Genomic DNA, 72,089 nt, shown 5'->3' with positions numbered 1-72,089 from the left:
TCAGTGCATCTGGCGATTTAAGTTACATAATGTACTTAGATGCAAACATCTTGAATGTACATGCCGTGGAACAATCTCTACCTACTGAAGAGTTTCTAAAGCTGCCTGATAAAGAAATAGTCAGATTGGGTAAAAAAAATCAAAGATGTGCTGACAGATTCTGAAACGTGTTAAATTTGGAGGTGTAGTTAAGGTATCCTATAGTTTGCGTGACAGGCACAGAGATTTGCTGCTGTGTCCAGAGCCCCCAGTTCTGGAAAATGGTTCCAACCTCAACCAGATGACAAGACTGGAGGAAACAGCAAGATACATACTACATTATCGTCATCTCCAGCAATGTCTTAAGTTTGTGTTGCTACTGGATACAGTCGCCCACTTCACATCCTGTAAGTGGTGCCCTGGTTGAAGCAATACATTGAATTAAATACCAAAAAAAGGTCTCCGCAATTTGTGTATTTGAGAAAGAGCTTTAAAAATATATGATAATGAGGCTCTTGGCACAACTGTGCAAAATATCCGAGAACATTGTGAAACTCAGTTAGTTATCCATTGAGATGGGCATTGTGATGCAGCAAATTGTATCGCCAGGACAAATTTTAAATGGGCCACAGTGTTCAGTAAAGTTATCGTTGAACTGAGAAACTGTGTGGGGCTCAAAATTGAACCGAATGGGACTTTGCAGTACAAAATTTATTACGTACATCAGACGACGCATATGAAATATGTATTGAGATGTAGAACAACTGGCTGCTTTGCCAGTGGATGCGACATCAGCAGTAATGGAGGCTTTTAATGCTGCATTAAAAACATGGGACGAAGCTGATCATGTAGCGAGTCAGATTATTGTCAGAACTAACAAAGGAAAAGTGATGGCATTGTTGGTTGTCTGTGAGAGTGCGCGAGACGTTTGTTCTGTTTGAACAGAAAACAAAGCAAGCTGCACATTCTATTCAGTCAGAATTGTTCAATTTTCACATGCGTTCAGGTGATGATATGATGACACATATCACTCGATTTCAAAACTTGGTTCTCCGAATGCAACACCGCACTGTGAAACCTGATGAATAATGAGTAATGGTGCAACTACCTGTCACACTGCCTGACAGTTACGGAAGTGTACGACAGTCATAGAGGGCAAAAAAATGGTTCAAATGGCTATGAGCACTATGGGACTTAACATCTGAGGTCATCAGTCCCCTTGAACTTAGAACTACTTAAACCTAACTAACCTAAGGACATCACACACATCCATGCTTGAGGCAGGATTCGAACCTGCGACCATAGCGGTCGCGTGGTTCCAGACTGTAGCGCCTAGAACCGCTCGGCCACTCCGGCCGGCCCATAGAGGGCAATATCCGAAGATTAACAGATACCAAAACATTTAATGGATGTATTAAATCCTAACGACAGTCGTCGTGCTTAACGGAGAGAGAAATGAGATGAGTTAAATGCATTCTTCACTATCAAGACAAACCTTAAAGAATCGAAAAATGCATACCACACCACTGGCAGGAATGTTAGTTCATCAACTAAATACGAAAACTCGACTAACAAAAATAAGCTGAAATGTTTCGGTTGTGGTTGATTTGGTCATATAAAAAAATGTGTCCAAATCTCAAACACAAGTAAACAAACTGTTTATAATCAAAATAAAACTGTAGCTTAGGCAATTACAGCTAAAAACTTGTACAATGTGAAGGACAATCAAACAATTTAAAATCAGATATGGTAAAATAATCTATATTAAACAGAGTGAGAGTCCAAGAATTTGAACTTTCACCCAGATTAATAGAGACCATTTTATCGTCTCTGATTTTAAATTGTTTGATTGTCCTTCACATTGTGTAAAAGTGAAATGGCTGAGTAGACCTTCAGTGATGAGGTAATGAGTTCAGAGTAGGATGAGAACTCGTGAATAGCTGATTGTGGAACAAAATGGCCAAGAAAACTGAGTGGTATACATTGTTTATTAAGTTTGCAAAATCACTGCAGATATGCATGGGGAATGATTTGACTCTGAATACACTAGGAAATGGCTCTATTTATTTTGAAGCCTTCATTGAGAACAGAAGTAACGTCATATGGATATGTTTTGTGTACTCCAGAAGGTCGAAAAAAATCTACTTTCTGTGTAATCTGCCATGGACAAAGGATTAGACTTCTATTCATCGAAACAGAAGTGTGTGTTTCGAAACAATGCGTTGTAAAAGCATGTGGTATACACAGTGGTAGCTTATCGAAGATGCTGACTTGAGTGATAAAACAAATTCATCCTTGTAATCCAGAGATAAATCTTGCATCAAAAGAATCTCTGCTTGGGTCATCAGAATAAACATCATGCCCAACAATTCCTGACACAATGCAGTGTTGAAGGTGAAGACTTTCTGGAAAAAATTTTGTGAGGCAGTAGCATCGATGCAGTTTTCAGTCATGACTGTAGCGAGCCACGCAACGTGGAGGAATGACTAATGCTGATCTGTATTAACTTATGGAGTGTAAGTCATTGGGAGGAGCTGAATGTTTTTTCTGCTTTACTTGTGATTTTTCAAGGTAACACATGGTACATTTTCTCAAGCAGAAGTCTGAGACTGCAAAGAAATTTGCAGATGTGGTGAGCATTGTGAAGAATTTTTGTCCAACTACCAGAAACATTTCAATGTGATGGCATACGAGAATGCGATAATATTGAAGTTAAAGATTTGATGAAATTAAATAGTATATAACTTATCATCACAAATCCTTGCACTCCAGAGCAGAATGGATGTGGTGAGCATACTGACAGAACTATTGTGGAACTACATCGAACCATGTTGCCAGCTCGAGGTCCACCCAAGTTTTTGTGGGAAGAAACGATAAACTCAGCTGATTATGCGTTAAATAGAAAAGGTACAATTTTTGTGAATGGCAGAACAACCTACCAAGTATTCACTGGAAAGATGATACAGCCAAATAAACTTCATATTTTTGGGACAAAGTGTTTTGTTCATATTCCAAAAGAAAAGCGAAAGAAGTGGGATCTAAAAAGAATACCAAGACCCTTTGCTGGTTATTAGATGGAATTGGTGGCTTCCGAGTGTGGATTGAATCAAAAAAATGGATTACTCGCAGTACGGCTATTTCTTTTGAACCCAAGATAACTGGAAAGTCAATGGAACTGCTGCCAAATGAAATGGGCGATGAAGAATCGAGGAGTAATCTTGAAGATGATGCAAGTGTGTTTAAACAACCTGCAGAAGGAAATTCTAGCGAAGGAGAACTGAGGAATAGGCAACAGCCAAAGAAACCAGAATGTCTCATTCAAATTATACTGGGTGAAATAAATGAGCCTAAGAATTATACAGAAGTTTGTTGTATCATGCCTACCCATCAAATATGGGGTGCCTAGGAAACCTGCTTTCTCGGATTGCTAGACAAAAATTCAAGCAAATCGTATTAATGAGCTGTTATTACAGTAAGATGAATGACAATACTTAACTTTGAGAAGCAAGCAAAGGGTGACATGCAAATAATAAAACTCTTCAGTATATAGAATGCTACACAGCAGAAGTGAAATGATTGTTCTTGATGCTATTCTTTAAGTCGCTGCTGAAGAACTCATAGGACTGGTAGTCTTCAAGTGGGCCATGGCCAGGCACCGCGGTGCTTATCTCCTCTCCATGTCGTGGGCGCTGCCATTCGGTTGGCGTCCTAGAGAGGGGTCAGTCTGTGTGCAATTGGTTGATGTTGTCTCACAGCCCTTTCTGCTCTAATGTTCCCACCTGGTGTGCTGGCGCTTGGCTTTACACTGGAACAAAGTTAGTGGTTCTATAGACCATGAATACTGGAGAATAGCAGTGGAGGAAGAAATGGCTTCGTTCGAAGAAAATGCTATGAGGAACCTCTGTCACTAGATCATAAGCCCATTACAGACCTTTGGATTTATACAATTATGCGTAAAGCTGGTGGTAAAATTGATTGCTACAAAGTAAGACTAGTTGTTCCTGGATTTAGTCTCCAAGAAATTATTGACTATAATTAAATGTTTAGTCCTTTTCCTAGATATGGTATAATTAGTACAATAAAAAAAATTTGAGTGTTGCTGCTAGTGAGCATCTTCAATTGGCATAGTTTGATGTAAAATCTGTTGAGCTTAAAGGATGTTTCTTTAATATTAATATGACATGTCATGAAAATGAATCAATAGCGACTAACCAAGAAAATTATGATAAGACATTCTTCAATGGTTTAACATAGGCAAATCCTGTATCACCTCCAGTTGAGCAATATCTACAACCAGAAGAGCTGACCAATTGTAAACCAACTTATGCTCAATATCGAGAAGGAGCTGGCTGTCTCATGTATTTATCTGTTGGTACAAGGCCTGATATAGCATTTTTAGTGAGCTATGTGTCGAAATTGTTACGAAGAAAATCGCTGGTCTTTGGCAAAAAGGATTCTAAAGAATATTAAAGGTTCAGTGTCACTGGGTATAAAGTATGATGCTGTCTATGCAGGCAGAAGGCTGGAGATGCTGATTCTGCCAGTGATCTAGCAGCTCAATGCCCAGTTAGCAGAGTGATCGCAAGATTTTGTGGAGGACGGTTTTCTGGGCTAGTAAGGGGCAACAGTGCATATCACTGTCAACAACTGAGTCAGAATATGTGGCTGCCAATGAATGGGCAAGAGAAGGAATATCACTATCCAAGCTGTATGAAGTAATTTCATCACTGGAGAGTGTTCCTGTTCTCCTTGTTGATAATGCAAGTCCCATTAAACTGGCCCAAAATCTTGAATTTCACAAGAGATTAAAGCATACTGATGTTTGCATGCACTAAATCTGTGAGAAAATTCAAGGTCAACTATTCATCAAGCAAGTACTGGGCAATAACCAAGCTGCAGATATTCTCAACAAACCAGAGCCATGTGTCCAGCTTGAATATTTAAAATTGTTTATGGGGTTGTGTTGAGCAATATAGGCATTTAGGGGAATTGCTGAAGTGAAATGTTTATATTAATCTCTATTCAGTGCAGCATATCTCTGTCTTTCATTGCTGTCGTAAGATATGTGTGTCTTATTATAGCAAACACGTTGTGAGTGTGCTCTATACTGTACCCTTTCTTCTTGAAGTTTATGCAATAGTCTGCATAGCAAAAGGCTTTTGACAACTCATGGAAAATTCCAGTAAGTGACGTGTTGTTATTTATTGACTGAAGAATTATATTTGTGAGGGAGAAAATAGCTTGTTCTGTTACATTCCTTTTTTGAGACAAAATTGGTCTCTATTGACTATATTGTGAACACATTTGGACAGCATAGTCCAGAGGCATAACAATGATCTGGTGACACAGTTGGGTTAAAACAACAATCTAGTTCGCAATAATATTTTATTGGTGATCAGTTTGGATTTTACGTAGAAGTGAACTTCAAAAAATGAATACTGTAAGAACAACAGTAGCAGAGTTACAGAAGGTTTGGTGTATATGGTGTCAGAGGAGTATAATGAAGTAACGATGCAGCATTCAACCATCTAGCTGCTGCTGGCAGTTCCTTCCATGCTCAAGCGGCACAATCGTAAACTGCTGAGAGATGGCTGCGGGGCCATGGCTTAAATAGTATGCGAACTCACGTCAGACACAGATCACGTCAGCCCCTGCCAGTGGTAAACACTTCACAAAATGTGAGATATTGATATTATTTAGAATTTACAAAATAAGTTATTGTAAACTATGTACGAATTTACAGACAGATAAGTAGTTACATATCATCAGACAGGTAGAGTTTTTCATGTTAAATTAGTGAGTTTACAGAATGAAGAAAATGAAAGGCCGCCTAGTACCACTGGTACAAAGTGTGAAGACATCATTCTTAATAGTTTCCAGCTGATGTACAAAAGAACACAACAAAAATTAATTTTTATATGCATGTTGGTATAATATGACATACAACTAGCAAATAATTGCATTAAATGATGAAGACATACAGATAACGCCATGTAGCTGCTAAGCAATAGCCTGCAATGTGTATTCGAAGTGACGCCATTGTCAAAGGACAGCCAAGCTCCCATACCCATGAATTTCTTACATGTGCAACCCCTACCACTCTACTTAGTGTTTCGACATGTCAGGTAGGAAATGCTAGTTACGCGACTTTCAAGATATTACCAAGTGACATAATCCATATGGGAATTTAGCAGCTTTCAGCTGAAGATCTTATAGCGACGTCGATGGACGAAAATCGGACACACAAATGTTGGGTATGGAAATGGGCATCTTGTAGGGATTGTTTGGGAACATGCAATAAGCTAATGAGGGAGATATCTGCTGAGGACAACAGTTAATTCGAAAATCAATCTCGAATGAGTAAAATCAATTTTGACATCTTTATGAGTTACATTTCTGGGTCTATACGAAAGTCTAACACACATTTGCAAGATGCTGTGTCAGCTCGCATTAAATTACAAATAACACTGAAATATCTGGGTACAGGAATCACTGCAATACATGTACTGTATTTCAAAGAGCACTGTGTCTAAATTTTTTATGTAATCTACAACACACTGAAGGTAGCTTGGAAAGTAACGTTTTTGTCAGCAGTTTAGCTTTATTTTTATTTTCAAGGTTAATCAAGATTCTGATGGGTCACAGGTGCTATAAATATACGTTTCTTTTACTGGTGTAGTACTTAATTTAACAGCCAAATTTTGTAATACTGCGCAAAACAGTCATTGCTCAATGACGGCGCCAGTATGGACACTGTCATACTTGCATAGGGTTATAATGAGGGCCAGGAGTAGTTTTAAATCTCTATAGCTACAAATAAATTTCCATTTCACCATAATATTTACCTCAATGACTAAAGCAAGAAATTGTAATCACTATACTGAAATGAAATAAATCATCACGGTATTGACTGTACTGCAGTTATATAATTCTCAATAAGTTCACAGTCTCCTTTTTGTCGACTCAAATGATGTTTTGTTACTGTACTATAAGTACTTATTTATTAATGAGTTACTGAATGCAGGCAAGATGTTCCTATCCCACTGTTTAAGGATATTTTGCCACTTTAGGAAGTATTTATTTACTTAGCTGGAGACTAACTTTCCATAGCGCTAACTTCCCATGTTCATAAACAAACAATTCTAGATCTGTGTGTCAAACTAATCACAGGAGATTGAGACCGGATCCACCTGTCCTCCTGCTGAGGCTCATAGGCGATGGTGGGGGAAGTGACATTGTGCAAGAAAGTAGGCAAGAAAGTGGGTAAGTAGGGTATTACCATATGTAAGTTGACACACGAGTGGTGGATGGGGTTGCACATGTAAGAAATTTATGCCTGTTGGAACTCGACTTAACACAATGACCTATCGGGCAGCTAAGAAATCAAAGAAGTATGCAAAGGGACTTCATCTGATTTCAGTCTGTAAGCTCACTAATTAACATAAAAAAGACTACCTGTCTTATGATCTGTAACTATTTATGTTTACATATTCTTACCTAGTTTACAATAACTTATTTTGTAAATTACATACGACATCAATATATTTTGTGAAGTGTTTATCATTGGCTGGGACTGACATGATCTGTTCCTGGAGTGAAATTTGCAAAGTATTTAAGCTGAAGCACTGCAGCCATCAGTCAGCAGTTTACCATTGTGTTCTATGTGAGCATCTGAGGACCCACTAGCTGCAGCCAGATGGATAAATGCTGCAACATTATTTCATTATAGTTTCCTCTGACGCTCCACTCACCAAACCTTCTGTAACTCTGCTGTTCTCGTTCTTACAGTGCTCATTTTCTAAAGATGACTTCTACATGAAATCGAAACCAGTCATTAGTAAAATATTATTGCGATCTAGACTGTTGTTTCAACATAGATGTTGTAAATGTAGAGGTGGTCTACAATTCTTTTGCACATTAGCTTGTCGAATATTTTCGAGAAATGACTTAGCCGAGATATTGGACGGTATTTGGATAAATTAGTTATGTCACCCTTGTTAAAAAGCAAACAATAGCAAACTTTAATCTTTCTTGGGTACCACCTTGCTGCAAAGATCAATTGAAGGATTTTTTATATATATATATATATATATATATATATATACAGGGTGAGTCACCTAACATTACCGCTGGATATATTTCGTAAACCACATCAAATAATGACGAATCGATTCCACAGACTGAACGTGAGGAGAGGGGCTAGTGTAATTGGTTAATACAAACCATAAAAAAATGCACAGAAGTATGTTTTTTTAACACAAACCTACGTTTTTTAAAATGGAACCACGTTATTTTTGTTATCACATCTGAACATATAAACAAATACGTAATCAGTGTCGGTTGTTGCATTGTAAAATGTTAATTACATCCGGAGATATTGTAACCTAAAGTTGATGCTTGAGTACCACTCCTCCGCTGTTCGATCGTGTGTATCGGAGAGCACCGAATTACGTAGGGATCCAAAGGGAACGGTGATGGACCTTAGGTACGGAAGAGACTGGAACAGCACATTGTGTCCACATGCTAACATTTTTTTATTGGTTTTTTTCACTGACGCACATGTGCATTACCATGAGGGGTGAGGTACATGTATACACGTGGTTTCCGTTTTCAATTACGGAGTGGAATAGAGTGTGTCCCGACATGTCAGGCCAATAGATGTTCAATGTGGTGGCCATCATTTGCTGCACACAATTGCAATCTCTGGCGTAATGAATGTCGTACACGCCACAGTACATCTGGTGTAATGTCGCTGCAGGCTGCCACAATACGTTGTTTCATATCCTCTGGGGTTGTAGACACATCACGGTACACATTCTCCTTTAACGTACCCCACAGAAAGAAGTCCAGAGGTGTAAGATCAGGAGAACGGGCTGGCCAATTTATGCGTCCTCCACGTCCTATGAAACGCCCGTCGAACATCCTGTCAAGGGTCAGCCTAGTGTTAATTGCGGAATGTGCAGGTGCACCATCATGCTGATACCACATACGTCGACGCGTTTCAGTGGGACATTTTCGAGCAACGTTGGCAGATCATTCTGTAGAAACGCGATGTATGTTGCAGCTGTTTGGGCCCCTGCAATGAAGTGAGGACCAATGAGGTGGTCGCCAATGATTCCGGACCATACATTTACAGTCCACGGTCGCTGTCGCTCTACCTGTCTGAGCCAGCGAGGATTGTCCACGGACCAGTAATGCATGTTCCGTAGATTCACTGCCCCGTGGTTTGTGAAACCCGCTTCATCGGTAAAGAGGTAGAACTGCAACGCATTCTCTGTTAATGCCCATTGACAGAATTACACTCGATGATTAAAGTCATCACCATGTAATTGCTGATGTAGCGACACATGAAACGGGTGAAAGCGGTGACGATGCAGTATGCGCATGACACTACTTTGACTCACTCCACCGGCTCGTCGCAATGTCCCGTGTACTCATGTGTGGGTTCATGGCAACAGCAGCTAACACACCAACTGCACCCGCTTCTCCTGTTACGGACCCGTCCGGGTACCGTTCTGCATACACCCTGCAGGCCTCCGCTGCATTTCGTCGACACTCGCCATAGATGAGTATCATCTCCGTCTTTTCAGAGTTCGAATGCACCATGGTCATAGTTCCTACAACACTACACTATCACAGACGTCTGGTAACATGGTGTACTACAGTTGGTCTGCGTGCGGAGACGAATGCAGAATAACAATAGCAGCAAGCGCTACACGCGAACACTGCGACAGCTAGACCAAACCACAACAGTGCACTACAGCCACACTCGTAAACACGGTCGTCATCGTAAACATGTCCCTGCAGATGCTGCTCTCCGACCGTGGCCCGTGTTTTTTACAACGCGCAACTGAACGTCGGAGGTTTCAAGCGTCAACTTTAGGTTACAATATCTCCGGATGTAATTAACATTTTACAATGCAACAAACGGCACTGATTAAATATTTGTTTATATGTTCAGATGTGCTAACAAAACTAACGTGGTTCCATTTAAAAATCGTAGGTTTGTGTTAAAAAACATACTTCCGTGCATTTTTGTATGGTTTGTATTAAACAATTACACTAGCCCCTCTCCTCACGTTCGGTCTGTGGAATCGGTTCGTCAGTATTTGATGTGGTTTACGAAATATATCCAGCGGTAACGTTAGGTGACTCAACCTATATATATATAAAATCACTACAATGCTTTAGAACCTGAGATGAAATGTTATCAATACCTGTGGTATTTTTCTATGTCCTTGATTATATGTTTAAAAAGAGCACCAGTTTGATATATCAAAGAAATAAGTTTATTTTTACAAAAAACACAAACAAAAATCAAACAGGTGCATATAACCTTTCCATTTCGTGTAAGAAAAATGTGAGGCATATGACCACCTCTATTGCACTGTCATGCAAGAACTTTGTCCATAAAATTCACTATGGCTGCACAACAAGTTTCCACATCTGTTTCACTGACAACTTGCCGAATTTTCTCTGTCAAGTCATGGTTGTTTTGGATTTTTTTGGTATACATAATTGATTTAACATGACCCCAAAGACAAAAGATCACAAGGAGGTAAGTCACATGACCCTGATGGCCATTGATGATCAGCATTGCACGAAATGAGGCGATCAGGGAACCGGTCATGAAGCAACTGAATTGTTTCGCTGGAAGTATGGCAGTTGGTAATATCCTGTTGAAACCACAACTCTCCAATGTCCATACCATCGAAATGCCACAACAGCTCCCTTATCATCCATCCTACAGTACTATTAGATATTGACTCCAATTAGTCCTCAGTGAGATTAGAAAGTTGACCTTTTAATCAAATACACAATACACCATATTGCCAGGAACACACATTTTCAGAGACCGTTTATTCAACGATGTACATAATGAAGATCAAGGAGAAAACATAAACTACCATACATATAACACACCAAAGAGCAAAATATGAATGTTCCCAACACCCCCACAAGTTCTCGAGATGTCAATTCGTGAACTCTGAAAGTCCCACAGCTTGAGATTACCACTGATGTTTACCTTTAGGCAATGCCTTTGTCAAAAAAATCAGCTTGCTGCTTAACAGTACTTACAGGTTTCACACTGAATTTTCCTGTTTTAATTAAATTGCAAATATAGTGGTGCCTCACGTCAATGTGTTTTGTTAGAGTGTGATGCACACCATTGTGACTCAGTGCAATGGCAAACCTCCATTTTCACAGCATACACTTACTGGTGTTTCACTATGCGTAACACACAATTCACAAAGGCAATCCTTGAAGGTATACCACTTCTTGCGCTGCTGCTGATAGAGCCATATACTCAGCTTCTGTAGTTGATAGAGCGACGGTTTGTTGTCGTTTTGAAGTCCAGGAAACTGCTGTCCCAGCTAACTTGAAGATATAGCCGGTCGTTGATAGCCGCTGATGGACGTCTGATGCGTAATCAGCGTCACAGAAACCTTAAATTTCAGTTTACCACTTTTTCGGAAAGTTAGTACTACATTGACTGTGCCTTTAATGTATCGCATAATTCGTTTGACCGCTTCCCAGTGGATTTTCCGATAATTAGAACTCAATCTGCTTAGAACCCCCACAGCATATGCAATGTCCGGTCTTGTGCTTTGAGCTAAATACAGTAGTGTTCCTACGGCTTGCTGATAAGGAATGCAATGTAACACAAGGTTTTCCTCATCTGTCAATTTATTTTCACATTTTCGCAGCTTTCAACCAGGTTCAAATGGATTGCAACCGGATTACAATGTTCCATACCAAATTTCTTGAGTATGTTTGCTGCATATGTGCTTTGATCAGTACTATTGTTGTTGTTGTGGTCTTCAATCCTGAGACTGGTTTGATGCAGCTCTCCATGCTACTCTATCCTGTGCAAGCTTCTTCATCTCCCAGTGCCTACTCCAGCCTACATCCCTCTGAATCTGCTTAGTGTATTCATCTCTTGGTCTCCCTCTACGATTTTTACCCTCCACGCTGCCCTCCAATACTAAATTGGTGATCCCTTGATGCCTCAGAACATGTCCTATCAACCGATCCCTTCTTCTAGTCAAGTTGTGCAACAAACTCCACATCTCCCCAATCCTATTCAGTACCTCCTCATTAGTTATGTGATCTACCCATCTAATCTTCAGCATTCTTCTGTAGCACCACATTTCGAAAGCTTCTATTCTCTTCTTGTCCAAACTAGTTATCGTCCATGTTTCACTTCCATATATGGCTACACTCCATATGTATACTTTCAGAAACGACTTGCTGACACTTAAATCGATACTCGATGTTAACAAATTTCTCTTCTTCAGAAACGCTTTCCTTGCCATTGCCAGTCTACATTTGATATCCTCTCTACTTCGACCATCATCAGTTATTTTGCTCCCCAAATAGCAAAACTCCTTTACTACTTTAAGTGTCTCATTTCCTAATCTAATTCCCGCAGCATCACCCGACGTAATTTGACTACGTTTCGTTATCCTCGTTTTGCTTTTGTTGATGTTCATCTTATATCCTCCTTTCAAGACACTGTCCATGCCGTTCAGCTGCTCTACCAAGTCCTTTGCTATCTCTGACAGAATTACAATGTCATCGGCGAATCTTAAAGTTTTTATATCTTTTCCATTGATATTAATACCTACTCCGAACTTTCTTTTTTGTTTCCTTTACTGCTTGCTCAATATACAGATTGAACAACATCGGGGAGAGGCTACAACCCTGTCTCACTCCCTTCCCAAGCACTGCTTCCCTTTCATGCTCCTCGACTCTTATAACTGCCATCTGGTTTCTGTACAAATTGTAAATAGCCTTTAGCTCCCTGCTACAAATGCTAGAATCGTAGGTTTGCCTTTTCTTAATCTAGCTTCCAAAATAAGTCGTAGGGGCAGTATTGCCTCGCGTGTTCCCAGATTTCTACGGAATCCAAACTGATCTTCCCCAAGGTCAGCTTCTACCAGTTTTTCCATTCGTCTGTAAAGAATTTGCGTTAGTATTTTGCAGCTGTGGCATATCTAAACTGATAGTTCGGAAATTTTCACATCTGTCAACGCCTGCTTTCTTTGGGATGGAATTATTATATTCTTCTTGAAGTCTGAGGGTATTTCGCCTGTCTCATACATCTTGCTCACCAGATGGTAGAGTTTTGTCTGGACTGGCTCTCCCAAGGCTGTCAGTAGTTCTAATGGAATGTTGTCTAATCCTGGGGCCTTGTTTCGACTTAGGTCTTTCAGTGCTCTATCAAACTCTTCACGCAGTATCAATCTCCCATTTCATTTTCATCTACATCCTCTTCCATTTCTATAACATTGCCCTCAAGTACATCTGCCTTGTATAGACCCTCTATATACTCCCTCCACCTTTCTGCTTTCCCTTCTTTGCTTAGAACTAGGTTCCCATCTGAGCTCTTGATATTAATGCAAGTGATTCTCTTTTCTCCAAAGGTCTCTTTAATTTTCCTGTAGGCAGTATCTATCTTACCCCTAGTGAGATAACCCTCTACATCCTAACATTTGTCCTCTAGCCATGCCTCCTTAGCCATTTTGGACTTCCTGTCGATCTCAGTTTTTAGACGTTTGTATTCCTTCTTGCCTGCTTCATTTACTGCATTTTTATATTTTCTCCTTTCATCAATTAAGTTCAATATTTCTTCTGTCACCAAAGGATTTCTACTAGCCCTCGTCTTTTTACCTACTTGATCCTGTGCTGCCTTCACTACCTCATCCCTCAAAGCTACCCATTCTTCTTCTACTGTATTTCTTTCCCCCATTCTTGTCAATTGCTCCCTTATACTCTCCCTGAAACTCTGTACAACCTCTGGTTTAGTCAGTTTATCCAGGTCCCATCTCCTTAAATTCCCACCTTTTTGCAGTTTCTTCAGTTTTAATCTACAGTTCATAACCAATAGATTGTGGTCAGAGTCCACATCTGCCCCTGGAAAAGTCTTACAATTTAAAACCTGTTTCCTAAATCTCTATCTTACCATTATATAATCTATCTGAAACCTGTCAGTATCTACAGGCTTCTTCCATGTATAAAACCTTCTTTTATGATTCTTGAACCAAGTGTTAGCTATGATTAAGTTGTGCTCTGTGCAAAATTCCACCAGGTGGCTTCCTCTTTCATTTCTTAGCCTCTACTACTTTTCCTTCTCTCCCTTTTCCTACTACTGAATTCCAGTCACCCATAACGATTAAATTTTCGTCTCCCTTCACTATCTGAATAATTTCTTTTATTTCATCATACATTTCTTCAATTTCTTCGTCATCTGCAGAGCTAGTTGGCATATAAACTTGTACTATTGTCGTAGGCGTGGGCTTCGTGTCTATCTTGGCCACAATAATGCGTTCGCTGTGCTGTTTGTAGTAGCTTACCTGCACTCCTATTGTTTTATTCATTATTAAACCTACTCCTGCATTACCCCTATTTGATTTTGTATTTATAGCCCTGTACTCGCCTGACCAAAAGTCTTGTTCCTCCTGCCACCGAACTTCACTAATTACCACTATGTCCAACTTTAACCTATCCAATTTTTAAATTTTCTAACCTACCTGCCCGATTAAGGGATCTGACATTCCACGCTCCAATCCATAAACGCCAGTTTTCTGTCTCCTGATAACGACGTCCTCCTGAGTAGTCCCTGCCCGGAGATCCGAATGGGGGACTATTTTACCTCCAGAATATTTTACCCAAGAGGACACCATTTAACCAGACAGTAAAGCTGCATGCCCTCAGGAGAAATTACGGCCGTAGTTTCCCCTTGCTTTCAGCCGTTCACAGTACCAGCACAGCAAGGCTGTTTTAGTTAGTGTTACAAGGCCACATCAGTCAATCATCCAGACTGTTGGCCCTGCAACTACTGAAAAGGCTGCTGCCCCTCTTCAGGAACCACACGTTTGTCTGGCCTCTCAACAGATACCCCTCCATTGTGGTTGCACCTACGGTATGGCTATCTGTATTGCTGGGGCACGCAAGCCTCCCCACCAACAGCAAGGTCTATGGTTCATGGGGGGGGGGGGGGGGGGTTGATCAATACTAATCGTCCCTGTTTTCGTATTTCGTTTTATTCTCATGCCAAGACGCCAACTAAGTTAACTAAGATCTCTCATCTTAAACTGATTCATTAATCCTTTCTTCAATTCTTTCTTCCACCTTATTATTTCTATTAGAGAAAATGATCAAGTCGTCTACATAAACAGCTATAATGAGTATATTTTGTTTCTCAATTCTGAAGTAAATGCAAGAATCGTATTCTGACTTCTTTAGATTCATTTTATGTAATGTAACATCTAATTTTATTTTCCAAACGCGTGACGCCTGTTTTAGACCACAAATTGCCTTCTTAAGCTTGCAAACCTTCATCTCCTCCCCCTTCTTCACGTAGCCTTCAGGTTGATGAATGTAAACTTCTTCATCGAGGTCACCATATAGGAACGCAGTTTGAACATCCATATGTTCAATGTCAAGATCAAATTCAGCTGATAAAGCTAACAGGATGCGAAGTGAAGAATGACGAACAACAGGCGAGGACGTTTCATCAAAGTCTATTCCTAGTATTTGGTAATAAACTTTCGCTACAAAACGAGCCTTATAACGTTCAATTTCACCATTTGACGTTTCTTTCACCTTGAACACCCATTTCGAATTAATTACCTTCCTGCCTGGTGGCAAATCAGTCAAAATCCATGTTTCATTTTCAAGTAAAGATTTATATTCATTATCTAAGGCTTCCTTCCATTTTTCACAGACATCACAATTCATTGCTTCTTCATACGAATTTGGTTCAGAAATACGAGCAAGACAAGCAAAATCATCATTAAAATATTTAGTATTTGGTTTTCTTTCACGTGATGATTTTCTAATTTCTGGTTGCATTTCTGGCTGCGCAACTTCCGTGTGTCTATGTACGTAGCTATTTACTGTTTTCTCTGTGTCACTTTGTGCTAATTCAAGATAAACTGCATTTCTGTCAACTTCAGCAGGTTGTGTCAGTTCAGTTGCCTCTTCAATGATGTTAGTTGCTGGCGCTAGTTGACGACTGTCTATACGATTATCGTCAATTGGATTACTGTTTGGAATACTGTTTCCACAAGTGCACTTTGAGTTTTCGATGAATTGCACATCATGGGCTTTCACAATTGTCTTTGGTGAATTTGGATCAATCAGACGATATGCTTTAGAATCTTCGCAATATCCAACAAAGATAAGTTCCATAGATTTGTCTTCTAATTTCGTCCTTTTTTTCTTTTGGTATATGTACAAATGCTTGACATCCAAAGATTCGTAAATGACTCAGATTTATCCGACGACCACTCCATAATTCCTCGGGAGTGACATTTTTAACAGCTTTTGTTGGAGATCGATTCTTCAAATAAATTGCTGTATTTACAGCTTCAGCCCAAAATTGTCTGTTTAGACCTGCATCTGTTATCATTGATCTTGCTTTTTCAATGACTGTCCGATTTAAGCGTTCTGCAACACCATTCTATTCTGGCGTGTAAGGAGTTGTTGTTTCATGTTTAATTCGATTCGCCTTTAAAAATAACTTAATGCGCCGATTGACGAACTGTTTTCCATTGTCTGTTCGAAGTATTTTGATTTTTCGACCAGTTTCATTTTCTACTCGTGCTTTGAATTCGATTGATGTGTGTCAGACTTCTGTTTTTGTTTTTAACATAGAACCAAAAGATTTTATTGACAGATCATCCGTAAAAGTGAGAAGATATCGTGATCCTCCCCACGAAGCCATGCTCATTGGTCCACAAACATCAAAATGCACAATGTCAAGTAGATCTTTTGCTCTTCTACCTGATATTTTAGGAAAAGGTTGTCGAGACTGTTTACCTTTTATGCAGGGAATACACGGATCTAAATTGACGTTCGTCCAGTTCAGTCCATCAGCCATTTTTTCTTTTAATAAATGCAAGCTTACACGCTTCAGATGTCCCAATCTTCGAAGCCAAAATTCATAACTGTCAATTTCTACAACATTTGCGTAATGATGCACTTCATCTAATCGATACCATACCGTTTATTTGAGTTGCAGTTGCTACTGGTGTTCCAGAAACAATTACATCACTTTTATTGTATACATCGCACTGCACATTGTCAAACAATACACACAATCCACGTCTTGTCATCTGACTAACCGACAATAGGTTGTAAGCAAGGCTTGGAACATACGCAACATCATTAGCAGTTATCTGTTTATTCTTGTCGTCACAAGTAACTGGAAGATGAACGTCGCCTTCTCCAATAGCCTGAAGATTGGTATTATCTGCTACTGTCACTTTAGCAGCTGTGGCCGATTGGAAAGTGTTGAACGAGTCTCTTTGATTCGTCATGTGTCGTGAACACCCGGAATCCATATACCAGCCATCACTGTGATGCGAATATGCAGTTAGAGCCATTAACACAGTTTCGTTTTGAGTACTCACTGCATTCGCAGAATTTGAAAATTTATTTGGTTTCTTCTTTTTTCTACACTCATTCGCCTTGTAACCAGGTTTCTGACATTTATAACACTTCAAAGGCTTGATATTTCGCACATCACGTTGGATATTCGTCTTCTGGTGTTTACTGTTCTGCTTACTAGCTACCAGCGCCGAATCTGTGGTCTCATTTGTGGATGCAAACTGACATTTCGTCGATTCTTGAATTAATTGCTGACTAACTAAATCACTAGTAATCTTGACACCCGAATTCTCAATTGCGATAATCAAGGGTTGGAAATCTGCTGGAAGTCCACTTAGCATAATTGCAGCTACGAAATCATCGTCCATTTTCTTACCAATGCTTCGAATTTGTTGAGCAAGTGACATAATTTTCGACAAATACGCCTCCATATTTTTCTCAGAAGCCAATCATACATTCATTAAGCATTGTAACAGCCCATTATAACTAGATAAACTCTTATCTTCAAAAGCAGATTGTAAATTTTGCCATCCTTCTTTAGCATTCGTTGCTCCACGAAGTTTTGGATACACATATGAATTTACAGATAAACATAATTTTGATAATGCTTTCTGTACATTCTTCTCATCTTCGTTAGTTCCAGAAATTGTGTCCCATAGTCCCTCATGTTTCAGGTACATTTCCATCGTGAATTTCCATTCGTTGTAGTTTGTCATACTGGTCAACTTTTCAAAATTAAACAGTGATTGTCCACCCAAAGCCATCTTGAATACGTTCAGATAGTTAAACAAATAAATCTTGAGTTTCTCTGCAAAAGGAAAATACGATAGCAACACGTTGAACACTCGCAAAAATTATGTAACCTTGATTTATCAGTTTATATCTTTGGTATGGAAAGTTCACTAGTATCTCCTGGGCCCATAACTTATTAGATATTGACTCTAATTAGTCCTCAGTGAGATTAGAAAGTTGACCTTTTAATCAAATGCGCAATACATCATATTGCCAGGAACACACATTTTTAGAGACCATTTATTCAACGATGTAGCCCGCTGGTGTGGCCGAGTGGTTCTAGGCGCTTCATTCTGGAACCGCGTGATCGCTATGGTTGCAGGTTCGAATCCTGCCTCGGGCATGGATGTGTGTGATGTCCTTAGGTTAGTTACGTTTAAGTACTTCTAAGTTCTAGGGGACTGATGACCTCAGATGTTAAGTCCCATAGTGCTCAGAGCCATTTGAACCATTTTCAACGATGTACATAACGAAGATCAAGGAGAAAACATAAACTACCATACATATAACACGTCAAAGAGTAAAATATGAATGTTCCCAACAAGTACCGTTCCTACTGACTGTCACAGCTTGTCCTGCCTTATCTTCAAAAAATAAGTGCTGTTGACACCTCACAACCAAAAGCCACGCCACTTGTTATGGATGCGTTTCCCTTTCTTGGATCGTGTAAGGATTTTAAGTGTGCTTTGTCACCAAAGATGATTTTGTTAGCGAAGTTGTCACCGTCACAGAACCTAGTCAACAAACTCTCGTCTCTTCTGGTAAATAAATGTAAATGTCGCGACTAGGGCCTTCCGTCAGGTAGACCATTCGCCGGATGCAAGTCTTTCGATTGGACACCACTTCGCCGACTTGCGCTTCGATGGGAATGAAATGATGATGATTAGGACAACACAACTCCCAGTACCTGACCGGAGAAAATCTCCGACAAAGCCGGGAATCGAACCCGGGCCCTTAGGATTGACATTCTGTCGCACTGACCACTCAGCTACCCGGGGCAGACGTCTCCTCTGGTGATCTGTCACTTTCAGCTGCTACATCAAGTGACTTTTATAGGGCCGTTAATGGAGATTATATGGGAGAATTCTCCATACTGAAGAAAAGCTTAAGCCCAGTGTTGGGAACGGTAACGAACTGATTTCATCGGGCTGCGCACTGGAGTAACTGGGTGCAAATCAAACCTATTTAAATGGGGTTACAGTGATAGCGATAGGTGTGAATGCGGAGCAATACAGGACTTGGACCACCTACTGATCTGCCCAGATATGTCTATAACATGCACTAAAGATGATATTTTGAAAGTCAATGACAAAGCAATCTACGTTGCTAATTACTGGGATGGAAAGATATAATTGGTGCATCCGGACACGGAAGAAGAAGAAAAATCAGGCTAACAGCAACATTGCCATGAACCACTCAGCCAGAAAGATGACGCTAAGGTATTTCAAGGTTCAGTGCTGAACCCGTCTCAAAGAACTTTTTCATAAGACTGCGAACTGTTGATTCATTTGGTGGCTCATTACGCCCGAGAATCGCGCGATGTTGCCTAACAGCTGCTGCTTAACTTTGTAAATTCTGATAACACGTTTTCACGATTAGCATACGCTATATACAATTGAATAGCTCCATGGTTAGACACCAAATGCGAGAAATTGAAACCGAGTGAACAGTCAGAATGTTTCCTGGAAATAGAAATGAATCAAAACAATGTAACTAACTGACAAAGAAGAATTTACCAGCCGATTCAAGACTGGGGCTCTTTTTGAACCACCCTTTATTTTTAACTTCATTAATGGTGACTGTGGCTATACAGACTGGGTCATATATTTTATGGTTAGTTCTTTGTAAAAAGTTCATAGCTGTGGTCAAGGAACTCTAACAACCTATGTGTTCTGCTGCACTTAAGGAATGATTGTGTAGAGTCGCTATAGTCGAGAAGGTTACCTATGGTTGTACAGTCCTCATTTCAGTCACTCATACACACTTGACATTAGATCGTGAGGCACTCATCACAAAAAGAGGAGTATATTGCCACTGACCATCTTTGCTGTATTTCTGTCATTGACAACTTTGGAAACCACATGGTTATTCTATGAAGGTTAGGCCTGAAGTGAAAGGACGTGCTATTGGCCACTGGAACGACGTCAGCATCGAAACAGAGCTGCGAGTGAGGGATGCGAAATTGTGTGGCGCCGTCACAAACTAGGTTACTCAACAAACAGAATTTACCATTTACGCATTGTTTGTTGTCAGTTACTTACTTCCTTAGATCCCGCCCTCTGGTGAGGAGCACCATCGTCGGGATTTCCGCCTCTGTGATGCTGCTTTCTCTCTTTTTAATTTAATATTGGAGTAGCATACTCTAATAAAAGTTCAGTCGGGTCCATAAAAATATTTCAATTGCCTCCAGCGCCACTTCAGTATATTTCTGCTAAGTCACGTTGGCTAATCTCTTATGAATGTTTTTTTTTTCTTTTGACAGTGTGTCAGTTCCATTATCCTTGTTGAACAGGAGCTCAGATTCTGATATATGTTGCATCCACTTGTCAGATGGTACTAACAAACCTCGGAATAGAAATTCTACCCAGATAGGGACATTGGAGGAGGGCAAAGTAATTCACTTAACGATGCCCCCAGTATGTTATCACATTCTGCAGCACAACGTACAATATAGCCTGCCAGATATCTGAATCCTTTTGCTGAGCATTCAACATCATCTGTCACAGCAGATGGCGCAGAAGCCTCGCAGCCAAAACTTATAACCTGTGTGTGTTCTTCCCCATCTAGCATGGCCAGTGCTTTAGACATATCAGGCAGGATTCCACAAAGCAAACTCGATGAGAGGAATTGCTGTTCTTCCATTTGAACATACGATATGTTCGACAATGGAATGTCATGAGCATTCTTTCCCAGAAGCAACAAACGTAGGCGATGTTTCACTTCTTTCGTAGGAGCATGTTGATAAAAACGACCTACCTCACTAATTTGAGAAAACAAATTTACGAGGCCTTCCTGGTTCAACCCTTCTGTTAAAATGTACTTACGTCTGAGGTAAAATAAAGAATTAACTGATGTTAACAGTCCTTTCTGGAATATCAGTCGCTGCTTTCTGTTGCTAATCTGTATTTTCTCACAGCAAGAATACGTTTTGTTGAGTATTGGTTTTCTGGAGTTACTCCTTAGTTCCGCTAATGTCTTTTTGTCGATCACTGTACGAGAATTCGGAATGTGAAAAGATTCGCTGAAAAGTTGAAAGAAGTCTGCCGTTTCCTCTTCTTCCGGCAACAGGTAATGAATTGCTTCAGCAGTTATATTTGAAAACAGTTGCAAGGCTAGATATACACGTTGCCGCTCTCTTATTTTGAATGTTTGACACTGAGAATAAGTTGTGACAGTTTGGAACACATTATAATTACCATTTAACTAATGAAAGGAGTTTCTCGATTGGCACTTTCGTAATAACTTTCCCATCGGAAAGCTTTATACCTTTGTCAAGAAAGTGATTGCGAAGTAATTTATACAAGTAAAAGACATCTGAAAATACAATTTTTTCGCTGGATCCCGTGGATGTGGGAAACATGAACTGACGTGATTGGGATGCAGGTTGTTCCCCACAAATTGATTTTTCGGCCCAAGGTCACATTATAACCTACATTATGATTCGAGGAAACTGTTGAGTTTAGAAGCGCTTCTGCCATCTGAATGTCAAAGTCATAAAATATCGCATGTTTCTACCCTGAACAAAGTCCATGAAGCACAACAACAAGAACATTACTGTGTGGACATACAACACATTCCTTCACTTCATTAAATGTCACACTTCCATAGACGGTCGTAAAAAGACAATACATACACGTGCTCGATGTCAGAAAATGATCGTCCCTTGGCTTTCATCAAATATAACACATTAGTCAACACCCCCAGGCTACAATGGAACGACTGTGACTACCATCTCTTCAAAGTTGAAACTTCATGTAGTGGAAAATCGAGTCTGTTCCTCAAGAAGGTATAGCACTTCCTCGGGATGGAAAAAATTGTCACTGCTTTGCATATGTCCTCTCTTTTCTTCTTTCCAGAGAGCAAATAGCTGATCTGAGTTTCTGAGAAAATCTTCAAAACATCCTTCACTGTATTAGATACTAGATTATTAGAAGCCAATTGACTCTCCGTTTGTCTCTGACGAAAGGACTTCAGTTTTTCTCTCATAACTGTGTCTTTCGCTTTTAAAGCGCTGCACATAGTTTCAAGTTTTTAGATTCTATTCTTTAATCTCTTCACTCAGTTTCTGAGCTGACACAGTTATTGATTTTCTGGGTTCGTAGTATCAGTTAACGTAGATTGATCGACCTTCAGTTTCTTGGATGGCAAGTTTCCAAATGTTTCCAGTGCCTTTCTCAGACTCGCTCTCGCCTGATACATGTCTTCCCAGCTTTGTTTTAACTGTCATTCAGCACAAGTACAAAAACATGACCCACCCAACAGATTCATGCTCGGTACAGCATCCGGTTTCAGAACTTTTCTGCTGGGTAAATTCTACAGCTCCACAAGCAACTACCAGGCAAAATCGCTTGATTTAAAATGCTGTGAACAAACAGTAGCAGTAGCCACATTAACGCTATCTTTATGGTAACACTTTGAAATCCACATAGTATCATACTAGTGATGAAGGGAGTTTGTTTACACTTGCACTTCTTTTCGACAAACAGAAACGATTTTAATACCTTATTATGCTAGTAACTTGATAAATTTTCAGTATTTCTGATAGTGACAGGTTGAAATGTTTTAATACTGTAATTAGATCATAGGTTCATTGGTGCTGTGTATTGTATGTGACTTAATTTGTGGTTATAAGGATTCCAGCATCACCTTACATTTCTTTAAAGCCTGATCTGTAACATTACTCTTATTATACATACAATATGACTTAATTAGCCTTTCCCCCATGTCCTGTCTCTACTGTTGCAGTCTTCTGCAATTGCATTATTACACTCTTTTTAATCGTGGGTAGAGACACTGTGAAAAATTTACAGACAACATTGGCACACAATATTTTCTATATCTATAATGCAGTACCATGTATATGAACCACATGATACACTGAACAAGTATATTTCTGTCCATGACTAGTGATCACATGTACACTGAACCACAAGTACACTGAGGATACATTCATCTGTAACTATCAGTTACACGTATGTTTAACATATTTAGTGAACATTCTGTTAGAGTATCCACACAGTAGCTATTAGAGTTGTTACTGATACAGTGGCTTCATTAAAATTTTTCATGTTTCTGGCGTATTTATTTCCTTAGCCTGGAATTCCTGTAGAGTCCTGGACTGGGAGATTACATGGGACAAAATAGTTTCCTTATGGTGTCTGTGCATTGTTTCCCTGCACTTCTTTGCCACTTACTTCTGCCCCTCAAGTTACTTTCTAAGTAAACTGAATCGCCCAACCTACAACTAAAGTAACATAATAACACATGGAATGCTTGCCGTTAGCAAACACACAATTAGCTTTTATTTTAGGTACCAAATTCCATTCTCTTTAGTGTTTGGATCTCACTTGTACTATCTACATTATTTCACTTCTACTCATTATGCTTTGTGCTATTTCTGTTAAGAACACATTTAATTTTCGTAGTGTGTACTGAAAGTCGTATTAATGCTTCCACCAAAACCGTACACGGTACACAAATATGGCGTGGAAGACAAGAGTACAACAAAGACCATTAGCGAAAAAATCGAATCTTCGTGTGATGAATGCATCAGCTCCTAACGGCTACTCTCGCACGCATGTGCGATGTTGACTTTCGACCGGCGTTCAAAAAGAAAAACTAAAAGACTCCGCTATCCAAACAATGAACAGTGTAGAACAGTGGTTCAGCTACAACAAGCTAATTATAAACAAAGAAAAGACAGTAGCACTGAACTTCTATAATGTAAAAGGAAGACACCACCCAAACTTAGGGACAGAGTTCTTGAAAGTGTTGACAGCACTAAATTTCTGGGATGCTGGCTACAGAGCAACACAAAATGGGAGGTACACATTGAATATTTGCAAAGAAAACTAAGCAAAACCTGTCACATGATACGGATCTTAAAAACTTGTTGCAGCAAAGCCAGCATGTTAAATGTATACTACTCCTATGTGCATTCTGTAATTAAATATGGCATAATCTTCTGGGGCAATACACCAACAAATATTAACTTTTCAGGGTGCAAAAGAGAATATTAAGAATTATTGAAGGGGTAAACAATACAAAATCATGCAGACCCATATTCAAAAAACTGTCAGTTTTTCCTCTTCCTTGCATTTTTATCTACGAAACATCAGTTTTCATCAAACAATATATCGAGAGACACCCTACATCTACATCTACTTGAATACTCTGCAATTCACATTTAAGTGCTTGGCAGAGGGTTCATCGAACCACAATCATACCATCTCTCTACCATTCCACTCCCGAACAGCGCGCAAGAAAAACGAACACCTAAACCTTTCTGTTCAAGCTCTGATTTCTCTTATTTTATTTTGATGATCATTCTTACCTATGTAGGTTGGGCTCAGCAAAATATTTTCGCATTCGGAAGAGAAAGTTGGTGACTGAAATTTCGTAAATAGATCCGCGCCACGACGAAAAACGTTTTTGCTTTAATGACTTCCATCCCAACTCGCGTATCATATCTGCCACACTCTCTCCCCTACTACGTGATAATACGAAACGAGTTGCCCTTTTTTGCACCCTTTCGATGTCCTCCGTCAATCCTACCTGGTAAGGATCCCACACCGCACAGCAATATTCTAACAGAGGACGAACGAGTGTAGTGTAAGCTGTCTCTTTAGTGGACTTGTTGCATCTTCTAAGTGTCCTGCCAATGAAACGCAACCTTTGGCTCGCCTTCCCCTTCCAACTGAAGTTGTTCGTAATTTTAACACCCAGGTACTTAGTTGAATTGACAGTCTTGAGGATTGTACTATTTATCGAGTAATCGAATTCCAACGGATTTCTTTTGGAACTCATGTGGATCACCTCACACTTTTCGTTATTTAGCGTCAACTGCCACCTGCCACACCATACAGTAATCTTCTCTAAATCGCTTTGCAACTGATACTGGTCTTCGGATGACCTTACTAGACGGTAAATTACAGCATCATCTGCGAACAACCTAAGAGAACTGCTCAGATTGTCACCCAGGTCATTTATATAAATCAGGAACAGCAGAGGTCCCAGGACGCTTCCCTGGAACCAGACATCTTATTAAAAAATGAAGATATACGTGCACACAATACAAGGCAAAAATCTGACCTTCATATGAAACAGGTGAGAACATCATTGTGCCAAAAAGGCACACTACATACTATGATAAAGATTTTCAATAACCTACCTAAGCATATTAAATAAATAGGTAAACTCTGTAGTTTTAAGGCTGAAGTAAAGGCATATTTAATTGATCATTGCTTTTACAGTCTGACAGAATATATAAAAGCCAAACAACAAAAATAAAGATGCATTATTAATATTCTACCTTGTATGTTGCCTGTAATGTTTGTTGTATGTATGAATCTTTGCTAAATTACTTCAATATCTAGTCCGTATGATTGCAATACAAACTGTATTTTATCTTGTAAATACCTAACCATGTCCAAGATCCTTGTATATATTCTATACATATGGGATTTGAAGGACTAAATAAATAAATAAATACTATAGACCACAGTCTAACATTAGACTGTGCTATAGACTGTGACGAAGAAGTTTCGACCACCGCCGTTGGCTACCCTGCAAGCTGAGTTGGAACTTGACAGTAAAACAAGTGAACGTGGAGAATTCGCGCGGTGGGTTTTGTGAATTTATGAGTTGGAAATATTTATATTATTATTGAAGGTACGTTTCAGAAAATAAAGCAACGTATTCTTGTATCATTGTCTTACTCTGGAAATCCGTAAATATTAAAGACTTCGTGTATTTAAATTCACTGCTCTTGGAAAGTCGAGCCATTAGGCGTAAAAGTTTTCGTTGTGTCATATAATGTTCAGCGGATAAAGATTTTACGTATGTATGTGTCTCAGTGACACTTTTAAAGTACCTTATCTAGTGAAAGTCTTAATTACCAACTGCTGTCCACATCACGGAAGCAGGATACTAAATTGATTAAGAGCTGCGAAACGTTGCCGATCTTGGTTTTTCTGACAGTTTTTGTACCCAAAACATTTCATGTTAACGCGGAGACAATTCAGACAGCGAAGTATTTTCTGACGTTTCCTTCACTGATGTGAAAAGCCTGCCGAGTGCTCAGTATTCAGCGACTTGCCTATTGACAGGGTGTTGGCCAGAATAAAATACCATTTGGTACTGACTTCAACCAAAAGTTCTCCGATGCATGCCATGCTAGAAAATGCCCTGGCTCCCGTTCCGCGAGCCCCACCCTTCATTGCCGCTCTCACTCTTCCGTACTCTGTTTCAGTAATTTCAGCCACATTTTATTAAATGTAAGAACAATTGTGCAACACGGAACTGACTTGGTGCCTAAGGTTACGGTAACAATTGTTGATTTCTCTTTATGTACATAATACCCATAAAAACTCGCATATGTTTAATTTTCTGTGCTTAGTTTTCTGTTAAGCCGTTGCTGTCATGATAGGGATGTGTCCAGTTTTGTATATTTCCGCCTTTGTCCCTTCATTCCTGTGTGGTATTCTCTCCACACATTATAATGTTACAGGTTGCTTTGTCTTCTCCCCATGATTGTTAAATCTATCTTCAAATGTCATCTGTATCAGGCTTTTTAACAGCTTGATACTGTGTCGATAAATTGATGGGCTTGAACTGGGAATTTTCTTATTAACCGCCTCAGATGCATAAAAACTTTAATGTATTGTACTAAAATGGGAAAGTAGGAGTTTTGATCAGAAATGCAGATGTAACTGGAATACTCAAATGTATAATGTCCATTTTACTGGCTGTGCCAACTCACACTAGACTTCTTCATTCCAGCCTGACATAGTCATCTGGCTATGATACAGTTCAGTCTGGATTGCAGGCTTATAAAGGAACATATATGTACTTCTAGTGTAGTACATGATCCAAAATATTCTTCCTCCCAATGGATCACGATCTTCACTAGATCTGTTTGGGTCTAGTAAACAGCGCTATCTAAGCCCCAACCCACAATAAATAAATGGCATACTATAAACAAAATGCAGTACTGACGTTTATCACTAAACATACAAACAAAAACAGGCCAGGCAACATTTATGTATCGTATATCATCAAACTTAAAAGAATTCATCAATTGCTCACATTGTCCATGAGACTCAGTTTCTCTGTATAGTTTATCAGAACTTTTCTATATGTGCTCCTGTCTTATTATTTAAATGTAGACTAGATTTATGTACTTAGCAAAAGCTCAATAAATTTCCAATTTCCCTCTTAATTGGACATCTCCTATGATTACTGGTTATGTCTGTCAATTGGAAGAGGGCAGTGAACGTAGAAGAGCTTTCCAGTAGGCATTCATGTGTCTTTGAGAGTTTTGTTGTGGCTTGTGCTTTCAATTCTGTTGTGTACTGTGATCCTTTCAATTTCGTATTCCACATAGGCACCAGCATTAGTAACACATTTTTCCAGTCTGAGTGCATCATTCGTGACAGACCGTTGCAACATATCATTTGGTACCTGCGCGTGCTCTTACCTGATGACTGCTTCTGAAGTGGCCAAGTCAGGCAGTTTTCTGGCATATACTTACAACCAACCCCAGAAGAAAAAATTGAGTGGTGTCATTTGACTTCTCGGTGGCCTCTCATTTCCACGATGTCCAATACCTGGAAAAGCATTGTCAAGCCATTCTCATGAAATCACTGCAAACAGGGGAGGTGCCCCATTGTACTGATTAGAACATCATCATGAATACCACACTACAATCAATGAAGGACATGCTGCAGTTTTTCAGTCATAACTTCAGAACTGTAGTTACTTAGACTGCAGTAATGGCAGTTATGGCAATTTATGAACCCACCCATATGGAACACGGCTTTGTCTGACCGCAACATCTGGTGTGTCTTCCATCAGTTGTAATGTGGATTCAGCAAACTCCATTAACATCACAGCCTTCAAGTGACAATGCTTGGACAAAGTGCGATTTCCACTGTCTCCAGTCAATCACTGTCTCCAGTCAACCACCTGAACCATATGTTAAACTAGTTTCCCTCTGATATTGTCTCAGGGACTTTGTTCATATGCTGCAACACTGCTGGTTTTACCTTCAGTGAAAACTCTCTTTGGGGGTCCATCACCTCTTTGGTGAACAACTGAACCTGTACGCAACAAATTCGCACGCAGTCTCTTTATTGTTTTCACATCCAGAGTTGTGTGTCTCTTCTCTCCCACCTCCACCATCATTGCACCATTAGAGGTGACTGCCTCTGCCCTAACTGCAGTATGGGCATGATCAGAAATTTCTAATCTCTGTGCCATCTTCACTTAATTCGTGGTTAGAACTGCAACAAACAACAGGTGTGTAACAATTACATAATGACATACAACAGAGCATAATGTATGGTACAGTGATTGATCTTACATTGCTTGTGATGGAATAGTAGTGAAATAAAATCAGGGATATGATAATGGATCTCCTTGCACATGCTGTTGAATTGCACCATGGTACAAAGCCAGTGTCAAACTGCGGGTCCTGCTATAACTGACTGGGTAAGTCAGTTCATAGATCAGAGGAAGGTCAAGATTTACCACCACCAAATCAGCACTTGTGTTGTTGGCTGATTTAGATACTATATAAAACTCTGATTGTGTTCTTGTTAATCAGTCCCTTTTTTCTGTTAGCTTGTTATGACGTTTAGAAGATTTATTTAAATTTGAATTATTTTTGTCTTTTTCCCAGAAATGACGTGTGTTGGTAAGATGTACCGTTCAGCATTTCTACTTCTGGTTATCAGTGTAGCTCTGGCCATTCCAAAACCGGAAGACAAAGAAAAAAAAGACAGAGTCTTGAACAATGTAAGTTATATTCACATATAATTTATGAGAATAATATATGTATCTTAATTTCACTAAATGGAAAACTTCCTTTTATTAGGATCTGAGTGATCAGGAACATTACCAGAATGCAGAGCATAATACCCAGTATGACCATGAAGCATTCTTGGGAGAAGAGGCAAAGACATTTGATCAGCTGTCACCTGAAGAAAGCAAAAGGAGATTGGGGTAAGGAGCTTCCAGTTGTGGAACTAAGATGAACTACATGATCATTAACACAAACAATATGTAAAACTCGGATACTTGACTGTATGTACTGATTCTGGAACTGGTTTCTTGGTTTCTGTTGTCTTCGTCTGGTAAATTTTGACAACTGGCTACACTGTAGATTAAGGCTATTGATGGTCAGAAACACTACCAGAACACAAAATGGGGGGGGGGGGGGGGGGAGGGGAAACTGTGGGATACATTTGATAAGTCATAGTAAGAGACTAGATCAGGGGAAGTGGCAATGTGTAGCAGAGCAGTGTTGGCAGAGTTCAGTGTGAGATATGAAAGGAAAGTAAGGTGTGTGTGTGTGTGTGTGTGTGTGTGTGTGTGTGTGTGTGTGTGTGTGTGTGTGTGTCCAACAAGAAAGCAGCCGTGATGTACAAAACTACCATCCAATATTCTTGACATTCATTCATTTTATAATCATAGAATGTATTCTGAGTTCAAATGTAATGAGTTAATTTGAACAGAATGACCTCCAAGCTAACCAAACAATACTAATAGTAACATCAGCCTTTTTGCAGATGATATAGTTATCTATAAGGAAGTGCACACAGAAAAAAACTGCACAAATATTGAGACTGATCTTGATAGGACTTCAAAGTGTTGCATAGATTGGCAACTTGCTGAAAATTTTCAATAATGTAAAATAGTGTGTTTCATAAAACTAAAAAAAAGGTAGTATTCTGTGACTAAAATATGAATAAGTCACAGTTGACATCACTCAGCTCAAATACCTACGGTAACAATTTGTAGGGATATGACCCGGAACAATTGCATAGCCTCATCGTAGGTAAAATGTGGTAGATTTCGATCAATTGGTGGACAGTTAGGAGAATGCAATCAATCTGCAAAGGAGATTCCTTACAAAACACTTTTGCACCGTGTCCTAGAATATTGCCAAGTATGTGGGGTCAGTGCCAGCATCTAACTGAGAATGTTGAACATGTACATGGCAGCACAAATGTTCACAGGTTTGTTTGACCCATGGGAGAGTGTCAAGGAGGTGCTGAAAGAAATCAACTGGCAGACTCTTGAAGATATATGCAAAATGCTCCATGAAAGCCTACTCAGTTTCCAGAACCAACCTAAATTAATGATTTCTGGAATATTCTTAAACCTACCTATTGCTTCCATAGAAACTGTGAAGACAAGAGTAATGTGATTACTGTAGTAACAAAGGTGTTTATGTAATTATCCTTCCCACACTCCATACGTGAATAGGATAAGAAAAAGTCCTAATAATTTCTACACAACCAGCCAAAAACTGTTACAGCTTATTCTTGAAAACTCAGGTTTTTAATTTCAAACAAAATCATATAGTGAAAACTCGAATGAGGAACATCAAAAATGTAAGGAAAGGAAATATTGTTACGGGGAAGGGTAAGGGATAACAGTGTATGGGTTGGGCGAGAGAAGTGTGCTGTCTGGCAGTGTGGGCTGGGGCTAGACTGCCAACAGGCACAGTGTTTGGAGGTGTGGAGGGAGAGCAGGAACGGAGCAAAAAAGGAGAGAAGGGAGGAAAGATGAGTGGCTGTGTAGGCAGAGAGTGGTGCACACAGAGGGTGGAAGATGAGAACAGTGATAGGACAGACAGAATAGGTGATAGGACAGAGGGGTGGAAACTGTTAGGTTTAGGGAGTGGGGACGTATGTTACTATAGGATGAGGCCGGGTAGTTTTGGAAGCGGAGATTGTGTTATAAGGATAACTCCCATCATCGCAGTACAGTTAAGCTGGTGGTGGAGGGCAGGATCCAGATGGCTCAAGTATTGAAGCAACCATTGAAATCAAGCATGTTATGTTCAGCTGCATGTTGTGGCGCAGGATTATCTACTTTGCTCTTGGTCACAGTTGGACAGTGGTTGTTCGTTCTGTGACATGACCTGTGATGGGATAGGATAAGCCTGTCACAGGACTGGAATAGGAAGTGGTGGATGGGCAAGTCTTGCACGTGGGTCTTCCACGGGGATATGATACAAGTGGCAGGGGGTTGGGATTGTGAGTGGCATAGAGGTGAACTAGGATGTTGTGAGGGTTAGGTGAGCAACGGAACATTACTTTTGGAAGAATGGGAATGATCTTTAGTAGTAGTGCCTGTCTGTGAAGACCTTGTTCAGACCCTTAGCATACTGGGCAAGGGAGTTCTTGTTACTGCAGATATAATACCATTCCTGGATAACTGGGCTGTATGGGAGGGGTTTTTTGTTGTAGAAGGGATGACAGCTGTCAAAATGCAGGCACTGTTGATGGTTGATGGGTTTAATGTGGATAGAGGTGTGAATGGAACCAGCAGAGAGGAGATGCTAAATGTATGTTGGCAAACTTGAGTTTGGAGAACCAGATGAAGTGGATGGCAAAAAAGATGTTGAGACTGTGAAGGAAAGAAGATAGGGTGTTTTGGCCCTTAGTCCAAACCATGAAGATATCAGCATGAATTCTGAATCAGGATTCCCAATCCAGATTAGGAGTTTGGTGTCTTTGGATGCTAGGAATATCTCTAGATGACCTATAAACAGGTTTGCATAGGAAGGTGTAATGAAGGTGCACATGGCTGTGCCACGGTGTATACCTTCCCGTCAACGGAGAAGTAAGACCATGGACATGAGGGATGTGGGTGTGTAGAGGGATGGTGTCAACAGTGACGAGTAGAGATTCGGAGCTGAAGGGGTGGGGATGGTGGAGAGTTGGTGAAGGTGGTGGTTGGTATCTTTGATGTGGAAGTCTACATTACGGGCACTTGGTTTGAGGTGTTGGTCAGTGAGAGCTGAAAATCTGTCAGTGGTGGCACAATAACGAGCCACAATGGAATGTCAAGGATTGTTGGGTTTGTGAATTTGGGGAGTGGCCTAAGGATTTAAGCAGGAATTGAAGGTTATGTTGGACTTCTGGTATGGGACCATTCTGGCAGAGTTTATAGATGGATGAGTCAGGCATTCTGCAAGGTGGTCACTGTGATTCATAACATCAGTGGTGGAACCTTTGTCTGTAGGTAACCTGATTATGTCAGGGTTTGTTTTGAGGTTGTGTATGGCTGGTCTTTCTTCTGCTTAAAGGTTGTTGTTCTGAGGAAGGGACCTGGGAATAGATGGTGAGGCCAAATTGGAGGATGACTGGCAGGTGGTTAGGTGGGAGGGGGAGAGGGTTATATTTGGATGGTGATATGAACTGCTAGAGGCAGAGTTCAATATTGGGATTAATTTGGCTTTGGCTGGAGGACTGGAAGCAAAGAATGTTTCCGTTGCAAGGATCAGGAGGAGGAGGAGAGTAGGCCTTTGACAGGTCCAGCATGGTTAAATTTGGATGCAGTGTTGAAGGTGAGGCTTTTGGATAGGACCGATACTTCTATGGGGCAGAGGGTTTTGGTGGAAAGCTTAAAAACAGTGTTACAGAAAAGCTTCAGCTCTGGTTTGGTGTAGTGTTGGCAGGGAGTTTAGGGGGATGTGGCAAGTTGAAAAAGTCAGCAAGGGAGGGTTTGGGTGCTGTTGGGGGTTGATGAGGAGGGACACTGTGGGTAGGATAATGTTGGCCTGCGCTGGCAGCTGCATGTCAGCAAGTTGGATAACTTATGGATGTGGTGTCTGGAATGATCCTCCAGGTGCTGAAGAGCAAGGCATTCAGTTTCAGAGATTAGATATATGGCTCAGGGATTGCACAGTAGCAGTATCTTGTGGAGGGGGCAAAGGTGATTCTGGGATGCCTGTGCCATGGAGATGTGTCTTTACAGTGCCAGGTCAATCTGAAAATGTGAAGGTCATTGTGGAAAGAAGGGTTGGGTGCAAAGAAAGAAACTTTTTATGGTTAGGTCATTGGGAGAGGGGGGATTCCATGACTTAGGCAGCATTTAAGAAACAGAATGTGGGACTGGGACTTAGTTGGGGAAAGGGATACTTTTCTGAACTGATGCAGACAGATGGAGCAGGAGTCCATTGTTGCAGGGGTGCCATAGGGGAAATGGGAATGACGTGGAAGTGGGCAAAACAAGGTGTTGGATGGTTGTGAGGGGAGCTGGATAAGGGAAAGGATGTGTAAAAAGTATATAAAGACATGCAAAAACACACAAAAATATGCACAGAAATGTAAAACATACAGAAACATGGGAGAAAAGGAATGATGATTTATAGGATTATTCGTGTGTTGCAGTAAGGGAAGAGAGGGGCAGGGGGATTGATTAGAGCGAGAGTTAAAAGCTCATGTGGTGCAGGTAGGTGTGAAAAATAAAATGCTTAAGTACGTAAGGATGAGGGAGGAAGTGGGATCAATATGAATAAAAATAAGTATCGTTGGGAAGAATTTCGGTTATTGGTTCAACAACCTACACAGATGATCATTGATACAGTGTGGCTCAGAAGTTTGTGTGGTGTGGAAAGCGGTGAAAGAAGAGAAGTAATGCTATAGAAAATAGTACAAGAGAAAAACATCAGAGGGTTGTGAGATGGAAGAAAAGCCATCAGGCAAAATCAAACATTGGAAACTCCAGGTTGGAATATCAACAATGTAAGGAAAAGGTAGATTGCGATTTACCGTAAAGATGACACATTAGGTTGTAGACTTTGTAATTTGAGCCACAGGACATTTCTTCAAATTCTTTCTGATATTCTAGCAATGTGTGTTTCACATGTTTAATTTCTGTGGCAAAAGGATTCTGAATCCACTCTGATTATTTCTAAGTTTTGGTAGAAAATACTTCTAAAAATAATTTTCCGGACATAACAAAGGATCAGTTACGTGCGCACCTAACAAAATCAGATTTAATGTTCGTTTGTTTGGCCATCAACCCCAGAAAGCAGAAAAATGTTATTTGTTTGTCTGTGTGTGTGTGTGTGTGTGTGTGTGTGTGTGTGTGTGTGTGTGAGTGTGAGAGAGAGAAGGAGGGGGGGGGGGGGGGGTTAGTCAGGGCAAGTTGTAGAATGTGAATGTAACAGCTGTTAGAGACTGGTTGAAAGTTGTAGTGTTCTGCTGATGTTTTGTGAAGAGTTCATGGAAGAGCGAGTAGGAAGGGGCAATTATGATGATAATCCTCTGCTGGAATTTTTGTGTGTTATTGGATCTATAATTGTACAATCAGTGAGTTGTTTGTCATGCGTACTTGATCATTCAACAGAGTTTTCTGTTGTGCTTTGACTTTTTGTATGTGGTAATTTTCTTGTGGTGTTAAAGGTGACTTGTACTGTTTGTAATTATTTTCGTGTCTTCTTCTCTGGAGTTTGGCTTGTGATTATGATCTTGTAGGTGCTCTGCAAATGTAGAGTGGTTTGCCCCATACATCCAGGCTCTCACATGTTTGTATCTGATATCAGACATTTAGCCTGTTTGTCTTGTAATATATATGCCATTAGAGGTGTTACACCTTGATATAAACTTGCTTTCTACTGTATGTGTGTATGTCTCTTGTCAGTTTCCAGGTTTATTTTTGGATAGAATTGTCTGTTGTGTGTGCTGTGTTTGTGCCCTGTCCTTTGAAAATGTTAGTGATTTTATGTGTGAGTTTGTATTTGTATCTTTTTGCATCCCTGGTACAGAAGCCTACTCCAAAAGTCGATGCCTCAACGCAGACTGAGGTGGTGAGTGTTGGCACTAACACCTGCAGCTGTCAGTGCTCTTGCAACGCAGCCAGTGTTTCAGAGCCAGTAGCCCCTACTCGAACGGCAGACAAAGGTACAGTGGCGACCTTGGTCCAGCCGCTCGCGCCTCCAACAGCTGAGGTTGTTCCCAAGCCCAGTGCGCCAATTACCACTCCCACATCAGCTTCCCCAAAGTCCACCAAACCAGAGAAAGCTACCGTACAGCAGCAACAGCGGGTCAAATCCCGTGGTAAACCATCTGACCATGCAGATGTTGTTTTACATGAGGCTTCATCTGACTCTTCCCCAGAGTTGATGGAGTACCATGTATGTGTGGGGCAATCATCTCGTCCCACGCCTGCCCCTCCACCTGCTGCGGTCTCCCCGCCCCGTCGGAGAGACAGGATGAAGGTGCTACCCCCAACATAGATAGCCCCCATACTCCAGTGGAACTTGCAAGGGTTCAGGACGCATGTGGAGGAACTTCGTCTACTCTCTCAGGGTAGACCACTGTGTCTCTGTCTCCAGGAGACGTATTTCCATCCATCATACTCCCCTGAGATACGAGGCTATACACTCCACAAAAAGGACGACCTGCGTGGAGAGAGAGCTAGAGGAGGCGTAGGTATTTTCGTCAGGACGGACTACCATACCTCGCCTCTCTCACTTACGACGACTTTACAGGCCGTCGCTGTGTCCGTGCACGTGCGTCATCCATTGACTGTGTGTTCACTTTACTTGCCCCCACATGATGCTCTTGATGAAGCGGCCCTCACCGACCTTCTTACACAGCTCCCCCAACCATTCATTATTTGTGGTGATTTTAATGCCCGCAATGTGCGTTGGGGCTCTGCAATTTCCTGCCCCAGGGGTAGAGCGATTGAGAGGCTTCTCCTGTCGTCCTGTGCCTACTTGCTCAATGGAGGTCAGAGTACTCATTTCTGCACGGTGACTGGGTCATTCTCTGCCATTGATTTCTCACTTTGCTCTCCAGCTCTTGCCGCCAGTGCTCACTGGGAAGTGGTTGCTGACTTGCACGGCAGTGATCATTTCCCAATCTGGATTCACCTGCCAGATGGCGTGGGGCTCGAAAGGAGACCACCACGATGGGTGCTCAGTGGAGCTGACTGGACACTTTATAGCCAGTTGGCCCAATTCGAACACTGTGCGAATGTTGAGGTGTGGGTGGATCATATTACCAAAACGGTCCACCACGCCGCTGCAGCATCCATTCCACAGGCCACTGGAAGAGGCCACCTGTGCCTTGGTGGAGTGCCGAATGCCGCTCTGCAATCAGGACCAGGCGTGCGGCTCTGCGTCGGTTCAAGTGTCGGCCGACTGCTGAGAATCTTGCAGCCTTTCGGGTGGCGAGGGCAAGATGTCGCCGCATTATTCGTGAGAGCAAGAAGAGGTCGTGGCAAACGTTCCTGTGTGGGAGACCATCAGGAGAATTTCTGGCAGAGTAGGGAGGTGCCCCATAGCTGCTGTAATGACTAACGGCACTCTCCACACGGATCCGCGAGACATTGCCCAGACTATGGCAGCGTATTTTGCCACAGTTACTGCAACAACCAGTCAGGATCCAGGTTTTCAGCGCCATAGAGCGGTTGCTGAGAGATGTAGTCTGAACTTCCAGTCCACCTCTCATGAAGTTTACAACTGCCCATTTTCTATGTGGGAGCTGGATTCTGCATTGTCTGGAGCTCGTGACACATCCCCTGGTCACGACAGGATCCATTACAGTATGCTATGGCACCTCACAATGCGCAACAGAGAACTCCTCCTCGCACTTTTTAATGACATTTGGGCGTCGGGTCACTTTCCTGACGCGTGGCGTGAGGCAGTTTTAATCCCTTTTTTAAAACCTGGGAAAGAACGCACAAGCCCAAGTAGCTACCGTAGTATTGCCCTCACTAGTTGCATAGGGAAGACCTTGGAGCGGATGGTCAACCGCCGCCTTGTCTGGATGTTAGAATCCCGGCAACTCCTTAGTCGCTTTCAGTGTGGGTTCAGGAGGTTTCGTACCACCTTCGATAACCTTGCCCTCCTGGAGGCGGCTATACAACAAGCTTTCCTCCGCCGTCATCACCTTCTAGGTGTATTTTTCGACATCGAGAAGGCCTGAGATACCACTTGTAGGCGTCTCATCCTGGAGCAGCTTCACAAATGGGGTTTTTGTGGTTGTCTTCCTCTTTTTATTCAGTCTTTTCTCTCGCCACGATATTTTAGATACCGAATTGGTGACGTCCTGTCTGATCACTTTGAGCAGGAGAATGGTGTCCCTCAGGGTAGCGTTTTAAGTGTGACTCTCTTTGCCATCGCTATTAATAGCATTACGCCCATAGTGAAAAGTCCTGTCCAGTGTTCTTTGTTTGTGGATGATTTCTCTTTGTTCTGCTCTTCTTCGAACCTTGCAACGACAATTCGTCAGTTGCAACTTACGATTAGGTGTTTGGGTGATTGGGCGCAGAAGAGTGGTTTTAAGTTTTCCACCGAGAAGTCTGTATGTGTTCTTTTTAACCGTTCTCGCTCAATTTTAACCTTTCCTGAGTTGCAGTTGAGGGACACTATTCTTACTTTTAAAGACACGGTGAGCTTCCTGGGGCTCATTTTTGACTCGAGGCTCACGTGGTTACCTCGTCTTAAAGACCTGAAACGGCGGTCGCTTCAGGCTTTAAGTATTTTAAAATGTCTTAGCCACAGTACATGGGGAGCTGACAGGACTTGTCTGCTCCAGTTTTACAGGGTGTTTGTGCGATCTCGGCTCGATTGTGGGTGCACGGTGTATGGGTCTGCGAGGCCTTCTTACTTAAAGATTTTGGACGTTGTCCACCATGAAGGGCTTCGGTTGGCCACTGGGGCATTCCAAACTAGCCCCATACCAAGCCTCTGTGCAGAGGCAGGTGAACCGCCACTTCATATGCGGCGACGGCTCCTTACGGTACGCCAGGCGTATAAAACTTTGTCCACACCATGCACACCTGCATACCATACCGTTGCTCAGCCTCCTCTGGCATGGTTATTTCACAACCGGCAACGTGCGACGCAGCCCTATGGGATTCGCGCACAGGATTGCCTCGCTGCAATGTCTATGGCTGGTCTTCGTGTTTTACGTCGCGGTTGGAGCAGGTCTCCACCTTGGCTCCTCCGTCGACCCAAACTTATTTTAGATTTGACTCGTTTTAAGAAGGATGGCACGCCAGATTTTACATTCCAGTCACTGTTTTTTAACATTTTAGATGTGCATCATGGTTTCACTGTCGTTTACACTGATGGCTCCAAACAGGAGAATTTCCTTGGCTGTTCTGTGGTGTTCCCTGATCATGTTACCCGGATTCGCCTCCCTGCTGAATATACCGTTTTCGCAGCGGAGCTCCACGCGATCCTGAAGGCACTGGAGCTGATGCATCGTGTTCGGGGCGATTGATTTCTTCTCTGCTCCGATTCTCTTAGTGCCTTACAATCACTGCAGAACCTATACCTGACTGAGGAGATGGTCCAGCTGATATATGACCAACTGTACTTGCTCCAACGGCGGGGTAAAGAGGTATCCTTCTGCTGGGTGCCTGGTCATGTCGGCATATGGGGCAATGAACAGGCCGATCGGGCTGCCAAGGAGGCCTGCAGAGAGCAGGATATGGTCCAGTGTCCTATCCCCTTGCAGTCGGTCATTACTGCACTCCACAGGAAGTGCATGGAGTTGTGGGAGGACTAATGGCTGGCGGTGACGGCCAATAAACTGCGGTTGGTAAAGTCAACCACTCGGCCGTGGCGTTCCTCCTGCCGGTTGCTCAGGCGGGAAGAGGTGGCCCTCACACGTCTTCGGATCGGGCACTGTCCTCACACACATAGCTTTTTATTACGGCGGGAGGATCCTCCGTTTTGTGATGCTTGTGGTGTGCACATCTCTGTCCGGCACATTTTAAAAGACTGCATTTCATACCGTGATGCACGGGCAGAAGCACAAGTTGATGGGGATCTGCCTTCTGTTTTAGCTAATGATGAGACGTGTGTGTCTAGGGTTTTTAAGTTCTGTGATGTGTCTGGACTCTGACCTAAACTTTTAGGCTGGAGGTTTTAGTGTATTGCAGAGTGGCTGACTCCTCCCCTTTTTTCCTTGTGGTCAGCCAGCCACTTCCATCTGCTACATTGTTTTAGCTCCCTCTATCATTTTCTTCCTGTGTTGTCCATGTTTTACTGTTGACACCCTGCTTCATCCCACGCTTCGGTGTGGATGAGCACATATTTTTCAATGATTGTTACCCGTGTTTTATGTTCCGTTTTATATCCCTGTTCTGGGGTTTTTCTTGACACCCGTCTCCCTATGTTACTGCACAGGCGCTGAAGACCCTGCTGTCGTGCGCCCAAAAACCCCTCTACTACTACTACTACTACTACTACTACTGTATTTGTATCTCATTGTGTACCATTTTGTCTCTTCTCTTATGTTTTCCTGATTATTCTGTGTAGTTGTTATGGTACAGAATGTTTGTGATTGTGTTTGGTTCAGTTGTGGTGTTGTCTGTGGTTTTGTGTTTCTTTTAATTTTCTTAGTTAGCTTTGTGACTGTTACTATTGTAACCATTGTTTTTGGCTATCCAGATCATTGTCAGATTCGTTTTGGTAGTTTTCTTTTTTGAGTTTATGGAGCATGTGTCAGTGCTGCTTGCATTTGTGAGTGTGGGTGCTTCAAGGATTGAGCGGTGATAAGATATTTGCTGTGGGTTTATGGTAAATTTCAAACATGTCCATATTCTTTTATTTTTTATTGTTATATCCAGAAAGTTAATTTGGTTTCACTTGAGAATATTGTGTTTATATATTTTGTTGACTTCAGTATTTAGTTTATAAATTTTTGTTTGTGGTTCATCTGTTAAGCAGAGGATCTCATCCATATACCTGAATAGTATAATATATTGTATTCATTTGCTGCCATTTTTGTGAAAATTATGCATTCAGTGGGATTTATAAAAATACTTGCAAAGGCTCTTGAAACTGGGGATCCCATTGGTAATCCATTTTTTTTTGTAAGTAAAATTTATTATTAAATTAAGAGTAATTTTGTTTATTAATGCAAATATGTCGTTATTCTATTCATCAGGGAGTTGACTTTGTGTTTTCAAGTTTTTATCTGTGATTATTGTTTCTGGTACTGGTATATTGGTATACAAGCTTTCTACATCAGACTAGATAAGTATTGCTGCTTGTGGGATTTTTATATCTTTTATTTGTTGTATTAACTGTGTAGTGATTTAATGGTTCTGAAGTCTTGTACTTTGAAGTTTTCAGACAATAATTTTAACATGTGTCTTGCAAGCTTGTAAGTGGAGGATTTTCTGAAATCCAGTGTCAGTATCACTGGGATATTTGGTTTGTGGATCTTTGATTGGCTTTGGAGGAGAGGTGCAGCAGGATTATTGTCAGCTTTCTTTTTTCTATATTATTTAGGATGCTGTCCATATTTTTCAGTGTGTTATTTTACGTTTATCTGGAGTCTCTTTTTGGGTCTGATTTTAGTTTGTTATGTTATTTTGATGAATTCTTGTGTTATTCAGTGTATTGTTCTTTAACTAAAAATACTACTGTGTTCCCCTTATTTGCTTCTGAAATAACAATTTTCATTTTGAAGTTTTTTCCTACACCTTCTGAGTGTTATGGATTCTGTTTTTGTGTTGTTGTTTTTATGTTTATTATTATTTTTTTTTTTTTTTACTAGTTCTCTAGTTAATCCAATGTTGACACTGCTGTTTTCTCTCTTAACTTCCCTTCCCTGTCAATAGACTTTCTGCTTCTATAATTAGATTTTTTTACATAATCCTCATCTATTTTTTAATTTATATTGTATTTTAATCTTTTCTCTAACAGTTGTCTTTCTTTGCTGTTTTTTGTGTGTCTGTAAGGTTCACTTGAGTTGAATTTGTGTATGTGTTTTTGTTGGTTGTATTTAGAGTTATTGTGTTGACTGGAATTCTTTGAATTGACTAACCTTTCTCCTATGCACTGTTTCCATTCTTTGTACAGTGGTTTTTGTGTGACTTTCGACCTTGCTGACCAGATGGGAGAAAACTGTTGTATTATCAATGGAGTTTGCAAGTTGCAAATGCGTTCTGTATAACTCGTAATTTAGCTCTTATTTTGTAGAGCAAAGGGATTTGATTTCTAATGAACCGCATTTTTTGGGCAACATTAACTGTTGTTTGAGTGCTGGGTGAATGGTTTCTAACCTGTACATTGATATAAATAGGTACAGTATCATTACATTTGCATATGGTGTTAAATTTTTTGTGTTATATGGTTTTACGAACATTCAGGTGAAGTCTTCTTAATTTATGGTAGAGACTACATGGATATACCTGGCATAGTCTGAATAACAAGTTTGTTTGCATGGCCATGATCTACAGCAAGCACAAAAATATTCCTTGTGTGTGTGTGTGTGTGTGTGTGTGTGTGTGTGTGTGTGTGTGTCAGGGTGAGTTGTAGAATGTTGAATGTGCATGTAATAGCTCATTTATTTATACATTTGTCCATAGATCATATTTTGCAATGATATTAGACATGTCATGTTTACAGTTTTATGCAAAATAAAACAAATTTTTTAGAAATTTTTTGTTGGCACACAAAAAGATTTTCTTTGTAATAATGCTTTATAGAGAATCAGTACTAACACACAATATTGAAATATATTAATAGCTTACGCAAATTTATGCAACACTCCTGCGTACAAGCAGAGACTACAAAGCTATATGTCTGTGTTATACTGCTGAAAATGCTAATACAGTGACTGTGTTGCAGAAAATGTTTGGACATACACACATAGTGAAAAACATTTAAATCATATCTGCATGCAGCTTTACTGTATGATTAAATGATGATGACGTCCTCTTGGGAAAAATATTCCCGAGGTAAAATAGTCCTCCATTCGATCTCCGGGCAGGGACTACTCAAGAGGACGTCATTATCAGGAGAAAGAAAGCTGGCGTTCTACGGATCGGAGCGTGGAATGTCAGATCCCTTAATCGGGCAGGTAGGTTAGAAAATTTAAAAACGGAAATGGATAGGTTAAAGTTAGATATAGTGGGAATTAGTGAAGTTCGGTGGCAGCAGGAACAAGACTTCTGGTCAGGTGAATATAGGGTTATAAATACAAAATCAAATAGGGGTAATGCAGGAGTCTGTTTAATAATGAATAAAAAAAATAGGAGTGCGGGTAAGCTACTACAAACAGCATAGTGGACGCATTATTGTGGTCAAGATAGACATGAAGCCCACGCCTACTAGAGTAGTACAAGTTTATATGCCAACTAGCTCTGCAGATGACGAAGTAATTGAAGAAATGTATGATGAAATAAAAGAAATTATTCAGATAGTGAAGGGAGACGAAAATTTAATAGTCACGGGTGACTGGAATTCGGTAGTAGGAAAAGGGGGAGAAGGAAACGTAGTAGGTGAATATGGATTGGGGCTGAGAAATGAAAGAGGAAGCCGCCTGATAGAATTTTGCACAGAGCACAACTTAATCATAGCTAACACTTGGTTCAAGAATCATAAAAGAAGGTTGTATACATGGAAGAAGCCTGGAGATACTGACAGGTTTCAGATAGATTACATAATGGTAAGACAGAGATTTAGGAACCAGGTTTTAATTGTAAGACATTTCCAGGGGCAGATGTGGACTCTGACCACAATTTATTGGTTATGAACTGTAAATTAAAACTGAAGAAACTGCAAAAAGGTGAGAATTTAAGGAGATGGGACCTGGATAAACTGAAAGAACCAGAGGTTGTACAGAGTTTCAGGGAGAGCATAAGGGAACAATTGACAGGAATGGGGGAAAGAAATACAGTAGAAGAAGAATGGGTAGCTTTGAGAGATGAAGTAGTGAAGGCAGCAGAGGACCTAATAGGTAAAAAGACGAGGGCTAGTAGAAATCCTTGGGTAACAGAAGAAATACTGAATTTAATTGATGAAAGGAGAAAATATAAAAATGCAGTAAATGAAGCAGGCAAAAGGGAATACAAACGTCTCAAAAACAAGATCGACAGGAAGTGCAAAATGGCTAAGCAGGGATGGCTAGAGGACAAATGTAAGGATGTAGAGGGTTATCTCACTAGGGGTAAGATATACTGCCTACAGGAAAATTAAAGAGACCTTTGGAGAATAGGGAACCACTTGTATGAATATCAAGAGCTCAGATGGAAACCCAGTTCTAAGCAAAGAAGGGAAAGCAGAAAGGTGGAGGGAGTATATAGAGGGCCTATACAAGGGCAATGTACTTGAGGACAATATTATGGAAATCGAAGAGGATGTAGATGGAGATGAAATGGGAGATACGATACTGCGTGAAGAGTTTGACAGAGCACAGAATGACCTGAGTCGAAACAAGGCCCTGGGAGTAGACAACATTTCATTAGAACTACTGACAGCCTTGAGAGAGCCAGTCCTGACAAAACTCTACCATCTGGTGAGCAAGATGTATGAGACAGGCAAAATACCCTCAGACTTCAAGAAGAATATAATAATTCCGATCTCAAAGAAAGCAGGTGCTGACAGATGCGAAAATTACCGAACAACGAGTTTAATAAGTCACGCATGCAAAATACTAACGCGTATTCTCTACAGACGAATGGAAAAACTGGTAGAAGCTGACCTCGGGGAAGATCAGTTTGGATTCCGTAGAAATGTTGGAACATGTGAGGCAATACTGACTCTACGACTTATCTTAGATTCTGGATTAAGGAAAGGCAAACCTACGTTTCTAGCATTTGTAGACTTAGAGAAAGCTTTTGACAATGTTGACTGGAATACTCTCTTTCAAATTCTGAAGGTGGCAGGGGTAAAATACAGGGAGCGAAAGGCTATTTACAATTTGTACAGAAAGCAGATGGCAGTTATAAGAGTCTAGGGAAATGAAAGGGAAGCAGTGGTTGGGAAGGGAGTGAGACAGGGTTGTAGCCTATCCCCGATGTTATTCAATCTGTATATTGAGCAAGCAGTGAAGGAAACAAAAGAAAAATTCGGAGTAGGTATTAAAATCCATGGAGAAGAAATAAAAACTTTGAGGTTCGCCGATGACATTATAATTCTGTCAGAGACAGCAAACGACTTGGAAGAGCAGTTGAACGAAATGGACAGTGTCATGAAAGGAGGGTATAAGATGAACATCAACAAAAGCAAAACGAGGGTAATGGAATGTAGTCGAATTAAGTCGAGTGATGCTGAGGTAATTACATTAGGAAATGAGACACTTAAAGTAGTAAAGGAGTTTTGCTATTTGGGGAGCAAAATAACTGATGATGGTCGAAGTAGAGAGGATATCAAATGTAGACTGGCAATGGCAAGGAAAGCGTTTCTGAAGAAGAGAAATTTGTTAACATCGAGTATTGATTTAAGTGTAAGGAAGTCGTTTCTGAAAGTATTTGTGTGGAGCGTAGCCATGTATGGAAGTGAAACCTGGACGATAACTAGTTTGGACAAGAAGAGAATAGAAGCTTTCGAAATGTGGTGCTACAGAAGAATCCTGTAGATTAGATGGGTAGATCATATAACTAATGAGGAGGTATTGAATACGATTGGGGAGAAGAGAAGTTTTCCATTTTCCTTCTTTCAGGAAATTTGGTTCCACACAAAAAAGAAACTGTGTTACTCCATATTCAAGTTTATGTTTGTGCTATGGATGTGCCTGCAGGTATTTCTTACCGTGTACCGATATCCAGAGATGAGATGTTCCTTCAGTTTCTATTTGGAGGTGCTCACTTCCTTTATGCTCTTTATGTTAAGTTACAGTCCGTTATAAAATAAGCTTCGTGCATTTATAGGTGCCCTATTTATCATTTTCTAGCTTTTGCTGCAGATAAGGTAGTTATCTCTATTTCCTGTGTTGTAGTCATGTATATGTCTCAAGGGGATGCAACAATGTTGGAATCACAGATTTATTTCTAGCTTTGTACACCTTTAGTAGGCCGTTAAAACAACATAATGTGCAAATTGTAAGATGCACTGTTCTGACAGTTCTGAGAAAATTGTAGGAGAAGTTTTATGTGCCTGTTATGTAACAAGTGAACCTATGTGAAGGGGCCGGTTGTAAGAGGTCATTGTGGTCAAGCAATTAGCGTTCGCACATTTCAAATGGGTCGTGGAGGAGGCAGTGGTTTGAATCCTACTTCCACGTACTTTTGTTATCAACATTTCTATTATTTAATTTATATGACATTTGAGAGAGAATATAATGAAAAAACACATGTATTCGCATGTAGTTTAATTTATGTTTTACATGTCCATATGACAAATATCATCCTGAAATGTGTGATGTGTGGAGCACATCCCAAGTAATTGTACATTACTCTTGTGGTCTGGCACATTGTGACTTAGTATATTACTGATTGTCAATAACATCATTCACATAATTATTTATCGATGTTTGACTTGGGCTTTCCAATCCTGTCCCAAGTCCTTGAAAATTTAGTTACAAAGAGCAAATAGTCAAATAACATGTGAAATTCACTACTTCATCAAAATTCACATGTTCTTTTTTCATTATATTACCTCTCAAATGTCATATAAATTAAATAATGTGACCAGTAATGAAAAAATATCAATTAAAATATCCAGCAGTGTGAGGATTCGAAGTGCCGCCTCCTCCAAGACTAGTTTGCAATGTGTGAATGCTAACTGCTTGATCATGATGACTTCTTACGACTAGCTCCTTTGCTCAGATACATCAGTTACATAATAGATGTGTAAAACTTTTATTGCAATTTTCTCAGAATTCTAAGAGTAGTGCACTTTACTACTTGCACATTGTTGTTTTAATGGCCCGCTAACAGTGTACAAAGTTTGAAGTAAGTCCGTGTTCCCAACATTGTGACCACCTCTTGTCTGTTTAGAGGTGCTGTGTAACTTGGCACAGTTATTATTTCAAATTCCTTGAATTTGTTTTTGCAGGATTTCAATTGTGTTAGTGCAGCTAGGCATCTGATGGCTTTCTTTTGAAGTTTTAAGATTCTCTAAATGTGTGTGTGTACTGCTCCTCCCCATATGGTATACAGTACAGTATGTGCGGGGAGATACATCTATATTTTTATCACAGTTTCCGTGCCCACTGCATAGCACATTCTTTTCAATGAGAATATATTTATACTCCTCTGTGGGTCCGGGAGCTGGAATAGGACCGAGATATTCCTGCCTCTCGTACGAGGCAACTAAAAGGAGTTTCACACGTTTCGGCCTTTATGTGATGGTCCCCTGTAGGGTTTGACCTCCATTCTTCAAAATTTTCCCGAAGAGCGAGCCAATTGGGGAAGGGCGCTTTACAAGGTGTGTCATGTCCATCGTGCATTGAGATCTTTAGCCCACTTTCTCATTGTCGCATTGCAGTCCTGCCCATTCTCCATCTCTTTGGGGAGGACACCTTCATGGGTGCATTTCTGTGTTGACGATGACCCTGGACTTCTTTACACCTGATATCCAGCACGATAGCCAGTCCGTTGTGGTGGGGCCGCCATGTACCCTGTTGGTTGTAGCCCCCTGACCACACAGGGATCACTCTGCTGATACCTGCACCATTAACTCCCCACGTATGCCAAGGGGTAGATGCCCATCCCCCTGGGGCACCGGGACTCCTGGCAGGTAGCCTTCGCTGTGGCTGGTTGGCGCCTGTGGGGAGGGCCCCTGGTCGGAGTGGGTGGCATCAGGGCAGATGACACGCGATGAAGCCTAGTCCATCATCTCTTGCTGGTGGTGAAACACCAGCAGTCTAAGCGATCACGAGCTCAATTCAGTGCACAGAAGTATGACCCCAAATCATTCCCCTCCCTGACCACACCATGTGAGGAACGTCAGGCTAAGGATGGCAGCGGATCTTATTCGCCCCGGTACCTTGTATGTTCGAGAGCTGATGGGGAATGTTTCATGGCGATGAAGCCTCAGTTTTTTGTTGAGCATTTAGAGGACAAGTTCAGGGAGGTGGAAGACTTGTCCAAAATGAGATCTGGGTCAGCCTTGATCAAAACAGCATCCTCTGCCCAGTCGTGGGAGTTACTCGATTGTGACAAGCTGTGGGTTGTTTCTGTAACCATCACACCCCATAAGAGCTTAAATATGGTCCAGGGTATCATTTTTCATAGAGACCTCGTTTTGCAGTCCGACGGTGAGCTGCGCGCCAATTTCCAGCGGCGAGGTGTACATTTGGTCCGGTGTGTCCACCGGGGTCCGAAGGATGATCAGGTTGCCACCGGTGCCTTCATCTTGGCCTTAGAGGGTGATACATTGCCAAAGAAGGTCAAGGTGATGGTCTACCGGTGTGATGTAAAGCCCTATATCCCTCCCTCGATTTGGCGCTTTAAGTGCTAGAAGTTCGGCCATATGTCTTCCTGCTGTACTTCCAGTGTCACATGCCGAGATTGCAGACGCCCATCACATCCCAATACTTCATGTGCCCCACCTCTCACCTGTGTCAATTGTGGAGAGCACCATTTGCCTTGCTCGCCTGACTGCAGGATTCTCCAGAAAGAAAGGAAAATAATGGAGTTCAAGACCCTGGACAGACTGACCTACACCGAGGCTAAGAGAAAATCTGAATGCCTGCATCCTGTGCTTATGACATTGTCTTAAGCTGCTGCTACAACAGTTCCAGCACCATCAGCTCTGCCAACCCAGGTCACCTCTCAGAGCCGGAAGACTACACCTGCCCCCTTGATGGTGGGGAGCATTTCCCGCCATGTTGCTCCTGCATCACCTACTTAGGGAGCAACCCCCCCCCCCCCCCCCCCCCAACCAACCATCAGGGACATCCGTCCCCACTTCTAAGCCAGAGAAGCATAAGTCTTCTTTGGCTTCTCTCACTAGGAAGGGGTCCCTTGGGTCACTCCCTTCCCAGGTTTCTTCCAGTGGGAAAGATGACATTCACCAGTGTCTGAAGAGCTCAAAAGCAGCTGGTCATACGGCTTCATGCTCATCTTTAGTCCCGGAGACTGAGCCAGTGAAGTCCTCGCAGCCAGGGAAACCCAAGGAGCAGCGAGAGAAATCCAAAAAGAAAACCCCTAAGACCAAGGAAATTGCGGTGGCACCACCGCTACCTACAAGCTCTGCAGTTGAGGATGGGGTGGAGATTTTGGCGTCCGCTGACGCCCTAGATCTCACCAGACCCTCAAGACACAATGGATATAGATTGCTCAGGCAATAAATCAGTGGCAGCATGTGACTGAGGTGTAAACTGCCTCATTGAATGAATGTTCCATACCTTCCCAGTCTCACGATGTGATCCTCCAGTGGAATTGCAGTGGTTTTTTCCACCGCCTGGCTGAGCTGTGGCAACTGTTAAGCTTTACACTTGCTATCTGCATTGTCCTCCAGGAAACCTGGTTCCCAGCAGTGCGGACCCCTGCCCTCCGCGGCTATGAGGGATATTACAGGAACTGTAGCGACTATAATAGAGTGTCAGGTGGAGTTTGTGTTTATATGCTAAACTCGGTCTGTATTGAACATGTGCCCCTTCAAACCCCTCTTGAAGCTGTGGCTGTCAGAATAAGGACGACACAGGAAATAACTGTCTTTAATGTGTATCTTCCTCCAGATGGTGCAGTACTCCTTTCCTACTTCTGGGAGATTTTAATGCCCATAACCTCTTGTGGGGTGATACCATGCTTATTGGCCAAGGCAGAGATGTCTAAACTTAACTGACGCTATTCAACTTCTGCCTCTTAAATACTGAGGCTGCCACATGTGTCAGTGTGACTCGTGGTAGTTACTCAGCCATTTGATTTATCAGTTTGCAGCCCAGGACTTCTCCCATATATCCACTGGAGAGCACATGACAACCTGTCACTGCCCCAGTGTCAGGCACACGGACGTCTGTTGAACGAGGTGGACTGGGGAACTTTCCCCTCTGCTGTCACCGCTGAATCTCCCCCACACAGTAACATCGATGTGATGGTTGAGCAAGTGACTAGCACAGTTGTTTCTGCTGCAGAAAATGCGATCCCTCTCTCGTTAGGGTGCCCAAGACGGAAGGCAGTCCCTTGGTGGTCACCGGAAGTTGCTGAAGCAATTAAGGAGTGTCGGCGAGCTCTACAGCGGCATAACCAGCACCCTTTCCTGGAGCACCTCATAGCCTTTAAACAGCTCCGTGCCTGTGCTCACTACCTCATCAAACAACGTGAGAAGAAGTGTTGGGAGAGATACATCTCCACCATTAGGTGCCACACGTCACCTTCCCAAGTCTGGGCAAAGATCAAACGTCTTTTCGGGTACCAGGCCCCAATAGCTGCCCCTGGTGTTACCATAAATGGCGAGTTATGTACCAACCCAAACGCGATTGCCGAGCACTTTGCTCGAGTCTCTGTGTCGGAGAATTATCCCCCACCCTTTCGCACACACAGGCGGCGGCTGGAATGGAACGCCCTCTCATTCACCACACGGTGCAGTGAATCATATAACGTCCCATTTACAGAGTGGGAGCTCCTCAGTGCCCTTGCATATTGCCCCGGCACAGCTCCTGGGCCTGATCGCATCCACAGCCAGATGATAAAACATCTCTCATCTGACTACAAGTGACATCTTCTCGTCATCTTCAACCGGATCTGGTGCGATGGCATCTTTCCATCGCAATGGCGGGAGAGCACCATCATTCCAGTGCTCAAACCCGGTAAAAACCCACTTGATGTGGATAGCTATCGGCCCATCAGCCTCACTAACGTTCTCCATAAGCTGCTGGAACGTATGGGTATGTCGGCGGTTGGGTTCGGCTCTGGAGTCATGTGGCTTGTTGGCTCCATGTCAGGGCGGCTTCCGCCAGGGTCGCTCTACCACTGATAATCTTGTGACCATCGAGTCTGCCATCCGAACAGCCTTTTCCAGACAGCAACACCTGATTGCCACCTTTTTTTGGCTTACATAAAGCATACGACACGACTTGGTGACGTCATATCCTTGCCACATTGTATGAGTGGGGTCTCCAGGGACCACTCCCGTATTTTATCCAAAACTTCCTGCCGCTCCGTACTTCCCGTGTCCAAGTTGGTGACTCCCATAGTTCCATCCATATCTAGGAGAATGAAGTCCCGCAGGGCTCTGTATTGAGTCTCTCTATTTTTAGTGGCCGTTAACGGTCTAGCAGCAGCAGTCGGGCCCTCCGTCTCACCTTCTCTGTATGCAGACGACTTCTGCATTTCGTACTGCTGCTCCAGTACTGTTATTGCTGAACGGAGCCTCCTTGGAGCCATCCACAAGGTGCAGTCATGGGCTCTAGCCCACGGCTTCTAGTTTTCAGCCGCAAAGTTGAGTGTCATGCACTTTTGTCGGCGTCGTACAGTTCATCCAGAACCCACACTTTACCTTAATGATGATTCACTCTCTGTAGTGGAGACATGTAAATTCCAAGGACTGGTTTTCAACATTCGATTGACTTGGCTCCCTCATCTTCATCAGCTGAAGCAGAAGTGCTGGTAGTACCTCAATGCCCTCTGTTGCCTGAGCAGCACCGATTGGGGTGCAGATCGCTGCACGCTGCTGCAGCTTTACAGAGCCCTTGTCCAATCCCGAATTGACTATGGGAGTGTGGTTTATGGTTTGGCAGCACCTTCAGCATTGCATTTACTCGATCCTGTGCACCACTGTGGGATTCAACTGGCGACAGGAGCTTTTAGGACGAGTCTGGTGACCAGCGTAATGGTGCAGGCTGGTGTCCCTCCACTACAGATCAGACGTGCGCAACTGCTCACCAGTTGCGCAGCACACATGCATAGTTCCCCTGCGCATCCTAATAACCATCTGCTTTTCCCGCCCGTGGCAGTCCATCTCCTGCATCTGCGGCCCAGATGGGAGCTAACCATTGCGGTTCGCGTGCGGCCCCTTCTCTCTGAACTGGAGTCCTTCCCTTTACCACCTCTACTTGCGGTCCGTTCACGTACGCTTTCGTGCTGTACACCTTGGCCGCAGCTTCGTCTGGACCTTTTGCATGGCCCTAAAGCCGTCGGCACACGGACCGTGCATCCGAACGTTGAGCGTTGAGCGTGCCGAGTTTCTGACGTCATAGTGTGGAATAGCACGTTCGGGAGTCTTTCCGAACGTGCAGAGCAATATCTGGCATGTCAGATATTCTGAGCGTGCCTCTGAGCGTTGACCAATGAGATGGCACAATGCCACCTACGTCACACGCACGCCGTCTCCCTTCGGTACAGAGTTGTAAGGCGCCATATTGGCATTCATTTCAAGCCTATATGTATATATGCCGTTTCTGAGCACCAGCAAATTGAGAATCACTGGAAAACCCGTTGTTAACTGTGTGATTTGTTCTAATAATATAATGAGAAACATCATATTTGTGGCAAAAGAATTATTGTAACTTTTGTGTTATGAGAGTAGGCTATTTGAAGGCAACGACACACTGAAGTTCACCCAAAACGCACTGTTCTTCGTCAATTTGTTATAATTACATTCCAAATAGTAACATAGCTACGAGTAAGGTTTTCAGCAAGGGTACAACAATTTGATTAGATTCACAGGGCGTGATGTTGGTTTAGCGTAATGGGTAGCGTCATTGGCTTGAACTGAGCTGTAAGTGAAGGCGCGGGTTCGCGTTTTGCCACTTCCAAATTTTTTTCCTAACATTCGCGGTGTTATTAGGTTCTGATACTTTATTATTAGTTTAATATAAGTATATACTATAATATTTGATGTTATGTAAATACAAGTTCACTTTTTTGAGGGGTGACTTTGTTCGATTGGCTTAATCTACAGGACAGCTTGCGCTACTTGTATAAATATATTTTGCTCCTTTTTCTTTTACGCTTCGTAATTCACATGTTTCAAAGATTCTGCTACTGGGTAGGAACAGTGATCAAGTAAGACTGACCTTGGGGTTTTACCAAAATGTGGGAATGATGAAATAATGTTTCTGTTATGCGGAGAAGTATTCCAAATTTGTACCGCACTGTTTGTAATGGAACTTTAACAACCCTGCGTCCTTATTGAGTGGACATGGTACTTTCCGTTTTGTGCACGATGGAGGAAATGTGCGTTTTAATAGAGCTAAAGTGGGAATTTTACGCGCGCCCGTTGAGCAAACATTGTGATTTACGAACTTGAAACGTCCTTCAACTGCCGCTGGAGTGCGTTGCGATCGCGTATACCACGTCAGGGTCCACGTACCGTATGCACAAGTCACATCATTCCTGAGCGTTCAGCAGTTAAACTTGGCACGCTGAACGTTAACATTCGACAGCACGGTCAGTGTGCCGACTGCTTAAGGACTTCGTTAACCCCGCCTCTCTCCGCTGTCAATTTCTCTTGATTCTTGACTTGTTCTGGGGCTCTGAAGTGGTTTACACCAAAGGCTCAATGGCTGAAGGTCACGTAGGCTTTGCATATGTTCATGGAGGACATTTTGGGCAACACTCCTTGCCAGTTGGCTGCAGTGGTTTCACTGCAGAGGTGGCGGCCATATCTCATGCCCTAGTGAGTCATTTCTCCTGTGTACTGACTTATTGAGCAGCCTAGAAGCTATCGACCAGTGCTAGCATCACCAACCTCTGGTAGCATCCATTCAGGAGTCCATCTATGCCCTGGAACAGTCCCGCTGTTCTGTGGTGTTTGTGTGGACGCCAGGACACGTCGGAATCCCCGGCAACGAATTTGCCGACAGGCTGGCCAAACAGGTGACGCGGAAACCACTTCTGGAGATAGGGATCTCCGAAGCTGACCTGCGTTCTGTCTTATACCACAGGGTTTTCCAGCTTTGGGAGACGGAATGGCATAACAACATGCATAATAAACTGCGTGTCATTAAGGAGACTATGAATATGTGGCAGTCTTCCATGCGGGCCTCTTGAAGGGAATCAGTTGTCCTCTGCAGGCTCTGCATTGGCCATATGTGGCTAACACATGGATACCTACTCCGGCGCGAGGACCCACCTCAGTGTCGCTGCGGCTCTCAAATGACGGTTGTCCACCTCTTGCTGGACTGCCCACTTTTAGCTGCTCTGCAGCAGACTTCTAACTTTCCGTGCACTATGACTTCGGTGTTGGGCGATAATGCCTCCACAGCAGTTTTAGTTTTACGTTTTATCTGTGAGAGTGGGTTTTATACTTCTATGGAAGTTTTTGCACATGTCCCTCCGTCTTCCACCCTAGTGCTTTTGGGGTGGAAGTTTTAATGTGTTGCAGAGTGGCTGTCTTTCCATTTTTATTCTCTAGGTTGGCCAGCCACTGTAAAGTGCTTTCATGTTTTACTCTCTTCTGTTTCTAGTGTCTCTGTTTTCTTGTCCATTTTTTGTTCCTTTTACTGTTCATTGCCTTCCCTTCGTTCTAGTGGCTCTTCCTTTCTTTCCATTTTGTGTTATATGTTTAGTTCGTTTTCTTCTCAAACTTGTGGCACTGTTTCATTAGGAACAAGGGAGTGATGACCTCGTAGTTTGGTCCCTTCTCCCGCCTTTAAACCAACCAACCAACATATTTATATTTATTTTTGAACAAATATCATCAATGTGGTTTTCTCATGTTATAAATTTGTCTACTTCTATTTCCAGAAACCAATTACAGTCCAGTTCGGTCCCCAATGCTCAGAATAAATTCCTCTGAGCTTTTAGTTATTTGTTTCAAATTTTGAACACACAGTTTCTTTTTACTGTTGATCAGTAAATTATTTTCTCTAATAAACTGTTCCTCCATGTCCAGATTCTCACTGGCTCTCTTTTTCCAAATCTTCCACTGAGTCTCTAGATACTAGTAAAGTTGTGTAATTGGCATACGTATGAAATTTGTCACTGCAGTCTTAATGGATCTCCCTTTCTAAATCCATGTTGTGCTTTGTTTAAGATGTTTTGTTTCACAATGAAGTTATAAATCTGTCTTTAATCACTGCTTCTATTATTTTAGACAAAACAGTTCGGATTGTTATAGGTATACAGTTACATGGATTTCCTTTCTTCCCTCCTTTAAATAGTGCCACTACCTTGCTCCTTTTTAAACATTTTGGGAATACGCCTTTCTTCATTACTAAATTTATCAGGAATGTCAGAGGATTTGCAAGAGCCACTTACCCACTTTCTCCATGACCCCTCTGAGGATGGATTGTGGCTTCACATCAAATTCCTTTTTATATATGTGTGGTGTCATGCGGTTCTCTTCATGAAATGTTTTGTCCTCCTAGAGTTAAGTACTGAAATTGGAAATTAGCATTTGTGTTGGTTTTGGTGGCCTTTGGCACTGCCTCCATGCTGTCCAGTGCCCCCCTCCCTTTTTCCTATGTTTCGTCTGGTCTTTTGTGCCATTTTGTTCCCTCTTTCTTTGTGTCTTCTCTTTGTGGCATTTTCCCTGCTGTGTCATGATCATGGTTTTGTGTGAGGATCCAGATGGGTCAGCGGTGGTGCTGTCGCCCTGTCGTGTGTAGAGTGCCTCTGGAGCATCCCCTGCTCTTAGCCCTCCCTCCTCCCCCTCCCCCCGTCCCTCCTGTTCTTTGCTCTTCCTGCCACCACAGTGTTCCCTATAGCTCTATGTTTGCTTGTTTTCCTTTCCCATGGACTGGACTGTGCTGTAGGTGTTGTTCCTCTCTTAATTTCTATCTACTTGAACTTTGGGACCAGTGACCTCACTGTTTGGTCACCCTGCCCCCTTCTCCCCTAATCAATTGACCAACCTCAGCATAACAATCCCTGACATATGCTGAGAGCTTGAAAAGTTTGTTGTCTGTCAGTTCATCTACCTGAATTTAAAATTTTTAACCTCCTTTAATTCTTGCTCTTAGTTTCACACATGAGCCGGTGCTAATTTCCAAGATACGTCTACTTACTTTATCATTTGACACCGGAACTTTGTTTTAATTTATTTGCGAATATTTGGTCCAGAATAATTTCTTTCATCCTTACTTTAACTGTCAATAGTAAACCTTTGCCTGTAGTATCAAGTGATAAAGTAAGAGGCTTCATAGACTGCTTTTAAGAGCTTCTTATTGACCAGTGAATGGTATCTTTCACTTTTTGCGTGTCAAGGCACAATTCCTGCACTTTTATCTATCTTGTCATACCTATTGTTGCTGGATTGTTTTTCTGCTGTAGAAAGTATCGCTTCAGTATTGTCTGTTGTCTTAGTCTTTGAGAAACCAATGTTAGGATACTTGGGATCATTTTTGGCTCTGAAATAATGCCAGCCAATAACTTGACCCAGTTCACTCGCTTGTTTCTTACATTGGATGTAGCATTCTATAAGTAATGCATTAAACTTATAACCAGATAAACATGGTGACCAAAACTATGAAACTTGCTAGATCACTGAACACAGCGCATCACAAACTGTTACTAGCCATTCACACAATGTTGGCAGCTAGACCATGAACATGGTTGATGCAATCAGAAGGGAGTTCATCATACACCAATGATCACACATTGGCCAAATTATAGGGAACAGAGTGGGGCCATATGTCACGACAAACAAATCTTAACTTCTGTCGTTATTGATGATGGTGATTGAAATAAAGTGTGAAAATATGTAACCAAGTGGTAAAAGCTTTTCACCTTCTACTGCTCAACAAACAGTATTAACACCTTTGTTGAAAGTGAAGGATAAGATAAAAAAATTAAGGAAACAGCTTTTTCTGTATTATTATGTGATCGCCAGATTTAAGCTTCTGATTGCTGTTAACAGCATTGTCTCAGGATGCAGAAGAAAAAAAAAAAAAAAATGAAAATGGTTTGCATGATGCTTAAAATTTTGTTTCTTCATTGGTATTGTGCATTTGTCTTTTCAGAGCAAGTACTTTTAATAATTTTTAACTGGAAGACAGTGGATACATACTTTTGTGGTAATACTTAAATTATTCACAATTTTGTACTTCTTTTAATTGCAGTTTAATAGTGGACAAGATTGACAAAGATAAGGATGGTTTTATCTCTCAAGAAGAACTTAAGGAATGGATACAATTCACTCAGAGGCGATATATTGTTGATGATGTTGAACGGCAGTGGAAGACTCACAATCCAGACAATAAAGATAAAATTACATGGGAAGAATACAAGAAGATGGTTTATGGTTTTATGGATGGTATGCATTTTCTTCAATTTTAGTTACCATGTAGCACATGTTATTCCTGCAACATTAATTTTATATGACCATTAGCTATTTAGAAACCGTGATTACAAGTCACCTACTTCATGTGCCAATAGGGAGGGAAAGGGGTGGGGAGGCACATCAGTTGTATTCATTTGATTGTGTGACAGCTCTGTATAAAACTGTTAAGTAACAGTTTTTGTGTGCTTTAACTGACATTTATGTGAAAGTGTTACTATTCTGTTCATGGAGCAAAAACCACTGGATTACTCGCAGCACTTATTTTCGGTCGGTCTGAATTTCCCATCACAAGTTAGGATGTACACTGAAATTTATCATACACTAGCTGTGACAAAGCTGCCAGTACAATCCCTTGCCTATAATTTTCAAATCTTTTTTTTTTTTTTTTTTTTTTTTTTTTTTTTTTTTTTTTTTTTTTTAAGAAAAAGGGGGGGGGGGAGTAAGCAAGAAATGGATAGTGTGTTGTTTGTATTCTTTTCCCATATGCTGCATCCTGTTTTTTTTCTGTCATAAATATTAGACAATGAACTGGTAATGTTGGTGTAAACATTGTGGAATGTGTATGTTAGTTGCATTACAGAATATGATTCAGTTTTCTGTCTGAAATATGTTATATCTCAATCTATTTGTCTTGGCATTAAGTTGTCCTCATACTGTATTATGGCACACAAATATTGAAGAAAGGAATGTGGTTTAAAATTTTGTGTAACAACAAATTAAAAGCAGGAAGGAAGGCTAAGTTTTTATGTCCTGTTGGCAACAATATCTTTACTGATGGAGCACGAACTAGAGTAGGAAATTGGCAGTCATCTGTGCATTTGTGAGAAGTGATTTAGGGAAATCAAAGAAAATCGAAATCTAGATGGGGATTCAAACAGTCATCTTCACAAATGTGGGTTCAGTTACTTACCATTGCACCACCTTGCCCTATCCCATCAACTGTAAGTTTTACACACTCTGTCTGTCTGTGTGTGTGTGTGTGTGTGTGTGTGTGTGTGTGTGTGTGTGTGTGTGTGTGTGTGTGTGTGTGTTTTATATAATTATTTTTTGTTATGTTTTAGATTGTGTCTCTTCTACATTTCAGACATGGACCCATCAGAGTTGGAAAAAGAGGGTGAGGGATTCTCCTACCAAAACATGTTGCGTCGTGACCAAAGGAGATGGGATGTGGCAGATGTAGATGGTGACCGTGCTCTTACAAAGGAAGAGTTCACTGGTTTCTTGCACCCAGAAGAAACAGGACATATGAGAGATATTGTTGTAGTTGAAACCATGGAGGACATTGACAAGGACAAAGATGGAAAGATCTCCTTGTCTGAATACATTGGCGATATGTATAGAGGATCAGAAGGAGAAGAGGAGCCAGAATGGGTGAAAAATGAACGAGAACAATTTTCCCAGTACAGAGACAAGGATGGGGATGGATTTATGGACAAGGAAGAGGTTTGCGAACTTCACTTTTAATGCTAAAAATTGTGGTGCTTTGTTCTACAACAAATTTTTTTATGAAAATAATTTTTTTCCTCTACATAGGTGAAGAACTGGATAATTCCACCTGACTTTGATCATGCAGAAGCTGAAGCAAGACATCTAATCTATGAGTCAGATTCTGATGCAGACCAAAAACTGACCAAAGAAGAAGTACTTAACAAATACGATTTATTTGTTGGCTCACAGGCTACAGATTTTGGTGAAGCTCTTGCGAGACATGATGAATTTTAATTTATATTTCTTATTTGCTTTTAGCTTAAAAATTTACATTTCTAGATGAGAATATGCTGTCAGAAATGTATTTTCCTAACCAAGCAAATATGTGGATGAGCCTGGAATTTGTGTTGTTCTGTGAAGTACTAAAAATTGTGCTTTTCAGAAAGAAGTCATTTGTTTAGTACTTAGTTAAAATAGTTCATTTCTTAATTAACATTTATAGACTTTGAAAATCAGCATTTACTGAGTACTCCTGAGTGAATTATAAAATCATTGCAAGGCATACCTCATTTTTAATGTGCAGGCTTGCCTTGAAATATTTCAGGTTGAGAAGAAATTGCTGTACAGATTGTACTGTACTGCTAACAGGTCCTAAGATGTCTGTATTTGAATCTCAATTTGGTGTGTGAATTGTTACAAACTGGAAAAAATATTGTGAAGCAAGAATTGGAAAATCTTTCTCTAATAATGTTGATAAAATTGTAACAAATTATTTACAGGACAGGTGAATCTAATGTTAGTAAGTGTATTATTCATTTATAAAATAATACAATTTTGTAAGCCCTTTACAGAAGGAAACTGTCACTAAAGTTGTGGCAGAAAGTGTGTTTGTAGCAAACAAATTCCATGTGACTGAACAATAACAAGTACATGCATTTACATGAAGGTATTCTGAACTTCGTCTTAGTGCCTTGTCTTCCATTTTAAAAGCTTGTTATAATGTTAGTCATATTGACTGAACTGATAACTCTAGTGTTTGGTAGCTATGAAACAATGCTCTACAAATCATAAATACAACTTCTGGTGTGTTGTTTTATTTAGCCATCCATCATTCTTGCACTATATGTTCATTATCATATGAAAGTGAATCTCCTTTAATTGTATGTAAGAAACCAAAAATTGTCCAGAAAATTACTCATCAAATCTTTTTATGATAACCAATCATAGAATATTTAAAAAAAAAGTTAAAATTTGTATACTTTGTAAGGGCAGTATATTGGGATGCATTCACATGACATTGGTGGCTACTGTTTTAGTGCAATTATTGCCTTTCCAATTAAGGAAAGGATGTAGGTGGTAATTTACTATAGTGAGAGAATGGTTGACACTGGGAATGAGATTTGCTGTTGGCAAAAGTGCAGTAGTTGCAGGTTCATTCTCAAAGTTATATTACTTTAAATATTTCAAAGCAGAGACAGAGTAAAAGTAAAATGTTTGGAATCCAAACTGACTGGTCTGCATTACCAATGTCAAAATTGGTTGTTGCTCTCCTGTGTGTAAACTGTTATGAAAAGTGAAGTATATTTCATGTCTCTTGTGTAAAGGTTAGCGATGTGGTAGCTTTATGTAATTTAGATCAACTTTTACCAGATTTGTGAGAGGCTGGTTTAGTTGTCAATTTACTTAAAATTCACACTTGTTAGCCACTGATAAGTGTTTGAGTCTGTACAACATTACAACAATTTAAAATATCCATTTTTTAAGCAAAAATCTTGTGTAACTTTAACTTCAGGTTCATATTTATTTGTTAAGATATGTTTGTGCCAAAGCTTACAAATAGAGAAAGTGGAAGAGGAAGTATGAATGTTATATTGGTGCTGTGTATAATATATTTATAGTTTAATTAATTACTGTTTTCTACTTTTTTATTTCTCTTTTTATATGTTATGTATCTTGTGCTAAAGATATTGTATAATTTGTGCTTTAAATTTCATTTTATTTGGAAATAAGATTTCCTGTATTACTGCCATTAATGTAACAGATATAATTACAGGAAAATACTTACTATTTTTATTGTGTGTGTGAATGCTGTTCTAAATGTTGTGGAATATTGCCTATTTTCCCCTTCCTCTTGATTACATGCAAGGGCATTCAATAAGTAATGCATCACATTTTTTTATCTGAAAGCATTCTTTTGGCTTAAAAACTCTGATTTCCAACATAATCTCCATTCAATGTGACAACCTTATGTCACCTTACTGGGAAAGCCTTTTTGTCTGCATGGACCACTCTACAGCTTGAAGTTGGAGCCAAAGTATTGCTGCAGCAGTAACCACCTTATCAACCATGTATTGCTTCCTGCAGAGTGTGTCCTTCATTGGGCCAAACAGATGGAAGTTGGAAGGTGCAAGATACGGATTGTAGGGTGGAGGAAGAACCGTCCCATGAAGTTTTGAGTGTCCTCGAGTACACAGATGTGTGAAGCCTTCCGTTGTCATGAAGAAGGAGAAGCTTATTTGGATTTTTGTGGTGATGAATGTCCTGAAGTAGTTTCTTCAATTTCCTGAGGGTAACATAATACACGTCAGAGTTGACCGTTGAACCATGGAGGAGGTCATCAAACATCTGCTGTTTTGTTTCTGGTTTGAAGTGATAAACCAATGTTTCATTGCCTATGATGATGATTGGCAAAAAATTGTCATAATCAGACTCAATGCTCAAGCAATTCCACATAATTGGTACGTGGTTGCTGTTTAAGCTCTTCTGTTAGGTGGCGAGGAATGCAGCAGGTGCACATCTTTGAGTACCCCAACTGTTGGATAGAGTGTCAGCACTACCGAGACATCCAGTTGAGCAGTTAGGTGTTTGATTGTGATCTATTGAATGGGAGTTTCCACACATTCCATTATTGCAGGAGTCACAGCTGTGTGCAACTGATTGGGAGATGGAAGATTGGACGGATTTGTGTGACCTTGTTGCGATGGTGACGGATGCCTTGCCCAGTGACTCATCGTGCTTGTGTTAACTGCTATTCTCTGCAGACATTCTGCAAGTGCCATGAATATCTTTGATGCTCGTGTTCTTTGCCAAAAGAAACTCGCTGACAGCTCTCTTCTTGGAACACAATTCCGTTACAGACACCTTTTGAATGCCATGTATAGTGCCCACTCCTATTGGAACTTTGTGAAACTGTAGGGGCTAAAGCAGGAATATTCCAAGATCTCCCACATTTAACTCCACTTCACGTGAAATTGGGGGAGAAAAAAGTATGTGGCATAACTTATTGAATGCCCCCCATAGTAAAGTGATAGAAACAATGCCAACCATGAAGGTTGCTCACCGCATTATGTTGCATAGCCTTTAACTGGTATATTAATCATAGAATTAGTAGAAAATGGTATGTAAATAACGTTCTTTAGTCATGTCGGACCTGACCATGCCAGCAGGTAAAACAAGTAATTTTATATTATTGGGGCAGGTACTGTTTGCTCTCAAATTTGTTTGTCCACTGATTCACTTAATGCGTTTTCCGGAGCCTATCCTAAATGGCCCCCCTATGGATTTGAAACAAATGAAGATCCACATATGCAGCTATTCGAAAATGTTTTGGTATACTGCACTAACTGATTTTACTTGTGTAATCATATTCTGCTTATGCTTAAAAAGTTTGTGATGGTGTGATACACGGTGCTCCTTTTCTTGTTTCAAGCAGTGGAAAGTCCAGGTTGGAATAATGACAATATTAGGAAAAGGGTAAATTGCTCCTCACTGTAAAGATGGTACACTGAGTTGAAGATTTTGGCCGGAGCTTTCTTCAGCAAAGACAACACACACACACTGGCACAAACAAGCACGCCTCATGCACATATGACCGCTATCTCCGACAACTGTGACGTTGTACAAAAGCAGCAGGTGCAGGGAGAGTTGGTTCTTCTGCCAATGACAGATATGACCAAAAGCCAACGAGACATCATAATGTGCCTGACCATGAGTGGTGACCACAGTGCCCGGTTCCCAGGCGTGTCGCTGATTTATATGCAGGATTATACCTTGTCAGACACTGTGAACTTTGTAAGAAACTGCTGAGGAGATGACATAGTTCAAGGATGCAGTGAGCTCAAAATAGTACCATGAGGATGTCCATGTAGAGGCTCTGCTGGAGACTTGCCATCAGAAGGCAGAGAGTGATAAGAACTGAGGAACAAGAGAAGAGAATTCTCTCTGGAATGTTCTTGGCGGAGCTTTGTCATCTGCATCTTAAAACATTCTTACGAAGTGTTCAGCTTCCCCATTGCTTTGTGGTGAAAAAGGCAGTGTAGTCAAATGATTAATTTTATCGAGGGAACAAAACTTATGAAATTCTGCTGCAACAAATTGAGGTCGATTGTCAGAAACAATCACTTTTGGTAATCCCTATGAACAGAAAATAGTTTTAAATGCACAAATAGTGCTCGTTGATGATGTAGGGCGCAGAATGGAAATCTTCTGTATGTGTCCACTATAGTTAGCCATCTCATATTCCAGAATGGTCCACAAAAGTCAATATGAATATGTTCCCATTGAACAGTAGGACAAGTGCAAACCAAGTACAATATCGACGAGCAAGCTGTGTAGTCTTGACAAGACCCCCAGTGTCCCATATGGAGTTGGTGTAAAACAGAAGCTTGACACTTGCGAGAAACTAGGACTCGAGTATGTCTGTTTGGTGAGTGAATCAGAATAACACCTTGTTGTATTGACAGTGCCTGCCGTTGTGGAAAGTAACAACCAATGATAGGATCTGTGAACTCCAATCCATTAGTCGGGCATCTATGTTTGATGAATTGAGAAAGCCGTTTCAATTGCAGATCATATGTGGTGACTGAAGCAATGATCCACACATCGATCGGGAAGGGTTGCAATGTTTCAACTTCACACTGATCCGGTTGACAACAAGAATATTCCGATGAATCAAAAACTGGGTCTTCACTTTCTGGCAGACATGAAAGTGTTTCTTCATTTACATGCTTAGTGGTGGGGCTATAGGCAATATCATAATTACAGTCGGAAAGGATCATTGCCCAATGTTGAAGTTTCTGAGCTGTTCGATCTGATATATTCTTGGACGGATGAAACAAAAAAGTCAGTGACTTACAGTCAGTGATTAAAGTAAACCATTTTCCATAGAGGTACTGTTTAAGTTCAGAGATGCCAAAAATGACGACCAGTACCACCTCCTCTATCTGGCTGTAATGACGTTGCGTCTCAGTAAGCAACCTGGATGCGAACATAATGGGTTGTTCCAAGCAGCCCAATTTGTGTAACAGCACTGCCACTACACCGACATTAGAAGCATCCATTGCAAGGTTAAATGGCTTCACCAGATCAAAAGGCATGAGGCAAGGGTCACTGAGAGGTGCATACTTAAGTTTTTGGAAAGGACATTGCCCACTGAAAAGGTACATGCTTCCAGCAAAGGCAGTGGGGCGGAGCAACGATTTGAGCTGCATTGAGAATGAATTAATGTAACAAGGCGACTTCCCCAAAATAGTCTGTTGTTCAGATGTATTCTTTGGAACTGGTAACCAACAGATAGTGTCCAAATGCTTTTGAGATGGGTGAATGCCTGATTTATCCAAATATTCCATCTTAGGAACAAAAAATACAAACTTGTCAAGATTACATTGAAGCTAAAACATTTCTGAGGTTATTCAAGGGATCCTCAGCTGATCTTCCTGAAACTAAAATATCATACAGATATGTGGCACAAAATGGAACATTACACAATAGTTAGAATTTCTAAGTGCTTTTGAAATAATGCAAGAACAGAAGAGCTGCCGAACGGTAAAAGTTGGAAATGAAAGAAGCTAATGAGAGTATTGATCACCATGAACTGTTGGATTTCTTCATCCAGTGGTACTTGTTTTAGATCAGTTTTGAAGAATGTGCCAGATTGAAGTTTATCAGTGAGATCTTCAGGGTGAGAGAGAGGAAAAGTATCAACTATGGTCTGGGCGTTTACAGTAGATTTCAAATCCACAAAAATTTTGATGTCTCCAGTAGGTCTGGTTATTACGATGAGAGGTGATGACCACTGACTTGCTGTAATAGGCTGCCAAATGCCAATGCTTTGCAAAGTGGCATAGTTCTATTGCAGATTTGTCACAAAGTGCATGGGGGACAGGATGCGCCGTACAAAACTTTGGACGTACGTCAGGGTGAAGAATAATACCTGCAGCATAATCTTTTGCACACCCCAGAGATCCGCCAAATAAAATTTGAAATTCATTACGTAAGGCATGAAAATCAGTAAAAGGTGTATGAGAAGTCAGGTGTGGCACATTGTCCTGTGTTTTCATCCAAACCAAAAACATTCTGACTCAAAGCTGCATGAAGGACAGTAAATGACACTGATTTTGTGGTGTTCTTACAAGCAGAATTTAAGAGACATGTTCCTAAAATGTCAAGTTTAGCACCATCATAAGCTGTTACACATGTATCTGAAGGGAGAAATGAAAGACTTCCAAGCAATGTGTAAGTATTTTGATTTGGTAATGTAAGAGGTGCGTCTGTGTCCAGTTGAAATAGCAAATTGTGCTGTCTGGTCTTCAGAGAGATGAACAATTTATTCAAACTTCTAGTAACTTTTGATCAGCTCTGGACAGGTTTTGCTTTATAAGCAGTGGCAGACGCAGGTGCAGATTTATGACATCTGCATCAACTTGACATTTTGGGGACATTAATAACATTTATATCCATGTGTTCTACTTGCTGTCTACATGCTGAAGGCTTTTGTGAATGTAATTTATGAGAGCAGACTTGTGTACATGATCAGGTTTGTTACAGAAAAAACATACAGTGTCCTTATGAGGACAATGTTGACATTCTTGGTAGACAAAGCACTGTGGGCATAATTTTAATTTATTTTCGACAGATGCACGTAATGACTGTTTTGGCTCATGTGAGTGCGTCTCTTGTTTACAAGAACACTGTGCCTATGCTGGCCCAAAGGTGCATTACTGGCAGCTGTTTGCTGTGGCACTTTGTCAACAGCAACGATTACAGTAAATGGCATGTCAGTGTTTGCTGAAGATTTGAGAATTTGCACAACATCTGAGAGGGTTGTGTTCTGGTCTGTGATATTTGAGAAGTGATTCTTCCACCAGGAACATTCTGAGTAATTGTGTCATGGAACATATCATCTCAGCAAAAGATTTTCCACAGGAACAGTCAAATCTGCAGTTTCTAGAAAGATGACGTAGCTCAGGAAGCCATTCCTTGTAGGTTTGCTGTGGTCATTTGGTACAGTGAAAGAATTTGAGCCGAGTGTCAACGACGTGAATTTAACTGTTAAAAAATGGTTCAAATGGCTCTGAGCACTATGCGACTTAACATCTGAGGTCATCAGTCCCATAGAACTTAGAACTACTTAAACCTAACTAACCTAAGGACATCACACACATCCATGCCCGAGGCAGGATTCGAACCTGCGACCATAGCAGTCGCGCGGTTCCGGACTGAAGCGCCTAGAACTGCTCGGCCACTGCGGCTGGCAAATTTTGCTGTCATAGTAACCTGTCAGAGATGTAATAATGTGCTCGTAAGTGCACTTGCCTGGGTCAGAATCAGGAAAAAGTTTAGCAAGGAGACTGAAGGTCTTCTCACTAACTCAGCTTAGAAAAAATGATCGATGATCCTCACCTTTGATATTGTAGGCCATAAAGTGGTGCAGTAGTAGTTGAAGGTAGATTTTTCCATCTCCTACCTTCTCGTCAACTATGAAAAGGTGGCACATCGATTTTATTGGTTTGTCCCTCTTGTCAAAGCACCAATGTTCGAAGAGCAGCCATAAGTTGCATCACCTGTTGTGACAGACAGAAATAATTCACATAAATTCACATTATTGCTAGGTGTTAAAATTGTAAATAATGAAACCCACAGATATACAGAGTGTTTCAAAATGAATATACGGGTTATAAGGCTTTTTCAGATTTATTACATTTAACTTACAATTATAAATAGTACACCAAATGAAACAGCAACTCAAAACAGTTTTGTTTGTGTAGCTGTATGAAAAGGGAAGGCAACATCCTTGCCGCAGTGGATATACTGGTTCCCGTCAGATCACCGAAGTTAAGCGCTGTCGGGCATGGCCGGCACTTGGATGGGTGACCATCCAAGCCGCCACGCACTGTTGCCATTTTTCGGGATGCATTCAGCATCGTGATGCCAATTGAGGAGCTACGTGACCGAATAGTAGTGGCTTCGGTCAAAGAAAACCATCGTAATGACCAGGAGAGCGGTGTGCTGACCACACACCCCTCCTATCCACATCCTCAGATGAGGATGACACAGTGGTCGGATGGTCCCGATGGGCCACTTGTGGCCTGACGATGGAGTGATGAAAAGAGTGAGAGAAGAATGTGCTGAACCAGTGAGACCCTTTCACGCGCAGCCCCAAGAAATCAGTTCGAATGGCTAGTCGTGAATTAGCATTTCCAGTGACATCTGTGTAGAGACTTTTAAAGAGAAGCTTATGGCAATCATTTGCAGTTGTTACAACATCTAAAGCCTACAGAGTTCGATTTACATGCCAACTTTGCAAACGAAACGTTGCTGCATGACTATGAAGATTTTCTGGATTGTATTGTCTTCGGTTATGAATTGACATTTCACCTAAATGGAAATGTGAACAGGCATAATGTGCACATCTGGGGATCAACAAATCCCTACAAGATAGTACAATTGAAAAGAGACTACCCTACGCTGAATTTTTCTGTGCCGTATCCCTGCGGAAAATTTATGAGCCTTTCTTTTTCAGTGAAGCAACTGTGAGTAATAGGTCTTGTCTTGATACGCTAAAACTGTGGTGCTTTCCTTAACTGAAAGAAGCTGAACTACAGAACTTTATTTGGCAGCAGGATGATGCACCACCTCACTGGTATAACAGTATGTGATTGATTAAATGATGTTGCATCTTAATGCTGGATTGGCTGCAAGAGGCTGAATGACAGAATTTGTTTTGCATGATCTCTACCTTCACACGTGATCTGACTCAATGTGATTTTTACCTTTGGGGATTCGTAAATGACGTTGTGTATATGTGGTCCACTACTGGTTGATCCACCCGACTTAAGAAACAGCGTTGTTGCACCAATTATACCAGGAGCACTGTTGAAGGTCTGGGAAGAGCTCCCATATCAACTCTATGTGAGATGAATGGTGGTCACATTGAAAACTTGTAAGAATAACTGTTCGAGCTTCTCTTTCATTTGATGTATTGTCTATAATTGTAAGTTGAATGTAATAAATGCTACAAAGCCTTAGAACCCATACATTCATTTCAAAATGCTCTATATATGATAAATAGGAAATACTGTTAAATTAAGTTGTGCTTTCTGCCTTTCTGAAACAGAAATTTGCCCTCATGCACAGTAAATTATTACAAACAAGCACTACACTTTGTTTTTTCTGCTATCTGCTGGTCACTGTAGAGAAAATGATGTATCAAACAGAAATTGCCTACTGTGCCATTTTGATGGGAATGCAGGAGGATGGCATAGATTATCTTCAATCAGAAAGATTCCCAACAATCAGTATAAAAATGATATTTATTAAATATGAAGAAAAAATCAACTTAAATACTTCTTCATGTGAAATGTCCAACACTTAGACATTTGAAATTATTACAAGTCCTCTAAAATATTGAAGTCCTGTTACTGTGCCTCTAAGTGTTGCCTATGTAGAGTCCTGAGCTGGCCTATGATGCCTATGGAGCCTAAGCCTCAGAGACAACGAACGAACAATGCAGCTTCTAGACTCGGCGTTAACTGGAGACTGTGCATGACTCAGTGCACTGAACAGAACTATCCACCATAGCATAGTGCTCTGGTATTTAACGAGGCATCAACGAATCCGCCTCTGGCGGACCTCAGAATAGTTTGCACTGCCAATCCATACATATTGCGCTATAAGTATTTTGAGCACAGCTTATCGATTTTGGTGCAATACTCTGTGGAGTCATGTATGATGAATGTTGTTTGGTCTGATGGATTTAGTCAGATTTTCCTTTGTGTAAGCTTCTTCAAAAGTATACCCTGTTATAAGTCTGCTTCCTCAACAGGATAGATTTTGTTGAATATCAAGTAAGTATAAATAACTCACAGAATATTGTAGGTCCAGACTTTTGAACTAAATGGAAATGGACTTCTGGAAATGGGTGCCTTGGTTGATAAAGTACTCTGGAGATTTACTGAAGAACTGAAACGATTGTGCTGGGGAACTCAATCTGACTGGTAGGACCTCAAATATGAACCACTTCTTTGCTGCATGCAGACCCTGTCAATTTGCTCACTTGAGGCACAACATGTGGTCAAAAGAAGAAAGCACTGCATTAGGGAAATAGACCCTGTGCAAGCGAAATATCAATGGCAGGGAATAAAAAAAGTCCAAATCATTCTCAACAAAATAGCCAAATATTGCTAGTCCACCGGAGAGCTTGTGGTACATGTCAGTGAGCTGAGACAAGTGAGGTCGAGATAGTCCCTGGCAGTGTCCTCTTTTCCCACATGACCTGATGCCAGCAGTTGTAACACTCTGTGCTGTGTGTAACAATCTTGCCAGACACATCCATAATTATATTGACTGACCCAGTCTGATGTGATGACAAGCTCTAACACTATCAAGAGAAAACTACTTGCATGTGTGATGGTATGCCTACTGCTTCATCTTTTTCCTAAATGTTGTTTTGGTCATTTTCTGAAATTTCACCCTAAGCTACCTGTTTCCTGTGAACCAGTTGTAAGCTTCTTATATTGTCTTGGATTTGACTATTATGGATATGCTTGGATCCTTTATCAGTATACTTGCATCATCAACAGCAGCTGACATCACAATTTTTAAGTGTTCCCTGATGTCTGTGTTAAATAATTTATATAGATCAAGAATATTAGTGGGACAAGTACCAAACCTTACCAGATCACATATTTAATGTTTCCATTTTTTGTTGTGATATCTTTTGTGAATGTCAACCCAATTTATTAAGACGTGTCTATCCTGCTAAGTGGTTACTTTAATGCCATGATGGTTTAGCCTCTTAGTAGGACTTTGTGATTTATTGGTCTAAGGTCTCAAATCCAATCACTAAACAAGTATCGTGTCTATGATGCAGATTTGTATGAGATCTTAAGTACGCTGTAAGAAATGAGAGACATATTTGAATTATGCCCTGCTTCTCTCACTATACTTCAAGCTGCATAGTGCATAAGCCCAGCAGAGGTACCAGTGCAGCGCAACCAGGGCACTCTCCTCTGACCACATCATCTGAGGAAGAAGGTTCCTGGTAATGTCAAAATCCAGAGCAAAAAATTTATGGATCCAACAGCCAAGGAGTCTTACACAGTTACTGCCATATCCTGCAAGGTTTGGTGATTGACCCACTATGTAGCCTACTATAATACTGCTGCTGACAAACAAGGCTATGTATCAGTGGCAACAGGAGTGACTGAAAATGATGGTTTTTATTTACGCTGTATAACTTCAGACCATTAAGATCTGAATATAGATGAATAAAGTTGGAGGAGGCATTAAATAACATATCACATTAACACACTACAACACTGCAGGAACCAATTAAGATTGGAATAGGAAAACATTAAATATTTCCTGCAAGGTTTGGTGTTTGACCCACTATATGATGTCTGTTAAAAAATTCCGGAACTTAGTTCACAAAATTTTTCTATGGTTGCATTTTACTTATTATGCATGGTCTCCATCGAAATATTCTCCTCCACAATTGAAACACTGCTCCCAATGAAGTTTCCACTTCCAGAATCAGTCTCCGTATGCCTCTTGCTGGATCGCGTGAAACACTGTGAATATTCTTTTATCTCATTATTGTAGCAAATCTTCAACATTTGAATGGGGTTTTCATTTTTGGAAATAAAAATATCTGCTAGGGCCAGGTCTGGAGAGTACAGAGAGTGAGACAGCACAGTGATTTCATTTCTTGTGCAATAGTCACACATCAACAGGGATGAATGTGTGGGTGCATTATCGTGATGCAAGAGCCATTAATTGTCTTGCCACATTTCAGGCCATTTCCTTCTCACATTCTCTGACGTGCGTCACAACATGCCCTTATAGTACCAGCAATTAACATTTGTCCATGTGGCATGAATCCATGATGAAATAATCATTCAGAGTCAAAGAAAACTATCACCATGGTTTGCCATTTGATCTGACCTGATGAACTTTTTTGGTTTTTGGAGAAACTTCCCCGACCCATTGTGAAGACTGAATCTTTGTCTCAACATTATAACTGTAGACCCACATCTCTTCACCAGTTATGATTCTCTTAAGAAACATGTTGTTCTCATTTATGTGATCCAAAAGCTCTTCACAGATTGTGGGGCAAAGATCTTTCTGGTCTTGACTCATGAGCCCTGGGACAAATTTAGTAGCAACAAGATGCATTCCAAGGTGCTATGTCAGGATTTCATTACATATCCAAGTGAAATGTTATATTCTTCTGCAATCTCTCAGACAGTCAGTCTTCGATTGGCACCCACAGCTTCATTGAGATTCCTGACATGAGCGTATCAGTAGATGTTGAAGGATGTTCTGAACAAGGGTCATCTTTAACTTCTGTCTGGTGATTTTTAAACAGTGTGAACCATTCATAGCATTGAGTATGGCTTAAGCACTCATCATCATAGGCTTCTGCATCATTTGGTGTGTCTCTGTAAAGATATTCTTGAGTTCTTGAAATTCGCAGAGTGTGTGACACAATGTTCTACTCAATGCAGCACTGAACTATAACTAACAGACATAAAACAGTGAAACTTCTGGTAGTTACACATTAAACACAGGCATGTGCAGGGATGTCAACCGCAGTTCGCTCAAACACACCATTAATAGGAAATAACAAATGTTCTGGAACTTTTTGGACAGACCTCATGTATTAGACTTCTTAAAACATTGTTTTAATGCTTTTCTGAAGATTTTAAAAGTGTGAATACAACATTTGTACTAGTAAAAAAAATGAAGTTCTGTCATATCACATCTCAAAATCTGCAGTTCTGATTCTTTTGTGTCCAAGGTACTGGTGGGTACTGCTATATACACTCCTGGAAATGGAAAAAAGAACACATTGACACCGGTGTGTCAGACCCACCATACTTGCTCCGGACACTGCGAGAGGGCTGTACAAGCAATGATCACACGCACGGCACAGCGGACACACCAGGAACCGCGGTGTTGGCCGTCGAATGGCGCTAGCTGCGCAGCATTTGTGCACCGCCGCCGTCAGTGTCAGCCAGTTTGCCGTGGCATACGGAGCTCCATCGCAGTCCTTAACACCGGTAGCATGCCGCGACAGCGTGGACGTGAACCGTATGTGCGGTTGTCGGACTTTGAGCGAGGGCGTATAGTGGGCATGCGGGAGGCCGGGTGGACGTACCGCCGAATTGCTCAACACGTGGGGCGTGAGGTCTCCACAGTACATCGATGTTGTCGCCAGTGGTCGGCGGAAGGTGCACGTGCCCGTCGACCTGGGACAGGACCGCAGCGACGCACGGATGCACGCCAAGACCGTAGGATCCTACGCAGTGCCGTAGGGGACTGCACCGCCACTTCCCAGCAAATTAGGGACACTGTTGCTCCTGGGGTATCGGCGAGGACCATTCGCAACCGTCTCCATGAAGCTGAGCTACGGTCCCGCACACCGTTAGGCCGTCTTCCGCTCACGCCCCAACATCGTGCAGCCCGCCTCCAGTGGTGTCGCGACAGGCGTGAATGGAGGGACGAATGGAGACGTGTCGTCTTCAGCGATGAGAGTCGCTTCTGCCTTGGTGCCAATGATGGTAGTATGCGTGTTTGGCGCCGTGCAGGTGAGCGCCACAATCAGGACTGCATACAACCGAGGCACACAGGGCCAACACCCGGCATCATGGTGTGGGGAGCGATCTCCTACACTGGCCGTACACCACTGGTGATCGTCGAGGGGACACTGAATAGTGCACGGTACATCCAAACCGTCATCGAACCCATCGTTCTACCATTCCTAGACTGGCAAGGGAACATGCTGTTCCAACAGGACAATGCACGTCCGCATGTATCCCGTGCCACCCAACGTGCTCTAGAAGGTATAAGTCAACTACCCTGGCCAGCAAGATCTCCGGATCTGTCCCCCATTGAGCATGTTTGGGACTGGATGAAGCGTCGTCTCACGCGGTCTGCACGTCCAGCACGAACGCTGGTCCAACTGAGGCGCCAGGTGGAAATGGCATGGCAAGCCGTTCCACAGGACTACATCCAGCATCTCTACGATCGTCTCCATGGGAGAATAGCAGCCTGCATTGCTGCGAAAGGTGGATATACACTGTACGAGTGCCGACATTGTCCATTCTCTGTTGCCTGTGTCTATGTGCTGGTGGTTCTGTCAGTGTGATCATGTGATGTATCTGACCCCAGGAATGTGTCAATAAAGTTTCCCCTTCCTGGGACAATGAATTCACGGTGTTCTTATTTCAATTTCCAGGAGTGTATTTATCAGGAGCACTGGATAATTCTTGCAAACTGTGAAGAACATGTGTGTACTCATAAAGGGCCTCAGCACATGCATACTAGA

The 72,089-nt window shown here is 41.3% G+C and overlaps 1 protein-coding gene across 1 annotated transcript; it reads left to right on the top strand.

Annotated features, from left to right (window-relative positions):
• Nucleotides 1–25,906: 25,906 nt before the first annotated feature.
• On the top strand, nucleotides 25,907–59,554 carry LOC124621843 (calumenin). Its single transcript, XM_047147288.1, has 6 exons — nucleotides 25,907–26,058; nucleotides 29,069–29,184; nucleotides 29,264–29,391; nucleotides 55,833–56,026; nucleotides 57,138–57,496; nucleotides 57,587–59,554. Exons 2-6 carry the CDS (start codon nucleotides 29,071–29,073, stop codon nucleotides 57,773–57,775), a joined length of 984 nt encoding a protein of 327 aa, XP_047003244.1. The 5' UTR covers nucleotides 25,907–26,058; nucleotides 29,069–29,070; the 3' UTR covers nucleotides 57,776–59,554.
• Nucleotides 59,555–72,089: the final 12,535 nt, after the last annotated feature.

The sequence above is a fragment of the Schistocerca americana genome, chromosome 7 (genome assembly GCF_021461395.2).
Source record: "Schistocerca americana isolate TAMUIC-IGC-003095 chromosome 7, iqSchAmer2.1, whole genome shotgun sequence".
NCBI lineage: Eukaryota > Metazoa > Arthropoda > Insecta > Orthoptera > Acrididae > Schistocerca > Schistocerca americana.
Note: the sequence above shows the minus strand (reverse complement) of the source record. Positions and strands in the feature narration are given on the sequence as shown.

Coding starts and splice junctions, on each gene's coding strand:
- LOC124621843 (XM_047147288.1), top strand. CDS start 29,071: ATGACGTGTGTTGGTAAGATGTACCGTTCAGCATTTCTACTTCTGGTT. Junction 29,392..55,832: donor GAAAGCAAAAGGAGATTGGG/GTAAGGAGCTTC, acceptor TTTTAATTGCAG/TTTAATAGTGGACAAGATTG. Junction 56,027..57,137: donor GGTTTATGGTTTTATGGATG/GTATGCATTTTC, acceptor TCTACATTTCAG/ACATGGACCCATCAGAGTTG.